The sequence below is a fragment of the Notamacropus eugenii genome, chromosome 1 (assembly GCF_028372415.1).
Source record: "Notamacropus eugenii isolate mMacEug1 chromosome 1, mMacEug1.pri_v2, whole genome shotgun sequence".
NCBI lineage: Eukaryota > Metazoa > Chordata > Mammalia > Diprotodontia > Macropodidae > Notamacropus > Notamacropus eugenii.
The window spans coordinates 340,220,349-340,292,437 of NC_092872.1; the positions used below are offsets into that span (position 1 = coordinate 340,220,349).

Consider the following 72,089-nt stretch of genomic DNA (forward strand, 5'->3'; position numbering starts at 1 on the left):
GCAAATAAGAACCATTCCCACTGTAGGGATGTTTGAGGCACAAGGAGGATTTCTCTCCCTACATGGATGTACCTCCCACCCTGGAAGCTTCTTCTTTAACTTCTCAAAGAGCTCTAAAAAAATAAAATAATGTGCAATTCTTATTTTTATAAGAATTTAGTTCTTTTGAGAAATGTCAACACATGATAAGGTGAAATGAATTTTATTACGGAGGAAAAATAAAACTATTTTGTTATAATTTGAAAACTACTACACACCAAACTAATAAACTCATAAATTACATATTGGTAACAACTTTCACAAAGCTTCCAGTACAGTGGACTTGAACACTGAGAATAGAGCCTGACATTACATAGGGAAGGCATAGGTATCCTTAGAAATAACACAAATATATTTAGTTTTTCTGATCCAACTGAAAACAGCAGCTCTATTCCCAGGTAAAACCTAGTTTTTCCTTGTACCAAGGCAACTTAGTTAAATTTAAGTACAGCTCATATTGTTAGTTCTTAACTATTACTATTCATTTGGTGATCACCCTAGGCCAACATTGTAAACACATTTATACTCCATTAATATAAAAAGCTTCTGCTAATAAAAGGAAACATCATTTACTAATGAATTGTTACTCACAAATAAAGATGAATTTGTGAAAAATCCTTGAGCCAAATTCTTTAAATTAACATTTATCATTGCATTTTAAGTATATAGATGCATGTTAACTAAATAAGTAAACAAAATACCTTGAATAGTTTTGGCTTTAACATTTCCTTTCCTGGACTGAAACCCATTATTTCTGAGCAAGTCCTGAAACCAGGACTTTTAGAAAAATTACTAAAATTTATGAAAACTTTAAAAAATATCCACTGAATCATAATTCATTCATGCTGTAATAGATTTTCATTTCCAAGAATAAAATTATTTATGCACTATTTTCATCAATCATTCTCCCAAAAAAGTTTCTGGTGCATTTGAAACAATATTAAACATTTGATTTCTTTCATTCACACACATCTCATCAAAAGATTATTTTTATCATTTATTATGGGCCAGAAAGTTGATGAAATACAAGAGAGACCAGAAACATAAAAAAATAACTCAAGAAGGATCAAGAGCGTTAAAGATTCACATCTCCCTAATATACAGGCATTGCTCTGTCCCCTTATTAGGAAAAAAAAATCACAAGAGTATTTATGCGTACTGAGCTCGGATTATTTTCAATGCAGTACAAGGCTGAATATACAGTCCAGTATCACTGCAGTCAAATCAGATAAACACTTCATTATAGTTTTTGCTGCATCAGGGCTTCATCCTTCTAATATAAAGAATACTGATGGATTTAGAAGCTTGAATGTACTACTTCATGTCTCCCTCTTGAACTAAGAAAAAGTTAACAATATTTATATTTTAACATGGTAACTTTTTTCTTTAAAAAAAGGGAACAACAAAGTTTTTCAAATATCCATTTACTTTATAAGTAGATTAAACGTTCTATTTTTTTTAAAGGTCTTATCAGTGGATATAACTTCCCTGCAACACTTAGTCATGTGAGGTTTTAATTGTAGCAGCAAAAAATTCAGCAAAAATAAAAAATGAGAATATACATTTTGAGCAACAAAGAAGTCTTTATTTTACAAAATGTACTTTGCCTCAATATTATCTTCAACTTACTTCAGTCTACAATCACTCAAACATAATTGGCAGAAAATAAAAGGTGCCTGATCATATTTAGATATATTTTGATTTGAAAAATACAGTATCTTTAGATGCATGTTTGATTTTCTTTTATGGTCCATTATTTGCTGTAGTTTGTTGAAATCACAGTGAAAATTCTTAACCATCACACTAGGCCACAAAATTAATAAAAAAAAAGTTTTTTAAAAGAGGGCATTACAAGCTCAAGTGTTCTCAACTCTAGTGATTTTCCTTGGGAAAAGATGATCCAGACGCTTCATTTGTTCACTTGCTGTTGTACATGCAGGAGGAACTCATAATATGATAAGGCAGATTCTGTTCTGTCTTCTACCATGTACTGAAGGAAAGTCGCTTTCATCGGACTCTCATCCCTAAGGAATAAATGGGAAAATGTTTGAGATTTCATTAGTTAACAGTAACAACAACAGGAATAATAATACAAACAATAACAAATAATTACAAATAAACTCTTAATCCAGCACATGCTATTTAAATTATCGTAATAAGTACCATTATTATACCTTGTGCACAATTTTTTCAAGGTGTTTTCCTGAGTAACAATTCCATAATAATGAAACCCCATGACTTGAAGAAACAAGTTATTAGAACTGTCAGGCCTAATATCGTAGCAAAAGTGTTGTATAAAGTTATTTAAACATTAAAGAGTTCTAACATTCGTATTATTACCTAACTACATCTATTCTGTATATACCATGTATCAATTGTCTCTCCTATTGAAATGGAAGGTCCATGCAAGTACAGATTGTTTCTTTCACTGCAGTCTTACCTCCAGAGCCTAGCATCTATACTACATGCTTAATAAACACTTGCTAGTGACCGACATATTAAGATAATATTTATCTTCCAAGGGATGAATAATTTCTTAATGTCTTCTTTATTATTCTCAACAGTATTTTTGCAGCCATCTATTACAGTAACATCTATGACTTAAAATATAAGCTCTTATAATACAATTTCCATGCTCAAATAATAAAAAGGAATAAAAGAAGCAAGCTTACCTTATTATATAAAGTATTGGAAAGAATGGCCTATGTTCTCTAAGCCATGACATAAAACATCCTATTCTAGCAGATTCTGCTGTATCAAGGTCTGGAAGGTGCGTCTGTAGAATAAAGATCAAGCAATCAATTGAGAGACTTGCATTTAACAAGCTCCTACTATGGCATACCAAGAAAGGCAAAACACAGTTCCTACTCTCAAGGAGCTCACAGTTAATAGAAGAGACAACATATAAATAACTATGTCGAAAAATACATATATACATAATAGGACAAACTAGAGACTTAGAGAAGTAAGGTATTAGCTTTGAGGAGGATAGGGAAAAGGGTCTTGTAAAAAGGGGAATTTTAGCTGAGACTTGAAGGAAGACAAAGAAACCAGAAGATAAAGATGAGAAAGGAAAGAACAGTAGTCATGGGGACAGCCAGTGAAAATGTATGGAGGCAGGAGATGGAGTCTTTTGTTTGAGGACAAGCAAGGAGGTCAGGGTTATTAGACTGAAAATTGTGTATGTCTACGTGTATGTGAATGTGTCTGGATGACAATGACTGGAAACATGGGGGAAGGGGAAAAATTATAAAAAGCTTTGAATATCTAACAGAATTTTATATTTCATGGTGGAGATGATAGAAAAACACTGAAATTCAGTGAATAAGAAGTCACTGGATTTGTTAAGTAAGGGGTGATATGGTTAGCCTTTCACTTTACAGAGATCAATTTGACACATCAGTGGAGGATGGACTGGAATCTGAAAGAGACTGAATGATAGAGGTGTGAAGTGATAAGTGTCTGCACCAGAGTGTTGACAGTGTCAGAGGAAAGAAGAAAGCTTATAAGAAAAACAGATGTTACTAAAGTAAAGGAGATCAGCTTTGGCAACTGACTGGATATGGAAAAGTGAAAGAGAGTGGGTTGAGGATGATACCTAGGTTGCAAGCCTGAGAGAGTATGAGTATGGTGGTATTCTTAACAGTGATAGGGATCTGGAATATACTTACTCATTTTTTATCTATTAAAGCTATTAAATCTAGAACAAATGATTCACTGAGCAAGTAATTTCTTCATAATGCTCTATTACAAATAGGACCACCATTCTCAAATGCTCAAGTGTAATTCCAGCATACACAGTACCTTCAGTTGGTCTTCCAGGGACTGGAAATGCTAGCACTTACTACCTTTCTGGATGACTTTGTTGTAGTGTGTCCTGTTTTTAAGGAGGACCAGTGACATCATGGGTGGGGTCTTGACTTGTGGATGAATTGGATTTAAGTGAGGAAGAGTTGCACAGAGTCATCAACCTCACTCTTTTAGAGTTATTCAAGTCCAGTGGCAAGACAAAAGTTACAAGGGGCAATGGTCCAGGGATGCAGCGAATAACCTTGGTATTGCTGATGTCTGACCAAGCTCTAAAAACTCTACAGTGCCTTCTTCAGCCACCTTCATGGTCACTGGAACAAATTATTCTCATCCACTCATTTTTCTAGGGAAAGCCTTTACATGCTTGGGGTAGACATCCCTCTAATCTGCCGACAGGTTTGAGGTCGTTAGTTATGCGCAGCCTGGTTTAGCCTGTCAGGTATGTTTACCAGGGTATGACTGCTGCGAGTGCTACAGCTTCCTGGAGTCACAGATTAGAGTTGGTTGAATCAGGAGGACACCAAAGATAGATGAAGAGGCCTGAAAAAGGCTTAGTAAAGCCGCACAACAGAGGTGCTAATCCTATTAACACTCCCTATGCCCATGGATGACTTAATATGTCATGTAACAACCATGTCTGAATAATAAAATAGTGGTAAAATCATCCAGGTTCTACAATGATGGAAATTATGCTTTACTGACTTGAAAATACTAGAGATTCACAGAATTTTATAGCACCTATCTGAATTAAAACAATTTGATTATACTATCTCTCCTCCAAATGTCCTCTGAAGTTTTAATTACATAACTGCTTCAAATCATTAACTCAAGTCATTAACTTTGGGGTAATATTTACTTGTGGCAATTACCTAACTTCTTTCCCTCAAACAGCAAGTAAAAGATTCACTGAATGAGGTACATGATTCCTCTTGCAATTCTTCCCCACATATAAGAAATTTTAAGATGTAATCTTATTAGGTATCATGACAGCAGGCTGTACTTAAAGAGTTACTAGAGAAATTTCTTCTTGTTCAGTTTCCCAAAATCTTATGCTATGTTCCACACGCACCTTTATTTTAAATATATGAGAAACAGTTACATGTGAGTTAAGGGAAAAGAATACATTTAAATTTTAACCAACTTGTACTGCTGAAACCATTTCTAAAAGAAACAAACATTTAATATTAGGAGAGAAGCATGATTCTTTTTTTTGATTTTAAAATAGACAAATATGACATAAATTTGAATTGTTCTTTAGGTGTTACTGCACTACACTGAGACATTCTTACCATATTCAGTGGTAGAGATGCATAGTTTGGAACTCCAAGAACTTGGCTGAGAAAATTTTGTCCACAATTTTTTCCAACCCACAGCATCATTACCTGGCAAAAGGAAGAAAATTCATTTGGCATATATTAGAATATTGAATCTTTACCATTTTAAATTTTAAGTGACTATTTTACCATTTTAAGTGACTATTTCAGAGGTATGACTAAGATATATGACTAAAACGTATGACAGTATGACTATTTTATTCAGTCAGATCATGGACAAATCAGACTACTCACAGTGCCTGCATCCATAAGGAAAGCTCCATCCCTGCTCAACTTCTCCACAGATAGCTGCAGAATAGGTGGCTGAGGTATAGTTTTATCATTGATGTTGAGGGCTCCCTAGAAGGTTTAAAAAAACACCACCACCCAACACTGTCAGTAGGAAAAGATTCCAGATCAATTAATGCCATAGCCTCTGTCATAGGTTTTCCTTAAATCATAGACTCTAATAGAACAATCTACAATGGGTGATTTTACCATGCCAATTAAATACTCGATAATTAATGCACATTACTTTCAAATCAGTTCATTTTTTGGTGAATTCTTAAATGACAACTATAATTTGATATAAATGAGTGACTAAAAAAATTTTGAGCCTTCATAATTCTTAAAGTAGAATTTTAAAGTTTAAAATAAAAAAAGGAACAAAATCTTCATTTCTTCTTTGGATTCACTATTAAGAATGCATAGACTAAAAACTAATGGGCAAACTTACCTCATCTGAGAGATTGTCAACTCTGTACAGATTGGGATGGGTCATGAGCATGAGGTAAACCAGGGGCTGATTTTTCACTTGACACATAGCAAAAATACGTTCATCTAGACGAGCAGTTGTCCCAGTTTGGAATGATTTCTGTAAGCAGAACATATCAAATACCCCCACACCAAAAAATGAAATTACTTACATTTGTTAAACACAGATGGAAGAGATATCTTTCAACACTTAACAATGATAGGAAACATCAGAAAGTATTGGGCATTTATTTTTTACTTATTTGAATAAGCTTTATCAGTAATTCAAATCTGACCATTGTTAGTAGTCACAGTCCCATAACTGCTATGAATTATATACTGATATGAGAAAAATAATTTGACTTGTCTCCATTTCCCCATCTGTCTACTATAAACTATTTTATCTGACTCACTATGAGGATCTAATAAATTTATGAGTTTCGTAGCTCTTGATAGAACTGACATAAGAAAACGTGAAGGTGAGGAAAAGAAAGCAGGCAATTTAGGTTATAGGTGATATAATGGTTGTGAATAGGGAAAAGGAGAGTTCAAGCATAGAATGCATACACAATACATATACAAATGTTTGTATTTATATGTAAATGACATATTTACACAAATATGTCAGCTGATCTCGGTATATAATTGTGGGTATCCTTTAGGGCAGTGCTTCTTAGACTGAAGAGGTCACAAGTGGAAAAAGTTTAAGAAGCCCTGCTTTAAGGGCAGGTAGGAGGAGAGATACAGAGAATTTTTAAAAATGAATCTAAAGTACTGAGGGTTAAAGAAGATGACTTACTTAACACAAGCACAAATACAGAAATAAAGAAGGATCCAGAAATGAATGCTGGGGCAAGTATACATTTAATGGTTTGATAGGTGAGGGGGTAGCAAAAAGGAGGCAGAGTGCAGACCAGTACAGTATCATGGAAGATGAAAAAGGTTTAAAGAATTAAATGGGGGAAACGGGAGTGGGTGGGGAAAGGTGTTAGCAGTGACAATTTATGAGAACAGAGGGGAGTATAGACTGGTTAGACCTGATGGTCAATGAGCTAAGCTAAATGGTTGGAATTGGCAACCAAAGAACAAAATGAAAAAATCAAGCTGCAGAAAAGCAAGGAACTTACAAGCAGCTAAATTGTGGTCTGAGAGGAGTACCACAATATTGAAGATAAGAAGATAAAATAAAAGAGCTGTCAGAATCATTCATGAATTGACCAATTCATCAGAAGTAGAAATTGTAAGGGATTCATAAGAGAAAATGAATTGTGAGTAAGGACTACCAATTTGAAGATTTATAGTCAATGCTGAGGCTCCTGATATTGAGCTTCATGGAAAAAAGTGAGAATAGGAAATATATACACACTAGCAAAGTAAGAGCATCTGCTATAATGAAAATATTAAAAATCGCTGATATGAAATATATATTAGCTATCCATCCCCTTTAATTTTTCTATTTCATTCTTACCTGTTTAAGAAGAGCTAACACAAAAAGTGGGAAGAGACGTAAAGGAAAGGGAACCAAGAGACCAGGCTGCTGACTGTTTAGGACTGAATTGCGGTAAGCAGACAGAGAATCTATTACAGCATTCACAAGGGCATCACGAGCATCGCTCAGACTGGCAGTAATGGACCTGTCAACAGCTTAAAAAAAATTATAGCAGTTACACAATCAGTGTTAGGGGATGATCATGAAAACATTAAATTTCCTAAAGAGCCTCTTTTGTGATGGGGGATAGGGAGATGGGATTTTTTTTTTTTAAAGCAAACTTCAACTAGTGTGTTGTAACACTTTATGGAGTTAGGTAGATGGATATAACTCATTTGTTGGGTTCCACAGAAGAAAGACAATTTTAAAAACAATAAAGTTAGGGAAAGTGTAACTGTCCACTACTTTATAGAGAATTGATAATCACAATTGAAGAAAGCAAATTATGTAGTTTTCCCAGAGCAGAAAAGGAGGATTAAAAAATTACACTATGAAGGAAGGGGAAAAAAGAATAGGCAGATGTCTGGACCACTGTCTTACTCTGATACTATTAATAAAACATGGGTCTTAGCGAAAAAACAAAACAAAACAGTTTCATATCAACAAACTTGTCTATACAGGAGCCGACAAAGTGTTTCACAACTTCTTTCATAAGTGATCTGTGGAAGGTATATGATCTGGCAATACAAAAGAAAGCCTTTATATTCTTCCTCAAAAATAACCATTCTGGGGTTTGTCCAATGATACCACTAGAAATTATTATACTAGATTATCAACTACTCACCCATATTTGCCAATAATCCTGAAATTGCTTGAACATCAGCTCCAAGGTAGACTTCATTCAGTGTTGAAACTACTGGTAAACACATGGTATGCACACGAATCCTCCTTTCACCTTTGGGAAAGAAATGCAAATAAAAATATGAGGTAAGTAACTTAGAAATTAAGATACTGTAAATGAAATTAATTCTAAAGATTAGATTTAGAGCCCATCCTGAAGTAGAGAAACTACTGAATCTTTGATAAGCTAATTAAGGATTTAGTTGTTTTTTTATTACAATTTCCATAGTTTATCCACTATGGATAGTTAAGCTGATTTCTATGGATGTTACAGAGTGTCCTTGGTAGTGTTCCAAGGTTCAATATAATTTCAAAAACGCAAACAATGTTATATAGAGGAACTCATCAACAGAGTTCGATTTGTATACCATTTGGGATATTTTTCATGTCCTAGTTAACTCTTTAAATAAGTATATGGCTCTCTTTCTCACTCCTTCTTTGTTTTTGATATTCAGCAGATTAAGAAGAAAATCACCTTCATAATCCCATCTGCCATATAATCTTATATAATTTCAATGTTATGTGTGGAGAAAAAAAATTGTCTGAGGCAAGCTGCATTTTGTTCTTTTGGGTCAAATGTTTTCTTGAAATTAATAAGACACAATAGGATCATCTATTCTTTGCATTTCTTAGTTATTTATGAAGTAGTCTAGTATAGCAAACTGTAAGCAAAAGCTTACTAATGCTTCTCATGTTTTCTTTAACAATACCCTCAAAACATAAGCCATTCTCACAAAAACTTTGGAGATAAAAAAGCAAGCTTATATGGCAGTACTTCTTCACTTTGTGTGTGCATAGTAAGATAATTTTATAGATTTAGTTGCAAACATGAAGACAAAGTTAATATTTAATCTGTAGAAATGTACTTTAGCTTTATAAATGGACCTATCAACAGACATCACTAGACTTGCTATTTTGCTTATACCGGCATCAGTACCAGCAAACTACTGAAGACCCTTTTTATGAGAATTCCTGGAACAAATATAAGTGATGTTGAATTATTTAAATTAAAATTTTTTTGAATTTCATCCTGGAACACAGTGCTGATATTTACACTAATAGCAGAAAAGCAATGGTGGGTACCAATGCTGGCACCTTAGCAGGAATCAAAATAGCAATATCAAACTTTACTAGTAATCACTGAATTCTTCCCCACCAAATAATCACAGTAAAACCCCCCCCACCAATTTTACTTAAGAATGTCCTTGATGAAGCAATGAGAATTATTAAATCTTGACCCTTGAATACATGCCTTTTTAACATTTTGTGTGACAAAATGGAAAGTATGTATAAAGCCTCTGCTACATACTAAAGTATGATGATTGTCTTGAGGAAAAGCACTGGTATGATTGTTTGGGCTGCAAGTTGAACAAGTCACTTTTATCATGGAGCATGATTTTTGCTTGGAAAAAAAATTTATGGTTATTCAGAGGTGAATTTGACAGATATTTTCTAGAAAATGAATGAGCTAATAAGTCTGTCACTTAAAGGAAAACATCCATCAGTTTTTTTTTTGCCAATAATAACACCTGAGCTTTCTAGTCACAATTAAAATTATGGAAAACCTATATCTACCACCATGACCTAGACAGCTTTCCAATACTTATTAGACTTTTCTGATGAGATCAGAGGTAAAATTAATAAAAATTACATACTAAAATGTGTCAACACTTGGAAGAACTATATAATTCAGTGAGCCAATATTTTCCAAATAACTAAATGCATGATATTACAAAATCATCTATTGGTAAAAGATCCATTGATCTTTGATTGGCAGAGCAAAGGCAGGGATTCATCCAACTCTCCAAAACTCTTGCTCAAACACCTCCAAATACATTAAAAAAAAATAACTCTAAACAATTTTAGAGAAGAACCCCCAAAAAAAGACAGTGAAAAAAAATCCCAGACCAAGACAACCTGGAAGGTTGGCAGGCAATGTCTGTTGCACCAGGGTGAGAGAGGAGCACAGGCCAGTGCAGGCTGCACAGGTGCAGACCAAGCCTGAACAAACTGGAGCAGGCCTTGGAGTGACTGAATTAGTGGCAGGAGTGGCCATTTCCAGACCTCTCAGCTCAAAGACAGTAAGGGGGTCAAACAACTGCTCAGGAGATTACAGATGTCTTTTTGCTAGCACTAAGGCAGGACTCTTGTTCTGCCCATATTCAAACTGAGGTCAAAGTCCTGGGTGGCAATCCCAGGGTAAAAAAGAGCACTAGTATGGCAGAGTTTGCAGCTACAGTAAAGGGGGTATTCTTCACACAATTTCAGGGTGGAAAAGAGTGCTTATGTTTACTTACAGACCAGAGCACAGGCCAGGAGAGTAATAAACACCTCTCCCTACATCATACCCCCTTGGAATAACTGAAAACTTACAAGTCCCTAGAAGCATCTCTGAAAACAGTTATACAAAACCCCTGAAGTTTAGGACAATGCATCCTTTACCCTGGAAGAAGAGCCCTACTTTAACAAAGAGATGAAATCAAGTAATAGGTTGGGAAAATGAGGAAACAATGGAAAAAAACTCTGACTATAGAAAGTTACTACGGTGACAAGGAAAACCAAAACACACCTTCAAAAGAAGACAATATAGTCAAAGCTCCTACATTTAAAGCCTCCAAGAAAAATATGAATTGGTCTCAGGCCATGGAAGAACTCACAAAAGATTTTGAAAACCAAGTAACAAAGGTAGAGGAAAAATTGGGAAGAGAAATGAGACTGATACAAGAAAATCATGAAAAACAAGTTAACAGTTTGGTAAAGGAGACACCAAAAATACTGAAGAAAATAACACCTTAATAAACACACTAGGCCAAATGATAAAAAGAAGTCCAAAAAGCCATTCAGGAGAAGAATGCCTTAAAAAGCAGAATTGGCTAAATGGAAAAGGAGGTCCAAAGGCTCAATTAAAAACAAATCCTTAAAAATTAGAATTGAGCAAATGAAAGCTAATGACTTTAAGAGAAATCAAGAAAGAATTAAACAAAACCAAAAGAATGAAAAAACAGAAGACAATGTGAAATATTTCAATTGAAAAATAATTGACCTGGAAAATAGATCCAAGAGAGATAATTTAAAAATTACTGGACTACCTGAAAGCCATGATCAAAAAGAGTCTAGACATCATCTTTCAAGAAATTATCATGGAAAACTGCTCTATTATCTTGGATTCAGAGAGTAAAAAAGAAATTGAAAGAATCCACCCATCACCTCCAGAAAGAGATCTCAAAATGAAAACTCCCAGGAATATAGTGAAATTCCAGAGCTCCCAGAACAAGGAGAAAATATTGCAAGCAGCCAGAAAGAAACAATTCAAGTATCATGAAGCCAAAGGATAACACAAGATTTAGCAACTTCTACAGTAAAGGCAGAGGATTTAGAATAGGATATTCCAGAAGGCAAAGGAGTTAGGACTACAACCAAGAATCACCTATCCAGCAAACTGTGAGTAAAATCCTTTAGGGGGAAAATGGACATTCAATGAGATACAGGACTTTCAAGCATTCTTGATGAAAAGACTAGAGATAATTAGACAATTTGACTACCAAATACAAGACTCAAGAGAATCATAAAAAAGTAAACAGGAAAAGAAAATCATAAGGGACTTAATAAAGGCAGAGGGCATGGATGTGAGTTGAATATAAAGGGATGATATCTAAAAAATAAAGGGGTTAGAGAGGAATGTACTGGGAGAAAGAAAAAGGGAGAGGTAGAATAGGGTAAATTATCTCACATAAAAGTGGCAAGAAAAAGCTTTTAAAGTGGCGGGGCAGGGGGGAAGGGGAGTTAGTGAACCTTACTCATCAGAATTGGCTCAAAAGAGGGAATAACAGACACACTCAATTGGGTATAGAAATCTATCTTACCCTACAGGAAAGTAGGAGGGGAAGGGGATAAGAAAAGTGTGTGTGTGAGAGGGTGATAGAAGGGAGGAAAGATTAGGGGAGGGGGTGGTCAGAAGCAAAACACTTTTGAGGAGGAAGAGGGTGAAAGAAGAAAGAGAATAAACAGGATGGGGGGAAGATATAATGGAGGGAAATAAAATTAACAGTAGTAACTGTGGAAAAAATTTCTAAGCAAGTTTCTCTGATGAAAGCCTCATTTCTCAAACATACAGAGAACTGAGTCAAATGTATAAAAGTAAGAGCCATTCCCCAACTAATAAATGATTAAAAGATATGATCAGTTTTCAGATGAAGTAATCAAAGCTATCTACAGTCATACGAAAAAAACACTAATTACTGATTGGAGAATTACAAATTAAAACAATTCTGTGGTACTACCTTATACCTATTAAATTGGCTAATAGTAAAGAAAAGGTAAATGACAAATGTTGGAGGAGATGTGGGAAAAATGAGACATTAATGCACTGCTGGTGTAGTTGTAAACTGATTCAACCATTCTGTAGAGCAATTTAGAACTATGGCCAAAGGGCTATAAAACTATGCATAGTCTTTGATCTAGCAATACCAGTAGTGGGTCTATAACCCACAAGAGAAAAAAACAAAAAGAAAAAGAACTTTTATTTACAAAAATATTGCAGCTCTCTTTTGGGGGCAAAGAATAAGAAACTGAGGGGATGCACATAAGTTAGGGAATGGTTGAACAAGTTGTGGTATGTGATTATGATAGAATACTATTGTGCTATAAGAAATGATGAGCAGGATGCTCTAAGAAAAACCTGGAAAGACTTTCATAGGCTGATGCAAAGTGAAATGTACTATGTACAAAGTAACAGCAATATTCTAAGATGATCAGCTGTGAATGACTTAGCTATTGTCATCCCGTAAGGACATGTGAAAAATGCTATCCATCCCCAGAGAAAGAACTGATGGTGTGTGAATACAGATTTAAGTATACTTTTTAAAACTTTCTTTATTTTTCTTGAGGTTTTTTTATCATCTGTGCTTTCTTTCACAACATGATTATATGTTTTGCATGACTACACGTATAATAACCTATATCAAACTGAAGGAGAGAATTTAGAACTCAAGGTTTTAAAAATGAATCATTAAAAATTGTTTTTACCTGTAACTAGAGAAAAATAAAATACTTAAAAAAAAAAAGAAAGTACAAGACAGATCAATGGATTGCAATGTAACAGAGTACAAAAAGGTCAATGGCAGTGTCAGATTTCACATTGCAGTTTTGGTACAGAATCAAAAAAGAATATCCACAATCATCTGAAAAGACTATTAAAACACTCCCTTTTCCAACATATCTTTGTGAGACCAGATTTTCTTCATGTATTTCAACCAAAACAACATCACAATAAATTGAATGCAGTACATATGAGACTCTAGCTGCCTTCTATTAAGCTAAACATTAAAAAGATTTGTAAAACTATGCCACTCATCTCACTATGTGTTTTTTCTTAAGAAATTAGTGATTCTTTTAAAATAAAAAACACACAATGGGCTTGTAATTTTAAAGTGAATTTATCAGTTTTAATTTCTAACATGATAAATACTGATAATCGGCATAAACAAAGGCTCTCTGGAGACCTCAAAAAATTTTAAGAGTGCAAAGGGGTCCTGAGATACACAAAAGTTTAAGAACTTCTGAAATATAGGATTTAGTGCTAAAAGGGAGATATTAACCAATCCAAACCCTTCATTTTTATAAGGAAATCAAGGTCTAGGAGGTTAAATGACTTCCCCAAGGTCATACAGGCAGAACTGGGATTTAAATTTAGGTCTTCTGACTCCAGATACAAGAATCTTTCCATTTTACAAATCTTGAAACCCAAACCCTCGGAAATTTTGGAAGCCCTCACCAAACACCATGGTGACTGATCAAGGAGAGTTCCTAAATGCTTACCTTCCCATACATTAACTACATACTGAATTAGGAACTGAACATAATTTCTACCAATTACATACCTAGCCCTGCTGATGTGGATCTTTTCTTTATGGTTGTATAGAATCAGTCATATATGGTCAAAAGACAGCTCAGAGATCTGCTACTGCAGGAAGATCTTAGTATAATCAATATATAAAGTTTTTATTATTTGATATTCATTTTTCAGTGGGAGTAAAAAGAAAAAAACAAATTTGGGGACAATTCCAAATTTCATTTTTCCATGCTGAGAAACTAGAGAAAATGATGATATCAAAAAGAAAAATAGAAAATGAAAATGGGAAACATACAAAAAGTTATGGTGAAGAAAACAGTAAATGTAAGGTAACAAATCACCAAGGATATGAAGAATAAACCAGGAAAAAATTAAAAAAAAAAAAATAACAAGGGAAGTCTTTTTCTATATTGAGGGGAATTAGATAACTCTGCCAGCTATGCTCACAAAGCAACTGACTTTTGTTTCAAGAGGACTCACTGCTGTCTCTCAATTGTTTCATTCAACTATTTCCTAACATAATCCTCAAAGATTAACTTTTTCATTAAAACTCTCCTTTTCCTTTCTCTAACATGGACAAATACTTGTAACTTTTGAGACAATTTAAGACCCCCATCTTCTTCTACCACCCTTTTAAACTCAAAAAGTTCCTGTATCTATGCATGTCTTACCTCACTCTCCTCCTTACCTCCTATAAAGGAATAATCTTCCTTTTGCCCAAGTGTGCCCTTTCACTTGTCTTTTTTAATGATCTTTACTCTTCTTTTGTACTCAAAATTTCCCTTCTACCTACTAGATTTTTAAAATAAAAAATTCTTAATTCTGCTTCTGCTAACCATGTGCCTCTTTCTCATTTTCCTTTTTGTTACTAAACTTTTGAAGAACTGTTTTATGAGCAATGCTCTCATTTTTCTTCTGCTTAATTACATAATACTTTTTCCCCCATCTAATTTGACTGCTTGCTTTGATAAACTCTTATAATTTGGTTCCTACCCAGATTACTAAAATTGTGGTTTCCAAGCTCAAATAAAGATCACCTTCCTAATCACCAAATCTGATCAACTTTTCTTAATCTTCACCATCCCTGACCTCTTTCTCAGTATGTGACATTGCTGACTGCTTCCTCTCTTGCTAAAACTCTACAACCTTGGCTTCTGTCACAGTATAAATGCTCTGGTTTTTCTATCTGTCCGATGTATCTGTCACTTTTTCCATTCATTCCTTAAAAGTGGTCATACCACAATGTCCAGTCTTTTTGTCTTTTAGTCTTTGCATACACAGTCATTATCAGAAATTTCTCATAACTTTAACTATTACTTGACAACTGGTGTCAAAAGGGTTCAAATCCTACCTAAGGCTTAATATCTGTGTGATTTGGGTCAAGCCACTAAACTTCCTTGGCCCCAAGTTTTTTCATGTTTTAATGAAGAGGGTACATGACCGTGAAAGACCCTCCCAGCTATAGATCTATTTTCCTATGATCCTTGATCTCTCTTCTAATGCTGATCCCTGCAGTTCCAACTGTCTGCTAGACAATTCCACTTAGATAATACCTCATTGTAACCCCAAACTCAATACAGTTAAAACTGAACTCATCAGCTTTTTTCCAAAATAAGCAACTTTTTCATCAAATAGTACCATTGTTCCCCAAGCCTCTTGGTGTTATTATTTCTATAGATATTGTATGGCTTTAGCTCTTCCAAACGAATTCTATAATTATCTTCATCTAGCTCTATAATGTATCCCTTTCACAGTTTATTGGTACAGCACTAGATCTGTAAATTAGTTTAGGTAGCATATTAGTATAGTTTCATCATGAGTAAGGAATATCTCTCCAGTTAAGTCATTCTTTATTTCTTTAAAGGAGGGATTCTTAACCTTTGCATCACAGACCATTTTGGCGATCTAATACATAAAATACATTAAGATTACAAAGGAAATTGAAGCTTGGAGAAAATAAAAATGTTACTTTTTCCCATCCAAGTTTACAGACTCTCCCTTGAAATCTATTCATGGACCACTGGTTAAGAATTCCTATTTCAAAGAATATTTTTTATTGGTTCATGTGTCTTGAGTATGCCTCAGTAGACCGACTCCAAGATATTTTATGTATTTCATAGTTATGGTGAATAGGACTTCCCATTACAATATTTCTTCCTGGACTCTCTTATTGCTGTAGAGATAAGTTACTGATTTCTTGGGTTTATTTTTGCATCCTGCTACTAACTATCAGGTCATGTAGTTTCAAAAACAAAAGGCTAAATAAAAGTTTTCCTGGGTTTCTCTCTTGTTCACACATTTTATCAGTTACCAAACCTCGTCAATTTTTCCATCGTAATTTATCTGGAATCTTATCTTTTCCTTTATATTCCTACTATTGTCATTTTTCTCCATGTACTTTATCATGTTATGTTTGAATTATCAAAATGGTCTCCCAATTTTCAGATTGTTCTTTACTGTAACAATTCCATATGCTGCAAATATTGCTCTATAATTTCAATCTTTAATAATTGTAAGAAACTTAAATTCCCTGGACATGGCCCTAAAGGCGATATAGAGTCTGTTCCCAGCTTATTTTCCAACTTGAGACATTCCTGTCCCGGGGGTGTGTGCGTGCATGAGCATGCGTATGAGTGTGTATGTGTGTATGTATGTGTGTAAAATCTAGTGAAAAGAGAAATCCTTTGAGAGAGGGGATATTTTTCTCAAATTTTTAAAATTTTCTTCAGGCTTTTACAATTTCTACTTAATGCCTACCTTAGGATGATTTGAAAGTTAATGTCATTTCAGAAAGGAGAAATTAAAAATTTTTAAAAGAAGTTCTCACCTATTCTACTCTTCCCACTTCAAGATATAACCTTCTAGTATCATGGAAATAAATCTAAAAATGCTAATTTTGGCAAAAGTAGAGTTAACTAGAATTCAGCTGACAAAGTTTTTGGTCCCATTTTCTGAACTATATGGCTCTTTCAGGTTGCTCACCTTTGCTAGATGTATATAAGAGTGCGGACTGAAAAGAAACCACTTGAATGTCAGTAAGATTTTCTTCTACTGACATCTGTACAGCATATCCAGCATCAGGGTTTACATTGGGCAAGGACAGCAAGTCTGTTGATCGTACAAAGAAATTTCCATGGAAGGTGTGAATGGAAAGACCTAAGGGAAAAAATTTTTTTAAATTTAGTAGAACCATCATTACAATTGTTTCTACACTATTATGTGACTATTTAACTCTTATTCCATAATAAAATTTGAACATAAACTTTTGAAAAAAGATTAGGCTATCTCTGAAAGATTTTAGGAACATATTAGCAAAAGCAAAGAATGATATAAATTAACAGCTGTAATAAGAATCTGCCATTAAAATAAACCTAGGATTAAGTATAACTAGTACATGGTTATAAGCACATCTCTTTCTCTGTCTCACACACACACACACACACACACACACACACACACACACACACACACACACTCTCTCTCTCTCTCTCTCTCTCTCTCTCTCTCTCAATGTTCTTTTCCAAATGAAATACTTTTTCCTGACCTTTGGTACACCTTATCCTCATGACAGCCTCAAAGCCAATCTTCCTGGTTAGGTATCGTTTCAACTCCTTCTGTAACTTCTCTACTTGGACTGGGTTGTGCTGATGATGGTAAGATGGATAGTAATAGACACTACCTGCAGAATATCTTGAAATACAGCCTGGAAAATACAATAAACAATCTTTATAAATTTGCAGAATGTAAGCTACTGCTATTGTGATTACTTTGGTCACAAAATTTTTAATCCAAGTTTGTTCCACTTTCTCATGTCATCATTTAATAAGAATTTTCTTCCATGATTTTAAATTATAAGTTAGAAATTCCTTTCCCTTATGTTACCACACAAGTAAAATAACAAGACAGAGGCTATTAAAATTTGATGCAGTGTAAATTCTTATGTCATATCTATGTTCCTTTTCCATTACACTTAATGGAGATTACACTTAATCTCTACTACAAAAAGCTACAATCACTTAAATAATAAAAAAAACCCTTACCTAATGAAGCCAGGTCAGAATATTGTCCACTGAGAAGAAACAAATCAACTGCTACTTGTTGACCGGAACAATCCAAGGCTAACTTCTTATAGAAGTCAGTAGATGGTGTAAGATGTATTTCCTGTTAATAGTAAGTTATTATACAATAATCACTATATCATTCTAAATAATAACAATTTTTGATCCAGATACTCTCCCCCCAAATAATTTTAGATTATTACTCTAAAACACACAAATCTACATTCATAAAATTAAACTACATTGGCAATAAAAATTATATATATGTATATATAAATACACACATACACACACACACATATATTATGTTTAAATTTCGCAAATGCCTTGCATTATTATCCCCATATTACAGAATAAGACACTAAGGCTCAATATAACTTGCTACTAAGTACATAAGAGAAATGATTTAAACCTAGGTCTGACTACCAATACAAGATTTCAAACTATATTAATTAGCGATAATTGTCAAAAGAATTTGGTAGTGGGAAGAAAAAGAGGATGAACAGTGCAACAGCTTAGGAACACAATGGAGTATACAGAAGCAAATAAACACAGTAATGTAGTATTTAATAAATTCAAAGATCCCAGCTATTGGGTAAGAATGAACTATTTGACAAAAAATGCTGGAAAGTAGCATAGCAGAAACTAGGTATAGACCAACATCTCATCACATGAAAAGCTTGTAATAAGACAAACTTAAAATGGGTACATGATTTAAATAAAAAGGATGATATCTTATGCAAATTAGTAGAGCAAAGAAGAGTTTATGTCATATCTATGAGAGGGGAAAAGTTCATGACCAAGCAAGAGACAGAAAGATTCCTAGGAGGTAAAATAGTTATTTGGTTTGGCACAAACAAAACCAATGTAGCTGAAATGAAGACAGAAGACTGGAGGGGGAGAGAATCTTTGCAGCAAGTTTCTCTGATAAAGGTCTCATTTCTAAAATATATTAGGAACTGCATTAAATTTATTGCACCTGGGTCATTCCCTAACTGACAAATGGTTAAAGGATAAGAATAGGCAGTCTTCAGAGGAAGAAATCTAAGCTGTCAATAGTCAAATGAAAAACGTGCTAAATCTCTAATAATCAGAGAAATTAAAATTAAGACAATCTGAGGCATCATCTCACACTCATATTGGCTGTGTGTGCCTCACTTTGGGGGCATGACCTCTGCTCTATAGCTTACTGGAAGTTTAATGAAGTAGGAAGGGAAGATTAGGTAAGCATAGGGTTGAATAAGATTCTAAAGTTTGTAAAGGGAATGTAGTGAGCATACCCAAATCCGAAGAAACAATGTACATTCCCTCTAACAAACGAATAGGGGAAAAAAAATAAACCCCACAAGGAAACCAAGAATTGGTAATTTTCTAACCTTAGCAGATGATCTTTGGTTAGGTTCTTCTCGGGATTTCAACGCTCCCACTCCAACTGATGGAAGCTGTGTTTGGAAAACAGATATTCGACCACCAGTAGGAGACATCAACTTAAAGGCACTCTGAAGCGCAGGTCCCAGAGCACTCTGTGTTTCCAAAGATTTGGTAAACATTTGTGGCAAAGTTTTCAGTAAGTCTTGAATAAGCTGGAGAAGTGAAGAATACACCAGAATTTTACTACATATCAAAAAATTCACCTAGTTAACAAGCAAGACAGTCAATGAAGATCACAAGAGAATGTACAAATGGAATATCAAATGATGAGTTTGTCTTAAGACAAGTGAGCCATCTCAAGTCAATGTTATACAATTGTCAAGCATACAAATGACAATTAATGTCTTAAAATTCTTGCAAATGCAAATGTTCCACTAAGGTTCGAAGACTAAGCTTTTTATCAAGAAAAAGGTAATGCAACAAATATAGAATAGATAAATCCCATGGATTTAACTGCCATTTTTGTTGTGATAATTCTCAGATCTCAAATTTCCTGCCCCAACCTCTAGGCTGACATCTAATCTCAAATCACCAATTGCCTTTCATGCATCTCAAACTATATGTCCAGTAGACATCTTAAACATATGTTCAAAATGGAACTCATTATCTTATCCCCTAAAACTCTTCTTACCTATTTTTCTTATTACTATCAAAGGTAACACCATCTTCTCAGTCTCACAGGTTCGTATGACTCTTCATTATCCCTCACCCCCCATATCTATCTGCTGTGAGTCTGTGAATTTTAGCTTTGTAAAATCCCTGAAATAGGCCCCCTTCTCTCCTGACACTGACACCATTTTGATGCATGTGGCCCTCATCATCTCACATCTGGTCTATTCCAACAGTAGGTTGGCCTTTCTCAAGTCTCATCCCATTTCAATTCATCTTTTATTCAGCCACTAAAGTGATTTTCTTAAATCTTAGGTCCAATCACTGCACTCCCCTACCCCTCAACAAACTCCAGCGGCTCCCTGCTGCTTTCAGGATCAAATATAAAATCCTGTTTGGCATTTGCAATCCTTAATAACCTAGCCCCCTCCTTCCTTTCCAGTCTTCTTATACCTTACTCCCCAGAGACAATGGCCTTATTATTCCATGAACAAGATACTCCATTTCTCAGTCCTGGGCACTTTCTCTGATTGCCTCCCATGCCTGGAATGCTTTCCCTTCACCTATCAGCTTCTCCAGCTTCCTTTAAGGTCAGCTAAAATCTGAACTTCTACAGGAAGTCCTTTCCAACCCCTCTTCATTCTAGTGCTTTCCTTCTCTTACTTACTTCTTACTTCTCCATACATAGCTTGTTTGTACTTATTTGTTTGCTGGGGGTCTCCCCCATTAGATTGGAAGGTACTTGAGGGCAGAATTGTCTTTTGCCTCTTTTTGTAATCCCAGCAGTTAGTCCACTCAGTGTCTACTACACACTAGGCACTTAATAAATGCTTACTAACAGATATGATGTTGTAAAGAATACCAGGATACAGTCATTTATCCCCCATATACATTTAAATCTCAAGTCACTCCTTTTAGAAGTTGTAGGTTCAGCTTCTAAGCAATGGGGCAAAGAATTATGATAATCATAACAGTTGATGTTTTATGGTGTTTTTAAGGTTTACAAAGAAATTTATGTTATTTCATTCAGTCTTCACAACATCACTGTGAAGTAGGTGCTATGAGTATCCTCATTTTACAGATGAGGAAACAGAGGCAAACATGCTAAGTGACTTGCCCAACATCACACATCTAGAAAGTGTTTGAGGCTGGATTTGAACTGAGGTCTTCCTGACTTCAGGTCTGGCACTCTGTCCTCACTCCTCCATCTAGCGCACTACCTCATTATTGACTTCTCGTTACAAACTCATTTTCACCAATAGCTGAGAGCACAGGCTTGCTAGATAAAATGTTACCTACAGCACACGTGTGTCACATACAGCATATACAGGCTGGACAACAAAATCCTTAGCTTTAAAGGCATTCTGTTTCCCTTTCACAGAACTATGTCAAAGCCAATCAATAATACAATTTGTACAAATCAGAAAACCAACGTACAATTAAAGCAGCATGACTAGGGTACTTCTTGAAATGACTCAATGCCTTAAACCAAGAGACCCTTTGGTCCTCAAATGGCTTGGTGAAGTAGGCTGGCAGATTCTGGTATTAGGAAATATATCTACTGCCACCCTAAATGGAACTACTTTGTTATATAACAATAGTTCTAATATAGCAACCTAAATACAAGTGTGATATATGATGAATTTTAAATATGAAACATCTTAATATAAAAAGTTCACCTGTTTCAGAAATGTTAAAGGTAATATTTTATCATCCTTCATTTTAAATTTCTTAATGCTTTAAAATGGTATCATAAAATGTATACTGACATAAAAATGATTCTTACCTCCTTATTTTCATTTAAATTTACAAGTAAGTTTTCTGGCATTGGTATGAACACATCTGAAAATACAAAAGTTTATTTATTAAAGTTAATTTCTAAGCTACATAAAAATGATGAAATGACTTGCCCCCAAAACTCCAAGGATGCAATTATTTCTGCACTTGTCAAAAATATGACAACTCTGAGTTTATATGAGGGACTAAGTTATTAGTTCCTGTGTTTCTAAGCTTTCTTTGATATTAGTAAAACCCTAAAATTGAACCACTTTTGAGATAACAAAAAGTCTGGCCTGTACTTTCTTTTGATTTGCCAAGAACTCTCTACTGATTCACATAAATAACTATGTTTCTAGGGTCTAAGGAAGTAATCTGGAATGGAATGCTGTCTCAGCTCTGCCTGCTCCTATAAGGCAGTCTTTGGCATGTTCTTGGCACATACAAAAAGTAAATGTAAAATAACCAGAAACACGTGGATGTTATATCACTATCTAAAGTGGTGCAGTTCCCCAACAGCTGTGTAATTTGAAAAGTAATCACATCTCTCAACAAAAATGCTGCCATCATAGTTTCTAAAAATTATATTGCTCAACACAGGAAGCCATAGGTCCAGGGGCGAAAAGTGTATCACATCACATGTGATACTTTAGATTAATAAAGCTTTAAAGCTTTGTAATGAAAAGGTTTTTTAAATGTAGCACTTCAGCTTTGAACATTTTAAATTTAAAAGCAATGAACAGTTGGTAAAGTGGTATCTTTAACGTGTAATAGGTATTTCACATAAGAAATATGTCTCACTACTTTACGTTGCCTTTTGTCATAAACATTATAATCTCTAGCTATACCTTTCAGGAATCAAAATATAAATTCTCTACATTTTTATTTTGTTGAGAGCTGAAATACTGTCTATATATACTTAGAGCTTGAAGGGATCTTAGAGAACTTCTAAGCAAACCCTCTCATTTTACAGATATGGAAACCGAAATTCTCAGTTTTTACTAATGAGATCATATTACTTATCTTGAAAAGATTGGCAGAATAGAAATTAAACAGTGAATATGAAAGCTCTTATACATTCTGTTAAATTCTCACCTTTGTGATAGTGTCTCACTATAGACATGTTTTAACTAACAGATTGAGATGCCACCGTTAAATTATGTTAATTCATCAGAGAGGGTTAGCATAGTATAACAGAAAAAGGAAGACTAGTGTCATGAAAACTGGGTCCTAGTCCCAGGTCTACCAAGAGCACCACTCACTGGTCAGCATCTCATCCCCTTAGTAGCACAAGTAAAATCAAATCAAAAATGAGCAAATAACAGCTATGATGAAACATGTATTTCATGCTGAGTTTAGGGTGTGCCTCTCCTAGGACAGAAGGCACAGGTAGCCCGCTGACTCCCATTCACCATTTATCAGATAGAAGAGGCTGGATTAAAGGATCACCAGGGTCCCTTCCAGCATGATAAACTATAATTTACATACAAAGTTTAGCATTTAATGCTCAACATAATAACCCGTGTAACTGATTAATATTTTTTAAAATGTCAGTTTAATATTAATTTTAACCTTTAAATTCATAAATATACCTTCAATATCTGAAACTATTAGCATCTGAGGCTGAGAGAGACCTTCTTGAAGACTGTAGAAGTGGATTGTACTGTCAAATGTTATAAAGCCAATTTTTGTTCGAGTGTTACCAGGAAGCCTAAAAAGAAGTTCATAAGGTTAATTTCTATCATAATTTTGCACCCACACAGTTCCATGACAGGAGATTAAGTACCTGCTATGAATTTCAGAAACTCTTGGCAGGAACTTAGAATACTAGAAGAACACTAGGCCTGGAATCAGAATACAAATATTTCAGTCCTGACCCGTGACACTTACTTGTCTATAATCCTTGGTAAGTCATAACCTTTAAAGCCTATTTCCTCATCTGTAAAATGGCGGTAAAAATACTTGTGCTATTTACCTCACAAAATTTTACTGGAAAGTGATTTGGAAATGATAAAGCCCTATAAAAATGTCGAGAAGCAACGTAGCGTAGTAGATAGGGTGTTGGCTTTGGATTGACAATGCCTCAGTTCAAACCTGTGCCATACACATAATAGCTTTGTGACTACAGGCAAGTCAATTAACTTCCAAATTCACTAAGGCAACTATTTAAGGTTATAGTTTTCAGATGAGCTGTTCTATACTGGTAGAAGGAGTTTCCATATTGGAAGTTACTTACACTAATGAAGTCAGATCAAGACCCAAACAATCTCCACTCACCCAACAAAACTATAAATGTGAAGTATTATTATAAATACATAACCGATAGGATTATGGAGACAAAACACAGTCAAATGGCAGTCACTAATGTAGCTAGGAACACAATTCAAGTCCTATGCTCAACTTCTTAGATAGAACTCTTAAAAATTTGAAAACATACCCTTTTCAAAATAGCAAGCATATTATATAGCTACACAACGTAATAATCCTGCACACCAAAACTTGTTTCAAACCATGTTGTTGTTCAGTCACTTCAGTCATATCTGACTCTGTGACCCCATTTGGGGTTTTCTTGGCAAAGATTCTAGAAGGGTTTGCTATTTCCTCCTCCAGCTCATTTTACAGATGAAGAAACTGAGGCAAATAGGGTTAAGTGATTTGGTCAAACAGTTAGTAAGTGTCTGAAGCTGGATTTAAACTCAGAAAGTCTTCCTGAATCCAGGCTCAGCACTCTATCCACTGTACTACCTAACTGACCCATTCCAAATAATATTGATTTGATTAATGATAGTATTTTGGAAATTTCAGATAAATATGTGCTTTCTGGGTTATATGATTTTTATGTTCAAATTCAAAGAATGTTATCTTTTAAAAATAGCAATTTTTCCGTTTTTAAAAGATTTCTTCAAAAAGTTTAACAAATGTCTACAATCCATTCATAGGAAATAAAAACTTCCATATAGATTTCCCATACTAATTACCAAAAAAAAATGCAAAATTAACAATACATTAAAGAATGTATGTTTGCATGTATGTGTATGTATATGTATATAAACAAACTTTTCCCTTTATATGCCATACATCTATATGATATAGCTGCCATACATCTTGAATAGTAATTAAACAAAAGTGCTACAAAAAAAACAACTAACTATAAATTTTTTGTTCCTTTTGTTCCTGCTTTGGAATTACCAGGCAGGCAATCCTCAAAAGACTTATACCCTACTTCCAATGTTCCTTATCCACAAATGGTGACAATGGTAGCTCCCATTCTCACTTCTCTCTCCCTCTGCATAGGATCATTATGTTCTCTTGTTCTATCATATAGTACTACTGTAGCTTAACTACATTATTGTATAAGCTTTATGGTTTGGCTTAGGAACCTAAACAATATTTGAAAAACTGTTACAACAGGGAAAAAATTTCTGAGTTTCAGACAAATTTCAGACAATTTAATTTCTTTGAGCCTCTGTTTCCTCATCTGTCAAATGAGGGAGTTAGACCAGATGGCCTCTACTGTCCCTTCCAGCTCTAAGTTCTATGATCCTGTGACATCAATGAACTTTTAGAACCTAATCAATATGGTGAGGGATTAACTTTTAACACTTAGCCTCAGGTTTGAGATAAAATTCATCTGGCAAAACTACAAACTTACGAATCTAGATTGTCCAGTAAACTCTGGCAAACTGAATTCAAATATCCAGTTTCAACTGCATTGTGAGATACATCAAACACAAAGAGGTACACAGGAGGTTGAGGTGGACGTAACTACAGAAAAGAAAAGAATGGTTTTATTAAAACATATCCTCATTTCTAAAGAAAATTAGCATATAATTTACTTCACTCATAACTTTATTTTATCCCAATAAAACATAGCGCTATACAGAAACATTTGCTAAACAATGAATGTAGGTCATTTAATACGACATGAAAAAAATGAAAATAGTGGAGTGGCTATATAATTTGGTGTTGAATCTCTAAAGTAAAACTTCATGTGTTCACACTTGGCCTTGAACAGTTAAATATCTTTCAGCTATAGGTCCATTAAGTTTACATGAAATTTCTTAGTAATCAGATCCTCCTGATTCCAGGGATGGTGCTCTATGTATTGCGCTACCAAACTGCCCCTAGAAAGGCATTCACAGAGGTCAGAAAAACTGATACAAAGACACTCTCAAGTTCTCTCTGAAGAACTGTAGAATTGATTGTGTGACATGGGAGATGATGTCAAAGGACTGCCTGACATGGTGTGCCTATAATCAAAGGTGCTGTGCTCTATAAGCAAAGCAGAATTGCAGCAGCTCAAAAGAAACATGAGATATGCAAACTTAGAGAATCCACCCCAAATGTTCACATGGATTATTTGTGCCCAAGATGTGGTAGAGCATTCTGAGCTTGTACTGGTTTGATAAGCTACAGCTGAACACACTGTAACTAGACTCTAACACAGTAGTATCATTTTGGTCCTCTTTGAGAACAAATTACAATAACCAGTCAATGGAACTTAATTGAAATTCAATTATAATGTAGCTCTATACACTTCTGCAGCTTTATCAATGGGGAAGAGGCATGAAACCTTAAAATTATTCAATACCTTTTAAAAATTAGGTGAGAAAACCCAGAGAGGCTATAACTTCCTAGTTTTTCTCTTAGACAATCACTATCTGCCTTAATTAAGCATCTCCATCGTGGGAAATAAAAAGGGATTCTAAAACTTCCACAGTTCTAATTCAATGAGATAAAAACTAAAAAATACTATCAAATGTCACTGAAGTATCATAAAACAGTAGAAGGAGAAATTGTAGGTCACTCCTGAAGAGTCTATAGTGAGATGGTCCAGATTAGACAGGGACTGGATAAAATAAGTATTAGTATAATAAATATGAATTAATACTTATTCAAAACTCAATACATTTATTAGAATACAACTCACTATAGTAATTAAATTAGAAAAAGTAAAAATTTACCATATATTCTGAAGGAGCCATAAACTCAATAGTAGCATTTTGAACTTCTGGTCTTCTAAGAGGATCTCCATATACTTTGGTCAGAGGATTGTACATAAATTCTTCAGGAACTGTATATAATAATAAAATTATAAGTCAATGCCTAACATCTCATTTGGTCTAATGTAACTTCAATTTTAAAATAAAAATTCAATAGATTTAATGATTATATGCTAATGATTCTGTCTATACATGCAGGCCTACTCTCTGTCTTGAGCTCCAGTTTCACTTCACCAACTGCCTCCTGGACAACTGAGTATCTTAAACTCAACCTGTCCAAAAGTAGAACTCACAATGTTTCTCCTAAAATTCTCCTTTCTTCCTCACTTCCTCATTTCTGCTGAGTGTACCACTATATTTCTCATCACTCATGTTCAAAACTTCAGTCGTCCTTGACTATTTATTCTCTCTTCCTCACATCCTATTATGGGATCAGCTGCCAAGATGAACAGATCCTACCTCCCAAACATCTTACATTTAACCTTTTCTCTCCACTCATGTGGCCACCATCCTTGTTCAGGTCCTCATCATCTCTTACAAAACTAATAGAATTGCCTCCATGAAATGGTTTCTTGTACTCTTTCCAATTCAACTTCTAAAAAGCTGCCAAATGGACACTGACAAAGCACAAATCTGACCATATCACTCCCATGCCAAAGAAGTTCCACTCCTTTGCTTGGCATTTAAAGCCCTATACAATTCAATAATCATTTACTTTTCTAGGCTTACTGTGCATGATTTATCTTTATGCCATCTTCATTTTAGCCACGCTATGCTACCTGCTGCTTCTCGTAAATGCCATCTCCTTTGCACAGGATATTGTCCATGGGGGATGGGGGGGAATGCATTTCCTCCTCACATCTGCTTCAAAGAATCCCTAGCTTCCTTCAAGTGCTTATAATCTCCTGAAATCTGTCTCCTCCCACCAATTACTGTGTATACATTTTGAATTTTTTTACATGTACTCATATTGCAGCTATCCCCTTCTTCTTTGAAAGGACTGCTTCATTTTTGCATTGTATCCCCCATGTGAAGCCTGGCACATCAAAGTACCAAATAAATTCTTGTGGAATGCATGAATAATTATAAAACCTCAAAGTCCAACTTCATATTTTCCAAATATTAAATGAATAGCTGACATTTATGTAGCATATTAAGATTTACAAAGAGCTTCCCATTTATATACAAAGAGTCTCACAATAACACTGTGAGGTAGATACTACAGGGCTATAAAACTGTGCATATCCATTGACCCAGCAATACCACCACTATGTTTGTACCCCAAAGAGATCAAAGAAAAAGGAAAGGACTTCTGTGTTCAAAAATATTTATAGCATCTCTTTTTGTGGTGGCCAAGAACTGGAAATTGAGGGGATCCTTATCAATAGGGGAAAGGCTAAACAAGATGGAGCATATGATTGTGATGGGAGTAGTATTGTGCTTTGAGAAGTGAGGGGGGTGGTTTCAGAAAAATTATGGAAAGACTTATGTGAAGTGATACAAAGTGAAATGAGGAGAACCAGGAGATCGTAGTGCACAGTAACAGAAATGATGTAATGATGATGATCCAAGAAAATTCCAAAGGACTCATGATTTTAAAATGCTATCCACCTCCAGAGAAAGAAATGGTGAACTGAGTGCAAAGTGAAGTACAATTGTCTCACTTTCTTTACTGTTTTTGCATTTTTTTTTGAAATACGGCTAATATGGAAATGTTTTGCATGATTTCACAGGTATAATTGATATCATTTGGCTTGTCTTTTCAGTAGGTAGGGGAAGAATGGAAGGGAGAGAATTTTAAACTCAAAATTAAAAAAGAAGGGAATGCTAAAAATAAGATGAAGTGGAATTTTAAAAAATCATCTTGCTCAACTATTGTTATAAATAGAAAAAAATTACTTCAACATATCAGTAGCAGAAGATATTTCTTCTTCAAGACATCAAGCTGCCTCAAATATCACAAAGGGAGATGAGAAGAGGGAGTGATGCAATGCTTAAATCATATATTTAGAGAAGTGATGAAAGAATCTCGTGTTAAGCCAAATATATATGTGAAAGCTATTGTGAGTTGTTAAAACTATAATTGTATCCTAATGGATGACATCAATGAACAAAAACTGTGGAATATGACTATCTACCAATAGACAGGTAGCAGGAACTCAATAATGAATTTTTAAAAATTAAATAATCTTTTTCTGTCTTTTTATTGCTATTTTAGAAGAAGTGGAGAGAATATAGAAGATGGAAGCCCTGTGCGTGAAGCCCAACTGTGACAATTAGTTTGAGTGAATTTAACTAAATCACTTATTCAATCCTTGGTTATTTTAGTAGTAAACTGATGGGGTTGTACTAGAAGATTCCTACAGTCCTTCCTGGGTCTAAATCTATGTTCCTATGAAAACTAAATCATCAGTCAAAATGCAATTCTTAAGGGAGTTGTTTGAATCTTTATAGTTTTCTTAAAATGATCTTAACCACCAAGTAATAAAACTGTTTCTTATGTCACACATTCATTATCTAACATTTAAAGAATACTACAATACATAATTTGAACACATTAACACAAAAACTTAAAACTTGACTCAACACTAGCCAAAAATTCTTCATATTATCATTAAGTAAGAGAATGTTTTTATTACACCTCCAGCATTTCCTTCTATTCAATAAAGTCATAGATAATGGACTGTCAGCTAGAACTGGAAGGTGATATATGGCAAATGTATTTATTGCCTATTTTCTTTGTTTGGGTCTACATTATTAAAATGTGGCATATTTCTGAAAGTTTTGTACATGAATTTTCTTATTTTACAAGTTTGACGGTTGTTTATACTTTTTAAACACAATTCTTGAAAGCAGTTTTATTACCCCAACTATTGATTTTATCGCTTTGTTTCTAAAAACTAAACTAATTTTCAAAGTGAATATTTACAAAAATGTTATTTTTTTTTGGTATAAGTTCAAGTGAAAATGGTTAATTTAACAATGTTTTTCAACTGGCGATCAAAACCCTGGGGAAGACTGCAGCAAAAGTGTGAGAACATTACAGAAATAGACCTCTTGTCTTCTCTGAACTACTGACCTTATACTTTGCCTCTTCCTCAGTATGTGACTTAGAGACTAAGTAAGAAGGCATGGGGGTGGTTCTGGACAAAAAAAATTTAAGAGCCACCATTTAAAAAGACATACCATCATTGACTCTATAACACAAGTTGCACTTCCATCTCCTTTGGTCAAGAAAGCTGACAAAAGGATTGATGTATGTCCTGCATGAACGGCATCTCACAATTGTACTGGAGGTAACCACAGGCAATTGCTAGAATAAAAAACAAACATCAGAGCTAGTTGTTTTTTTCTTAAAAGAATAAGAGTTCATTTTTAAAGGCCAAGGATTAATCCATCTCCTTCAGAATTAACTGTTGTATATACTGAAGAAATTTGAAGAAAAAGTACATGAAATTTAAAAGCATATTCAAAATAAACTTTCACATTCCATAAAGTAGAAAAAAAAATATAACAGTAAATTTTAAAAATCCCAAATACAAAGTCAGCTCTAAGTACAATTGTTCTAAAAATAAACACCAAGTTTCTAAATGCATTCTAAGTGAACAGGCTGATAAATTCTTATGAAAGAATTTCTATGAAATCAAAATTTTCCTCTTAGCAGGCAATTTACTTCTATCATTTTCCAATTTTATGTCTTTTCTACACATTACAGAATCAAAAGCCGCAATAACTTTAAGAAGAGTAAGACATGAGAATCCACTGAAACAGCAAAAAGGAGAAAACTGACATATCTATCAGGGTTTGTCTATCAGGTACCATGGCTTAGGTAAAACCACGTGCCACAATGCTTCTTATTCTTACGCTTTCCAGTAATATACTTAGTTTTTATTCCAAAAACATTTTAAATGGGATCAAATTTTGAAAGAATAGTAAAACATAATAAAGTTATTACCCAAGTTACTGGAACTATAACTCACAAAACTTAGCACACATTAATTCAGATATTACCAAGAAAAACACTAATATATCATTAATATAATTCTCCTCAACATATAGTTAGTCACTTTCCAAAGTTTAACATACCAATAAGTCCTTGAAAGGATGCAGCAGTAGCCCTAAAGGAAGTTTGGCTTTGTTCAATAAGGCCTGAGTCTGAGGAATATTTGTCAAAGTACACCGAAACAACCTGTGCAAAAGTATTTAACACAAAAATAGTTGCTTTAAATATTTCTATGGAATTGTATAATTAAATATTAAGAAGAATAAAACATTTCTTATGTTTTCTTTAGACGATAATTAACCCTTTTCAGTTGAATCCCATCTAAAAAGAGGGCAGATAGTTTACACTCACATGACCTTGCTTCTCCTTGACTTAAAAAAAAAAACAACACAACAACTCCATATCTTGCTCAGAATCAGCTGAGCTGATTTTATGTATTTTTTTGGTATCTCTACATACATTATTAGGGGGATGGGAAGAAAGGACACAGGAAATTCGTAGGGTGGAAATTTTCTGCTGATTAGCAATTAGTCTGGTTAATTATTGTCTTGGAGAGTTGTCAGGGGGCAATAAAGAAGTTATTTTGCCCATGGTCATAACGGATAAGAGAATATCTATATGTTAACTTGTCCATGGTTATAACAGACAATGTATGTTAGAGGCAGAAGCTGAACACAGGTCTTCCTGACTCTTAAGGTTTAACTTTTCTTATTTTAATACTATACTTTCATTCTTTACTTACATAATTACAGATTTATATTTGAACTATGAGTAGTTCAGACTCAGGTCTTCCACTTACTACGTATAGGATCTTGGGCAGGTCAGTAAGCCTCTTTAAGTTCCAGTATCCTATTTGTAGAATGGGTATAATACTACCTATACTACATACATGACAATGCTATTGTAAAGATTAGATGAGACAATAAAACACTATATAAATGTGTATTAATATTATTTAACAGATATTCCACTCTGATAATTCATCATGGCTTCTAGATGGAATAGCAAATTAGATACTGGACATGGTATCAGGAGATCTGAGCTCAAATCTTTACTGAGACACTTCTTAGTGGACTGACCATGGGCAAGTTAACTTCTCTCAGCTTCAAACTTCTTGTTTTAAAAAGGGGTTAATAAGAGCACCCACCTCCCAGAGTTCTGTGAATATCAATGATATAATACAAGTAAAGTGCTGTTTTAGCATTGTGCTGGGGGAATGACCTGTCCAGGTAAGAGTCAAGGGCTCAGCAGTGAAAGTTAGCTGTTGCAACTCATGAAACCATTTAAAGCAGGAGATAAAACATGGAGGGCGGGGGTCAATTAGCATCAATAGAAAGAGTACACATAATGATGAAAATATAAGTTTGAAATGGTTATAACCATTTGAAATTGAAGTATATTGTACTCCAATTTTGTTAGAGCTTTTTATAAGACCATTTAAAATACTTGTTTGATTTCTCCAAAATGGAATTAAACATGACATAAAATTTTCAATAATAATAACTAAAATTTATATAGCACTTACTATGTGCCAAGCATTGTGCTAAAGTCCTTTATCTGGGTCAACACAACCCCAGTTAGTATCATATATATGGTTTAACATTCTCTTAGACGAAGGAAATTTTTTTTTAAAGACAGGGTCTCTCCATTCACTCAGGCTGAAAATGTAGGGGCTCATTCATAGATCCAGTCCCAATACTGGGACTTTGATGGTCGCTGTTTCTGCCCTAGTCTGGTCTGCTCGTTTTTTTAGACAACTTGGTGGACCCCAATTCCTGGGGGCTAACAGATGAATACTGAAACTTATGTGGACACTTGACCATCATAGTTCACTGCAACTCAGAATTCTTGAGCTCAGGAGACATGCCAGTCTCAGAGCCTCCCCAGTAACTTGTGCACCACTGTATCTGGCAGATTAAAGTGGTATTAATATCAATAGTAGCTGCAACATAGGCAAGGTTTCACATGCTTTTAGATGAACTGATATTAATATGCACTAGCAACTTGTTTCCCATCTTTATTAGGTTTGTTTTATAACTGAATGGAACATATAACAAAATATCTTTCTAAATAAACAGAAACCATTTTAAGAAAGTTAGCCTTATAATGCTGCTTATAATACCTTAGGAACCAGCTTTGGGGTTTACTATAAGCTACATTTCCTAAGAAACATTGTTAAAAGTCTTACTCTGGGTTACAGTTAAGTTTCTGTATGTCTTCATGCAAGTTTGGGACAGGAGCCTTCAAAGGGGTTGTTGGAAGCATATTTCTTTCTTGAAGAAGATTGATAACTCGTAGTCCTTCTGAATGTAGACTTAACCCACCCATGCTTGTGGTTAAATGATTAGCACCTAAGGGAGACTAAAAATAAAAATTCAGAGTAAGTACTTTTTCATTAAAATATGGAAAATTATCCTGAAATTTGCCCAACTACAAAATTCTTTAAGCTAAGAAGACAGAAATGGGGAAAGATGAAAAAAGCATTTACCTGAGAAAATGGCTGCAGCCCACTGGTGTATTGCAAGGCTGTGGATGGCCTTCCTGACATAGTAGGGGGAGATGTATTTTGATAACCAGGTGGTAAGGAAGGATATGAATAGCCAACATTTCGACTCACTTTGGGATTCTGGTTGGTAAGCTGTGGTGCAGCTAAAAGAAAAAAATTAATTTTGAGTTGAAAAATATGGTTCAGAAATACTTTCACCAAATAAGTCAAAGAATCCTTACTTCAATCAAAACCAAAACAGGGAATCAAAGTTCCAAATAAGTGGTTGGTCTAATCAGTTTAAGAATCTGATTTTGTGAAATAAGTCAAATGACAAGCCTCTCTACCAGATTAAAATAAATGCAGTAACTTCAGCATAATGGATACTTTATCTATCACACAGCAACATACAGTATATAACAGTCAATTTCCAACAGACATACACACAAATAAAGTAAATGGAGTTCTCTCCCATTCTCTAGCCTATTTGTCATTACTACTCCTCTCAGTTTAATTTTTCACCTCAATATGTGCAAGCAAACAGGACAAGATTTTTAGTGGCAGTGAAGAATAGTGGAGGATAAACTCAATAATAATAAACTCAATACTGCTACTTTCCCATCCCTAACCTCACATTCCTGAGATCCTATCCCTGTGATGAAATGCATAGGACAAATTGAGTTTACTTCTCCCCTGAAAAACAGATATATCCAAGGATTCCATTTAAATTCTAAATTCAATTTTCTTTATAGGGTCTAAAGGAAAGGAAAAGAAGAGAGGAAGAGGGGAGAAAAGGGAAACGATAGGAAGAAAGTCCCCAACCCCATATTTTCTACAGTTGCTAAAATAAAAATACTTGGAAAACTTCAAAAGGTGGTATGCTCATTTTATTATTTTTTTTAAATTGCATTTTAAGTTCTGAACTGTCTCCCTCCCCACCCTGTACTAGGAAAGGCCCTTAAGACAGACAGATAGACAGACAGACACACGTACACTTGTAAAAAACATACTATGCATACTTATATTTTTCAGCTCTTTCTCTGGGGGTTGATAGCATCTTTCTTCATAGGTCCTCTGTAGTTGAGTATTTATAACACTCAGAATAACCTAGTCAACCACAGTTATTCTTTGAATAGTACTGCGGTTACTGCATACAATGTACTCTTGGTTTTGCTCATTTCACTCATTATTTCATGTAAGTTCTTTCCATGTTTTTCTAAAATCAACCTGCTCATAATTTCTTATAATGCAGTAACATTCTATCACAATCATATACCACAACTTGTTTAGCCATTCCCCAATTGGTAGATATCCCCTCAATTTCTAGTTCTTTGCCACCACAGAGAGCTATTATAAATACTGTAGAACATATATGTTCTTTTCCTTTTTACCCAGTCACCTTAGAAAACAGACCTAATAGTATTTTCACTGGGTCAGAGGGCATACAGAGTTTCATAACTCTTTGGGCATAATTCCACATTGCTCTCCAAAATGGTTAGAGTTCACCGTTCCAGCAATAGTGTTATGAGTGTCCCAGTGTGCTCACTTTAAGAAGAGAAACATAAAGGGATCTATTCTGCAGATGGCAAGGGAGAAAAAAAGCCAAGGCAGCAATGTAAAGAAAAACAGGAAGGTTAATTTCCATGTTTCATGGTCAAAAAGAAAGAATCCAAACTATGAACTATCCCTAGATGGTTTACCTCTCCCCTACTCCCATTACTCCATCTCTGTTCACTTTCTACTCCACACCCAGAGTCTCAGTCCCCTAACCAATTGGAGTTCAAGCCACAGGCTACAGAATCACCAGCTCTACGTTAGGAACAAGAGAAGAGTCCCTGTTCTTGTTTCCATGAAGGTAATGAAAAAAATGAGTTCCCTCTGACCTTGCAGGACACTATCCCCCTACCCCCATACTCCTTTCTCTACCCCCTTAGGAATTTCTTTTTTTCAGAGCATTTTTAAAAATGTGTTTTGAATTTAAATTTTGAATAAATTCCTCCCATAGGAATTTAATTTTTTATAATATTTTTGTATAAAGTACTATACTCCAAGTATAATATGGATTAAATAGGCTTTTCTTAGGTTAATCTAACATTACCAACCACCATTTATAACACTATTTCTATGGGAAAAATGAATGAGTTAAAAAAAAAACAAAACATTAAGCATTTACCATGTGTTGCCCTCATGGAGTTTAAATCTAAGAGGACAGACAATATACATTAGGGGACTGCTGATCAGGAAGGGCACATGCTTTTTTCAGTTCTAGATACTCATCTTACAAATGACCATTAGCAAGTTGGAGACAACTTGTACATTCAATTGATTTTCAAACAATCTACTAAGTTTCCATTCAAGAGAAATTTTTACAGTAGGCAACTTAAGTAGTACCTTACCCATGAAGCCACCTCCTTCAATTGTATCATAACTGTTCTCAACCATAGAGCCATTACTGGCAGTTGATGTATCACCTAGAAAAAGAGTTCAATGAAATCATTTAATAGGCTCAATATTAAAAAAATGATTATTCACAATTTTTCCAAGATTTGAACTATTAACTAAAATGTAAAAACTAAACAGTTTTGTAAGAGAATTTTATCATAGACTATACTTTCATCACGTACTGAAATAACAAATTTTAACATCGTTACAGATAAAATAGTTGTGCTGACCACATACCAAATATTTTAAATAAGAAACTGATATAATTATACTAAATTCTTTCAAATATTCAAATGTCTGAAATCATATGAACTAAATGCCTAAATAACTAAGCAGTTTGCCTTTTAGCCTAGATATTTTTTTCAGCTACATGTTTCGATATCATTTTAGACAATACCTCAGTGGAAGGAAATATAAGTTCTCTGAAGGCAAGAATCTTGTACATGTTAGTAATGCAATTCTAAAACAACTAGGCACTTAAAGAAAACTACATCAACAGCTTCCAAGGAGTTTCAAGGAGAAACATCATCAAAATTAATAAACACAATTTGATGAAAAAAACAAAATGGCAATAAGATGAATCTAAACAAAGTACTGAAATTCAAGGTGCAACCATCTGAGAGATTATCCTTTCAGAGTTAGATGGAACAACAGAAGCCACTGAGTACAATTACCTCGTTTTATAGATAAGGAAACAGGCACAGAGAAGTTAAATGACTGTAAGTTTTATAGAGCTCTTCTGAAGAATCATACAGTATACAATTATGACCATAAAGCTTGTTAGTTAGCCTGAGCTAAAACTGTTAGGTTCAGTCTTTCTATTTTTTTTTAAAGGGCAGTACAAAACCCACATAAAATATCACAACTGTTTAAGAAGCATTATATTAGTCATAAACAAGAATATCTGGTTTTGAAAAGCAAAGCTTCTTCAAAAACTTCTGTGCTACTACTTCATAGAACTCAAGTTCCTAAGGTTTTAAATCAGCAGAGCATTAATACCTATAACTCCCTCTATAACTGGAAATATGATTATACTGGTTCAAGTACGATCTTTCCAATTAGTAAAATCCTCCTTGAATTTAGTCATGGAAGATATAATAATGAATTCTCAGAATGGTAAGCGGGTAAACTGTAAATTTTTTTCAATTTGAATGAAATTTTTAATTTAACAGCATGCTTGGATTACTAAATTTTTTTCTACTAGACAGAACCTGCTTCTAAAAGAGGGGTTCTTAATCTGGGGTCCAATGATGCCAAAGGGACATGTGCATAGATTTTATGGAGTCTGTGAACTTGGGCAGGAAAAAAACTGAATTTTTATTTTCCTTAACCTCAAAATAAAATGAGAATTTCCTTCAATTATAGATTTAGACAACAAACCATTATTCTGAAAATGGGTCCATAGGTTTAATTTAATTGCTAATGGAGTCTGGGGGACAAAAAAGGCTAAGAATCCTGGTTTTATAGCAATTGCAACAATTATTACTTCCTCTGCTGGTTTTAAATTACAACATATGCTCACAAAATAGTATGGATTCATTTTGCTTAAATATGCTTATTTGTTAAAATGGTTTATTTTTTTCTCTTTTTAATAGGGAGAGGGGAGGTTGGAATAATAAGAGGATAGCAATAACGATGTCAAAAAAAAAAAAAGAGTCAATAAACATTTTAAAAAACACACAGAGAACAAAAGGAAATTCAGAAAGAAAAACAGCCAAGCAGGGTAGTTTTGAAAGTAATGTGCTCAATTTACTATATATGTTTAAAAAAAGACACCAAGCAGAACTGTAGAAATATTAATGGTTTCATATAAAATTATTTTTTCACATTTTCCACTTTATACATGCAAATGCTCACAGTTTTGGTGTCCAAATAAAGAGATCTATGAAAGCATAAGTTTCTATTATTATTCCATTAAGAGTCAAATTGTCAGTTTCATAAACTTGTTAAGTATAAGACTAAAATACCAGAAAGCTAGTTCAGGATTTGATTTTTTTTTTTTAAAGAAAAAGTTACTTCTGTTATGACTTGCTTACCTTTTTGGTTCACAGTTGAGTTAAGCTGTGGTTGGGGTGGAACACTGTTTGGTGTTTTCCTTTGGGGATCTAATGATCTTACTGGAGGTGGGCCTCCAGATGGAGGTGGTCCAAGTGGAGCTCGAGTTGGTTGATAAATTGTAGGTAAAGGCTGATTTGTTGGTGGAGGTATAGAGCCTATAGAAATATTGGTTTTTCACATAACTTGCAAAAGAAACACAAATCAACAGAAATATCTTTTCTTTATGAAATCTGAAATTATTCTCTCTCTAAATTTCAAGTAGTAACTCATTACAGGAATATAAACTTATACATTTCAAAACCAACTTGATCATTTAGTCTTGAAAATTCTATTTTATTATAATCTTAAGCATTTGAAGTATATCCCACCTTACAATTCAGAATGAAATCTAGGTAGTCAGTACAGTCTTTGTGCCTATGTACTTTAACCTTTTTTCAGTTATAATTCATTAACACCCCTCTGAATTTATCAAGACTGCTAAATATTCTCGGTAGAAGTCAACATTGAACGTATTTTGTTAATGGAAAAAAGCTTACCAAACTATTTCAATTCAGTTTAGAGTCAACAAGGCTCTATGTAAAACTTCTAAGAAGTAATACTATTAAAAAAAGCTTCCAATGTTTTCCCTATAAACCTCATGTTTGTATTGTTTAGTATGTTTATATTGATCCCTGAATGACTACGCTTTGGTTGGTGTATTCAGGCAGCTTTAAATCCACCTAAATTAGATCTCTTCATCTTCTCCTCAGCAGGATGGTTTGGTAACTACAATGTCAAATTTATAAAATGCTTTTAAAAAAATGAAGTTGTATGTAGGAGAGTCATGATTTTATATGAAATTTTTTTTATAAAACTCATAAAAAATAAAATTTTAATAAATAGGAAAAGAAAAAAGACCTAGAACTTTTAGTAGACTATTTCCTGAATAATCGACACAACATGAGAACCCAAAGAGTCACATTGTATTTTGCCATCAAGAGTTGTCTGATCAATTTTGAACACTACATTTTGGGAAGAACTGATAAGCTAGAGTACATCTAAAGAAGAGCTGCCAAAGCAGTAAAATAACTTGAAACTATACCAGGGAGGAACAGTCAAAGAAGCTAAGGGTGTTTAGCCTGGAAAAGAATTGCAGAATTGGAGAACATAACTATCAAACATCTGAATGGTTGTCATATGGAAGAGGGATTTGATTTGTTTTCTTTGGTCTCAGAACATATAAGTAAAACCTGCACACAATTAGAGCTATTCAAAAGTTAAAAGGGCTGTTTCAGAAGGTAGTGGAGGTCTTCCCAAGTGGACACTGAAGGTTAAACGTGCTGAAAAGGGTTCCAGTTTAGGTATAAATTATTTCTGCAGTTTCTTTCAACTTTGAGATTTTATAATTTTATGGAATTGGTACCAATAATCTCACCAACAGGATCTGTGTCCTAGCTGCACTCTTCTTTTGCAATAAGAGTAAGCAGCAACTGGTACAGTGAAAAAAACACTTAAATGGGACTTAAGGTTTTAGTCCCAGGTCAGATACTCTATTGGCAGCTTTATGAATGTAGGAAAATCACTTTCCTTCTCTGAGCTTCATTTTTCTCCTTTGTAAAATGAGGACAAAAAAATGAAATAATGTATGATTTTAAAATGCTCTTGAAGTTACTTTGACACGAAGAATTTTCTTAAAAACAAAACCAAGAAAAACATCATATCCCTTCTCCCTCACTTGTAAGTTAATCATATCCCTCTTTCACAACTAGGAGATATGTAGAGGGAGGGCAATGAGAGGGCAATTATAAAGCACATTATTCAGCAAACTTTGTGGCTCAAGTAGATTTGATTTTTTCCCTCTATCACTGATGATCAGCAGTTTACCCAGTATATGTTCTATGTGGATCACACATCTTTTCTAATTCACCACTAGTTCATAAAATTCAAAAATTCTATGTAAAAATAGTAAAAAACTAATATATTACAATAAGGTGACCAAAGTATTTGTATTTGAAATCTTTCAGTATGCCTGTTTAACTCTGAAAAATACTCAGAAACTACAAAGAAATGACTATAAAACATTTCATTATTGGACTTGTAGTTACTTACAAGGTTAATCAGTCTTATTGACAAAAGTTAAGACAAAGTTTACTTCCATTTAGTTCTCTTATCTGTGACAGCACTCACAGGTTATCTTTGGCAATACAAATAAAAAGAACACAAGAGCAAGGTCCATGACCTGGTCAGCAAAGACTGCTTGAACAAGACCTTCAGATGTATCTGGTCACAAAAATGTAACAAACTGACATTTAATATAGCGTATATATACTAATTAATATCTGGCATAGTGGAAAGTGCACTCATTTTTATTCAGAAGACCTAAGTTCAGACCTTGGTCCTGCCATTCTCCACATCTGTGACTTTGGGCAAATCATTTAACCTTTCTGGTCCTCAGTTTCTCAATCTGTAAAATATGAAGGCTAAATTTCTAACTTTCCAACTCTAAATTCCTATGATCTATTTATTCATAGCAATGGCAGAGTCCTATTACATTCTCAATGTAATGTGACAATTTTTTAAAAACTCCACATTGAAAAACCAAGATACAGAACATTCATAACCTAAATTTTGTCCACTACAGTAAGATAATTCATTACGATATGTGACTTTGGATACACAACAGCACTAGCAGGTAGTACCGATTAGGAAAGGCTTCAAGTATGAGTATGATGATAGAATTTACATCTGTTTCAAGAGGCTTATCAACCAGTAGAATAGTGGGTTATTAATTTTATTAAACAAAGAAATTCTCAAAGACTAGCTAGAAGTAGCAAAAGGATTCAGATACGTACTGCTGAGAACACTTATTTTGACTAAAGCAAAGATTCAGCAGCCAAAGTTTGGAAAAAGAATATTCTGTGTCTTCTGGTCTTTAAAACTTTCATAGAGTAACAGAGCATATAGAGGCCAGTGGAAAAAGTGGGGTTCAAAGAAGAGTGTGATTGCAATGAATATATAAACATGGTTTTCCAATGGAAACAAGAGGAATCTAGGAGAATTAGCAGCATGGAGGAAAAAAATGAAATTTTAAAAATGATACTTTAAAAAAAGTTTATGAAATTTATATTCTAAAAAGGGGCTCATAGACTTAAAAATGGAATAATTTTGAGCAGTGTTGATCCATCTATCCCTGCTAGCCATAGTCCTATACCCCTCCCTTCCTTTATTGCTAAACTCTTTGCTTAACTCTACAGAATGATTTTCGACCTCATCATTCAACTCAAACCTGTTATCTACAAAGTTACCAGTGACCTCTTAATTGCCAAATCTGATAGCTTTTTCTCAATCTTCATTTCTTGACCTCTCTGCAGCTTTTGATACCACTAATCACCCTTTTCTCCTAGATACTCTCTCCAGGTTTTTGTAGCACTGCTGTCTCTTGGTTTTCTTCTTACCTGTGTGATTATTCCTTCTCAGTCTCATTTGCTGGATCTATATCCAGATCATGCTTGCTAACCACAGATTTTTCCCATGAGCTCTAACCTGGGCCTTCTCTTTTTCTATACTACTACTTCATCAAACAATTTCATCAGCTCCAATGAATTCATCAATCTCATTGATGCAGATGATTCCAGATCTGTATGACAAGCCTTACCCTCTTTCTTGATCTCCAATTGCCTACTTGTCACAACTAGATGTCTCATGGACATCTTAAACTCAAAATGTCCAAAACTCATTATCTTTCCCTTAAATCTTCCTTCCCCTCTTCCTAATTTCCCTATCTTTGTCATTAACATTACACACTATCTTCTCTGTCATCCAGTTTTCACAATTCCGGTGTCATTCTCAACTCCTCATTTTCTCTCATCCATATATCCAATCATTTTCCAAAACCTGTTGTTTTTATCTTTATTACAACTCTAATGTATGTCTCTCCTCTAACACTGCTCACCACCTGATACAGGATCCACCACCTCATGACTATACTATTACAATAGTCTTTTCATTAGTCTCCCTACCACAAATCTCTTCTCATTCCAATCAATTCTGTAGACTCAGCTGCCATGTTACATTAATGTTCCTCATCATATGCCTGAACATGAAAATTCTCTCCCTCCAATTCAATAAATTCCAATAACTCCTTATTTCCAGGATCAAATATAAAATCCTGTTTGGCTTTTTAAATCTTTCATAACCTAACCCCTTCCAACCTTTCCGGTCTTCTTACCTTATACTTCCCCACACACTCTGATATCCAATGACACTAGCTTCCTGTTGTTCCTCACATAAGACACTCCATCTCTCAAATTCATGTATTGATTATGAGTCTCTCCAAACTTACTAAAGTCGATCCTCAGACAACAGATGTACAAATCTGTCACTATGACCATATTAAAAATATTTCCAGCTCCATCAGACCTCTTCTGCCTGGCTAAGCCTTCAAGAACCTACCACAGCAAGGTATGAGAGGAGGAACTACTAAAGATAACACAATTAATTCAGTAAATTAAGACTAAAAATGAAAACCAGGTGTCCTATAGGAAAAATTCTGGTCTTACCAATAATTAAACTTACCATTATTTTTCCTTCCAATGTATTATGTTGAACAAGACACTTGGTTGACCTATACTTTAGTGTTTTCATCACTCTTCAGAGGTTGAGGATAAAACAATGGCTAATCTAATATAGCACAGAAGGAAAAACGCTATTATTCTTTTGTGCAGAAAATAATGATGGTGTTCCACCAGGACTCTGCTCTAACACAAGAGGAACTAAGCACATTTTGTAGTACATATTAAAATGGTGATATAGAAAGACAGGAATCTCTATCTGTATAAGAGACAGAACTGGAGGGCAAAATAATCATTAATCCTTTCAATTTAACTACCCCAAACTTGTTAGAACATACTAACCATAATTACTGTCCCTCATGGAACAGAAAGAATATATAGTACAAGGAAATTTAATATCTCCACATGACAAAGAGTTGGGAAGCATCTGAAATGTACAGACTGATGATATAGTTTTGATTATTGGTATCTTTGGATATAATGTTCTAAGACCAAAATGAGGGTGGGGAACAGTGCTAAATAGACAACCACATTGTTTTCCCATTTCAGGGGAAATCAAATCTTACTGATGATGTGCACCACAGGTGGGCTGCAAGCATCCTTCAACTTCATTATCCAGGCAGGACTGCACTGCTCTCTTCTAGCTCTGCTTGCCTGTCTCTTATAATTAGATGAGAAAAGTGGAAGCATAGTTAACTAAGTGTCTTTTCCCATATTCAAGGTGAGTACTGACTTAGGAAGACACAGGGTAAGAATCTGGGTGTCTAAATACTTAACATTTTGTGGAAATTAAATATCATGGGGGAAAAACACTTTTAAAAAAGATTGTATTTTAAATTCCAATGAAAATTTAAAGAACTATTTTATTTACTTCATCTTTCCCCAGATCTCACATATTTTATGTGTATATTTTACCTACTATTCATTTATAACTGCTGATGATCATTTGCTGACCATCTACAAAATGCCAACACGTAACATTTTTCCCATTATTATTTCAGGTCTGTCCCCATCCAACCTGTCCATTACAATCTATTATATTAACATCACTCCACTGCTCAGAACGGTTTAACAGTTTACCTGTTTTCCATTTAAATTGTTCACTGCAGCATTCAACATCTTTCAGAGTCTTGCCCCAATTTACCTTTTCAGCTGTTATCTCCAACTATTTTTCTTCACATATTGTAAACTGAAGAGAAACTGAACTACTTGTTGTCCTTTTTAGATGCACTCAATGCTTCTCACTTTCACATATTCTACTTGTGTTGTTTCCCCTGTCTGGAATGTCTGGCCAAAGTGCCAAGTCCTGTATGAAGGCTTTCATGATATGCCTAAACAGAAATAATGTCTGCTTCCACTGAACTCCCATAGTACTTAGTTTATAACTCTTTTAATGCAAAAAACACAAATAGCCACACTTAAGGGTGTAATGTGAATGGCTTTTCTCTCCTATTAGACCAGGGTTGGGGAACCTTCAGCCTTGAAGCCACATGTGGCCCTCTAGGTACTCAACGTGAAACCCTTTGACTGAATCAAAACTTCACAGAACAAATCCCCTTAGTAAAAGTTTTTGTTCTGTAAAATTTGGCCTCAGTCAAAAGGCCACACTCAAGGACCTAGCAGACCTCAAGGCCACAGGTTCCCAACCCCTGTAGTAGACCAGAAGTTCCAGGAGGCAAGAATTCTATGTCTTATCCATCCTTTTATTTCTTACATGATGTCACACAATGAATGGCACACAGTAAGTGCTGAATAAATGTTCCTTCATGAACTCCATCTTTCCTATTCCCAAAATGCAACACAGCAGAAAACTACTGAAACATAAGGATGGCAATGTGTTATTGTAGATAAGACTGCAGGATATGGAAGTCAGAAGAAGAGGGTTCAGATTCTACTTCTGATAATCAGCTGTTAAACCCTGGACAAGTCATTCTCCGAGTCTCAATTTCCCTGTCTGTAAAATATAAATAATGTAGGCACATGCAGAACCCATCTTGGAGGACCATCACTGTGATGTTCAAATGAAATAATATATGCAGGGTAGTTAGGAAAAAGTGCTCTTTAAGTGGTAGTTATAATTTTTCTGAAACATATGAAGGAAGCTTTAAGTGGGAACAAAATATAAAAGAATTATGAAAGAATCTACTCCAATACATTCAACCCCCAAATAAAAGGGAAAGCAAGGTGATTGTAGATGATATTCAGGGAATAAATGTTAGTAACTGAAGCCCCTTGTCCAACTCATTGCTCTAAGAAAACAAAAACAAAACAAACAATAAACTAGGAATAGTTTTCAACATCCCTGAAATGATAAAAATGTGGGCAAGAAAGAAAGGAAATTTTCGGTTCCACTCCTCCAAATTCAAAATTAGGTCTATTCTAGTAGCTCATTTTAGGGACATGTTAATCTCAGAAAAGAAGCAACATGAATTAAAAATAATGCCCTAGAGAGAAAAAAAAAGGTATTGTGTAGTTATCTGTTAAGTAGAGTTTTCTCAATGACTTGATATAAATTGGGCTCTTTGGTAGTTTTTTTAACTGACTAATTACTATAAAAAACAATTATCCACAATTTTTTCAGATTTCTTTTAAAGAACAGAGTTTTGAACTTAATCCTAAGAACAATAATTTCACTTTTAAAAAGTCCAAATGCTTCTATAAGAACTACCTGTTTTCATGTAGTTGTTTTGAAATGAAGGAGCTCCAAAAGAAACATTCTGATTATTTCTTGACAGATTTGTATTCCCTGATAAGGATGGCTGAGTCGATATGGGAACAAAATTATTTGTTTTCGATCCCATTGGTGGATGACCATATTGCCAGTTTGAAGATGGTGAGGGTTCAGGTCCATGGAGAAAGCTATTAGAAGATGCTGGTACAGTAGCTGGGGTTTGAGATGAAGGTGGTGGTGGCATTCGGGGAGCAGGGATGGTAGACTGCAAAGGGGTCACTGGATTAGGTTCCAAAGGAAGTCTATTGAGAGTCTGCCCAGGTCCCTGATAACTATTTAATGAAGAAACAGTCTGAGAACCACCATAATTATACGGTCCAGAGGTTGGATTCAAAGGAGTCTTTGCTGGTATCTGATGAGGGTAAGATCCTGGAAACGGAGAACTGTATTCTTGGCTCACTGAAACTTGTGAATGCATCAATGGATTTTGCACAGGACCTTCAGAGAAAAGAAAAAAAATCAAACAATACATTTTTGCAAAAAGACAGTTTTCATGTTTTAATAAAGCTCTTTCATACAAATAACACAAACTTCAACACCCCTGAAATCCAAACATTTATAGATTGAATATTATAAAGATTTTTAAATTTTTTTAAACTTAGAATAAAAATGTTTATCTCAGTTTGGATGTAGTCATTAGTCTTACTGAAACTGCATCTCCTAAAGTATCTTCTCTATAATGAAGGTATTCCTTTTATCCATCGATGACTCTGATTTACAGTTCAAGAAATGACGAAAAGATAATCTCAAGAGTTTTTTAGCCTATAATTGGAAGGAAGTTACAAAAGGAAAAAAATGTACTACCTCTTAGATTACATAGTTACAGAACTCTGATGTTCAAATGCAATGAGGTATTTTGATTTGAAATGTTATCTGGGCTGCTGAAAGATCTTTTTTTGCTTACTTCTTGGTTTGGGCCCACTATCCAAATAGAAGTGATTACAGGATTGCCCAGAAGATGAGTAACCATAAGAAAAACTCATACACTAGTGCATATCTTTCTCACAAAAAAATAAACAAAAACCACAAATCATCAACACCCCAAAGTAAGAATAATTTGTTTTACACACAAGTCTAAAAAGCTTGGAAATTTGGTTCCTAAAGGCATAGTAGATTAGAAGTAAATTAGTAAGGGAAGAGGAAAGGACATTTATGTAGAACTGAAGGTTGAAACTATGAATTATAAAATGACTTCATCATGATCGATTAGAACTACAAAAATTATAACCATTTTTAAGTTTTCGCAAATCCGGAGTCCTAGACTAAATCGTGTGTGTGTGTGTGTGTGTGTACATATAATATGTAACAACTGAATTATATTCCATTTAAAGTATGGGGTTTTCTTAATGTTTTTCTGTAATTCTTGATCAGTAAATGCTTAGGACTTGGAAATAAATATAATTGACATCAGAGTCAAATCTGAAATAACCCAATCCACTTTTTCTTATCTAAAGAAACACCTTTTCTGTAATGTGGTTAGAAACCTCTTCACTCTCAAAAGAAATTATTCACTTCATGGTCAATGAGAGAGTTAGATGCTAAAGTGATCATACACATTTTGATTAGAATCTCATGGAAATTCATACTTTCTTATCTATTTAAATATTCAATATATTTGTGTATAGTCCATACAAACATCTCCAATTCTCCAATCTATTGGTGCATTACAAACGTGCTATCAGATTTTTGCTTCTTGTACCATTGTAACTGCAATTATAGATTAGAAGGAAAAGCAACAAGTTTTTCTATGTGTGGTTTATCATTCTTGAGACCTGAGACAATTAAAGTGAGTGACTTTAAATTATTCCAATTTCACTTCTGCAACTTGTCAAACAGACTAGAGATAAACTTGATTTACGTAACCTTTGTTTTCCTTAGTTTAATGAAATGAATATATTGTTCAGTTTAGCCCAAGATGCTGCTGCCTTTTCTTTCACTTATTCTTGCTTCTACCTACACACAAAAGGATAAATTGTTTCTGTGGTAAATGTCATTGTATCACTTACAACATATAACAAATTGCACATTATTACAAGATAAATTACAATTAAACATTATCACAAATTATGAGTCATAATTTAAAATGATCAATATTTTAAATATAGTAAATGAATTGCTCTTCAAATACCACTTTACATTATAATATAAACTCCCTTTTAATCAAAGAGATGATGCAAAGCCTGGAAAAGAGCACATTAAATCTATTGTTTTTTTTCAAACAAGTTAAACAGTCCAAATACCAATCAATGGTCAACTGATAAGTTAGAAAGGAGCTACCAATTATCTTCCTATCAAGTACATTCAATTTAGTAAGTCACATTTGAAGTCAATTTTGGGAATCCAAGGCAAGCTATAAAATGACAAGACAGTCCCACTCCAAATGACAAACCTATCAAACTTATGGTACACCACATAGATACTTCAGGTAGAAGGGTCAGGGAGTTGATTGTAATTATTCTCCAACCGGCTAATATGAACTCCTTTAAAATGTCTCTCAATCTCTCTACCTTGTTCAAACTTAAGCAGTATGTTTGGAAAGGATTCTCTACCTCTCAGAATTCTGTCTTCCTTTGATGATGATTTCCCTAGCTAATAGTGCTCTCTCCTACCTCAAAACACCTTGCACTTACTAATTTATTTACATACTGTATTTTTCTCAGTAAAATTAATCCATCAGCAAATACTAAGTAGCCACTGTGTTCAAGGTACTATGCTCTGGGGATACAAGTACAAAGAATAAAACAACCACTTACTTACAGGGATCGAGCTTACTTCTCATTGGGGTAGGCAATAAGTATATAAAAACATAGGATAAATATAAAGCAAAGAAATACAAATATAAATAAAGTTGTTAAATACAAAGTAGTTTGGAAGGGAGGGCACTAGCTGTTGGGAGGTCAGGATAAGGAAAAGACTTCAAGCACTTAAGCAAGTTTAGGATCTGCAAAAGATGGTGGTGCCTAAGCACATTTCAGGCACAGACTATAGCAACTCCAATCTCCAAAGGCCCTGGAGATAGAGTTTCCCCCTTGAAGAAGAGACAGAAGCCCAATTGGGACTGGCTCTACAAGAGTTAGAGGGAGAATAATGTCCATTGAGGCTGGAAAAATAGATTGAAGCCACCTTATGTAAGGTTTGAAAGCTAAGCAGAGGGATTATTTATATTTGGTCCAAGAGGCAATAGGAAGCCAATGGAATTCACTGATTATGAGAGTCACATGGTCAGATCTGCACTTAAGAAAAAGTTACTTTGGCATCAATGTGTAGGAGGATTGATGTGAGGAGAGATTTATGGCACGTTGACCAATTAGCATCTGTTGCAATAATCTAGGCAAGAGGTGATACAAAGAAAAGCCTAACTATGTGAGTGAGAAAAGTAGTCAGATATAAAAGATGCTATGAAGACAAAAATGGCAAGATTTGACATTATCAGTGCTAAACTACCATCCTTCCAATTACCCAGGTTCATAGACCCCCCTATTATTCTAGACTCCTCTCTCCAGCTCCATATCAGGAGGAGAGTGTGGTTAAGTGTCAAATAAATTGGTTCAGACAGTTTAGAGCAGAGAAGAGACCTTCAGATCTGGTAATTAAGAAAATACTGGTAACTTTAGGGAGAGCAGTTTCAGAATATAAACTCCTGGAACACCAAGAACTTTCACTTTTTTGTCTCAGTATCCCCAGTTCCCTGAGGCATACTGACTAGAGAGCTAGTCACAAAATCATTAAGATCTGGGTTCAGCGTGTGAAACCTCCCTTCCCCCAAGGCCTCTCAGTGCCTCAGCTGTGACCAAGAAGTCGCACATCTTCATGGATAAAGTTTCCATAACTGTAGTTCAACATACAGATGAAACGCCTGGTATTACAGACATCTCTTCCTTCAGCTCTGAAACAAAACAACCCCAAAGCCTAGCACAATGCCTTAGAAATTAGCAGGCACTTAAATACCTGTTTAACAACCGAAAAAACCCACAACTGAAATACACTCAATCGACAACTTGAAATCTTTCTTGTGCTGTTTCTTCTTCCAAAACGATCTCAAAAGTTTCCTCCAACAGTAAATCCAATAATGCTATTTATTCTAGACAGGTCCTTAAAAGTAGTACAAACAGGGTGTGCCCTTGGTATCTGCTCGACTATTGATTATCCAATGCGTTTCCTAAAGAAAAACTACAGTGGTCAGAGGAGCGGCACAGCAGGGGTTCAATTTTTCACTCCGCAACCCCTGGGGCTGGGGGTAAGAATCAGGGGCGGCTCCCCGGAGTTGGTGTCCCTGGACCTTAAGTCTTGAAGATGAGAGATTCGCCCAAGACCGCGCGCATTCCAGGCCTAGGTCGGGGATGGGGGTGGGGATGGGGGGGCGCTTCGGGGAATGGAAGGGGGCGGGAGATGGAACGTCTGCCCCCGGACTGTACTGGGAGCCCGGGGGGGTAGTACAGCTCCGAGACGCGGTTCGAACCCCAGGCTCTCTTACTTAAGAGCGCTGTGGCCCCAGGTAAAGTTCTCAGAACCTAAGTTCACCCATTTTAGAATTACGGCTCTGAAATCCCTGAAGGTCCAAGTCTCCTATCGGTCCGGGACTTTTCGGTGTCAGTGGCCGGGCGGGGAGGGGCTCTTTCCCCGGGCCTGCTCGCGACACTCAGGGGCACAGCCCGGTGCCTGGGCCGGGGGCACAGGCAGAAGGAGGCGGCCCCCTCCCGGGCCGCCCGTGCTCCGCCTTCCCCAGGCCCGGGCAGAGGCACTCACCGTTGCTGTAGGGCGGCCCTGCGGCGGAGACGGCCCCATTCTGCGCCGGAGAACTGGCGCCGAGCCTCCCCGGCTGGGCCATGGCGGCTGCGAGAGCTGCTCCAGCCGGGCCGGGCCGAGCAGTCTCGGAGGGCCCGGAGGCCAAGGTCCGCGAACTAGCTGGCGGGCGGTGGCGGCGCCTTCAGGCTCTCGTCATGCGGCCCGCAGCCTCCTGGCCCCGCAGCCAGCGGTGTAGAAGAGGGGAGCAGGGTGGGGGAACTGGGGGAGGACTAGGGGGAGGGAGGGGACGGAAAAGTAGAGGAAGAGGAGGACCGGGGAGAAGGGAGGCCCTCGCCGGAAGTGCCTGTCAACGGCGTGGCTGCGCAGGCGCACGACGTACACGTGGCACTTCCTCCTAGTGGGCTGGGACTCGAAAGGGGGAGGTGCCCGGGGCTCCTTCACCTGCCTCGGCTGCCTAGCCCTATGCGTCACGCGTGGATGGGAAGGCGGAGTGAGAGAGGACTCTGCCCGCCACGTCACGAAGCCGAGCCCTTTGCCAACTCATCCTGTCGTGCTGGGGTGGGAATGTATCTGGCACTCGCTCTCTGTGTGGGTCACTTCTCCTCCCAGTTCGGAGCCTAGATCTGGAGTTGGAAAGGGCATCCGAGGACATCCGAAACCATCCAGTCCAGCCCCACTTTACGGTGAGGGAATCTGAGACCCATGCCAGCTCCCTTGCATTTCTGGCACTTTGGAGAGTGCCCAGCCACTGTAATATGCCTAACAGCTCTGGACGTTCAGTAGGACGGACAAGGAGATTGTAGGACCCCTTCCCCCACTTCAGAATTCTATTCGCTTTGAAGGATCTTAGATAAATCATTGTTTTTGTGCCTTGTGTCTTCCTATGTGTAAGACTGAAATGTGCGTAAAGTGCTTTCAAGCCTTTTTGTGAATAACGTTTCAGAAATAGATTTTATACTTTGTTTCTAAGCCTAGTGTAACAATATGCAAGCCTCAAGGACCGGCTGCTAGATCACCACGGGAATACGGATCTTGAGACCACTCTCTGACACCCCAATACAGACCCACCCCTAATACCCTGGGCCAGGTTCAGAGCTGAGGGAGCCTGCTTTTCATCAAAGGGGATAGACCTCTCTGTCCTTATACTCATTTTTTCGTTAACTCCACCACATCTCTTCTGGACAATTTTTGTTATTGACTCACATCTAGAAGCTCCATCAAAGGAGACTTTTTTTTTTTAAGTACCCTATATATTATTAATCTGGGATAGGACAGTTAATTTATTCCTGCACATAAAAGCTATGCTAAACAGCAGGATACTCACAAGGGCACACTTGACGAAAATAAACTTAAGTCAGGATGTAATTACATAAGTAGTATAAAAATTCTCTGTGAAGCTAATACTTAAACTTCTCTATAAGAACATAAAGCAGTTTGTAGGATGACTAATTGGGCATTTTCCATTTCCCCTTGGCATTGCACTGTATAATCTGGTACATACATATCTATTCTAGACTTGAACCAATCTTGTTAGTGGTTGTTTTCACTAATGAAGATTTCCCTACTGCCTGCTTACTGTTAAAACCCCAAGTTCTCATTCGAGCTGATGATGTTTGGGGTTGCTGGAAATCTCAAAATGTCAGGGTATGGGCTGCATCCACCTAGATTGAATTCACTCAAACCTTCCAGTCAAGTGACAAGATTTATCTTAATGTCAATAGATCCGCTGCAAGATTCTTAGGGAACTTGCAACTTAATGGGGGTGAGACTGATTCCTATATACAAAAAGGAGAGTAAAAGAATCTAGATGGGATTAAGGAGTGGTAAGTAGTCTGGTATGTGCTAAGGAAGACAGTGAAAAGAATGTCAAGTAAACTAATTAGGTGATCTAGGTGGCCTGGGGTCTGTTGCCAAAGGCCCCAGTGATCTGGGCTGCTGAAATATATGGGAAAAAATAGGGATTGGGTTGCTTTCAAAGACATGGTCTTTTTCTTTTAGGGGTCCAGGTCCCATCACCCCTAGAACATTGAACTGAACTAGAACATTGGAACCTTTAGAACTCACAAGGTTGCTTCTAAGCCTGAACACATGGAACTGGAGAATCATATTTGGTCACCCACTTAGGAAAGGAAATGGTGGGTAAGACCAACAGAAACCCAGGTGCAAATTCATGTAGTTAAGTCTATACTCCTCATAGAGGGTTGCAGAAAGATGTGGGGAAACCCCTACAATGTAGCCAAAGGAAATAGCACACTACTTGCTGAAAGGAAGAGATACAGCCAAGACCCCAAGCAGGAAGCTTTTTGTTTTTTTGAACTCTGGCAATCCCTACCCCACACTAAACTGAATAATCCTTTTAGGGCTGAGCCACCACAGGGCCAGATGTTGTTGTTCAGTATCGTTCAACTCTTTGTGACCCCATGGACCATAGCACACCAGGCCCTTTTTCACTATCTTGTGAATCTGTTCAAGTTCATGTTCCTTGACACTGTCTATCCATCTCATCCTCTGCCATCCTCTTTTCCTTTTGCCTTCAATCTTTCCTGACATCAGAGTCTTTTCCAGTGTGTACTGCCTTCTCATTATAAAGCCAAAGTATTTAAGCTTCAGCTTCAGTATTTGACCTTCCAGTGAACAGTCTAAATTAACTTCTTTAATTTGATCTCCTTGTTCTCCAAAGAAAAGACTCAACAGTCTTCTCTAACACCACAATTCTAAAGCATGATTCTATGGCACTCAGCTTTACTTATAGTCCAACTCTCAAAGCCATACCTTGCAACTGGAATAATCATAGCTTTGGCTATAAGGACCTCAGTCAGCAAGGTGATGTCTCTGTGTTTCATTATGCTGTCCTGATTTGCCATACCTTTCCTTCCAAGAAGCAAACATCTTTTAATTTCATGACTGCAGTTGCTTCTTCAGTGATCTTTGACCTCAAGAATATAAACTCTGTTGCTGCTTCCATTTCTTCTCCCTTTATTTTCCAGGAAGTGATGGGACTAGCTTTTACTCTCCCCTCTTTCGCCCTCATCAAGAGGCTTCTTAATTCTTCTTCACTTTCTGCCATCAGAGTGGTAAGGTCTGCATATCTGAGATTGTCGATATTCCTTCCAACAACCTCAATTCCAACTTTTGATTTGTCCAGCCTGACATTTTACATGATGTACTCTAAGTAGAAGTTAAATAAATAAGGTGAACGTATACAGCTTTGTCTTACTCCTTTTCCAATCTTAAACCAATCAATTGTTCCATGTTTGGTTCTAACTCTTGCTTTTTGATCCACATACAGGTTCCTCAGGAGACAAGATAATTTGGTACTTCCGTCTTTTTGAGGACTTGCTATATTATGTGTGATCCACAGAGTCAAAGGTTTTAGTGTAGTCAATGAAGTGAAGTAGATCTTTTTCTGGAACTCCCTTGCTTTCTCTATAATCCAGCAAATATTGACAATTAGGTATCTAGTTCCTCTGCCTCTGAAAACCAGCCCACACCTCTGGTAATTCTTAGTTCATATATTGCTGAAGCCTAGCTTGTAGAATCCTAAAACGTAATCTCTCTGACATGTGAAATGAGTGTAATTGTTCAGTAATTTGAGCATTCTTTGGCATTTCCCTTCCTTTGGAGTGGGACATAAACTGAACTTTTACAATCCAGTGGCCACTGTTGAGTTTTTCTAATTTGATGGCACACTGAGTGCAGCACTTTAACAACATCATCTTTTAGGATTTTAAATAGCTCAGATAGAATTCCATCACCTCCACAGGGCCAGAAGCAGGCCTCAAAGCACACAATGCTGATTACAAGAAACACACTTGAAGCAAAGAGAGACGCACAGAGTAAAGGTAAAGGGGCTGGAGGAGAATCTATTATGCTTCAGTGAAGTAAAAAAAGCAGGGATAGTATGATCTCAGACAAAGCAAAAGCAGAAATAAACCAAATTAAAAGTGATAAGCAGGTAAGTTATATTTTGCTAAAAGGTACCAAAGACAATGCTAAACAAATGTGTACCAAATGGCAGAGCATCCAAATTCTTAAGGAAAAAGTTAAGTGAGTTACAAGAGGAAGTAGTAAAACTATACTAGTGGGGCATCTCAACTTGCCCCTTTTAGTACTAGATAAATCTAACCAAAAAAATGAACAAGAAAGGAGTTGAAGAATGAGCAGAAATTTAAAAAATGTGATAGACTTCTGGAGAAAACTGAGTGGAAAGACAAAGGAATATACCTTTTTCTCAGTAGTACATAACTCCAACACAAAAATTGATCACATATTAAGGAATAAAACCTCACAGCCAGTGCAGAGAAGCAGAAATATTAAATGCACATTTTGTAGATCATAATGCAATCAAAATTACATTTAATAGAGGTCTGTGGAAGTATAGATTAAAAATTAATTGCAAACTAAGTAATCTAATCCTAAAGAATGAGTGAATCAAAAAACAAATCACAGAAACAATAAATAATTTCATTAAAGAGAATGATAACAATGAGACAATATGCCAAAATTTATGAGATGCAGCCAAAGTAGTATGTGGGGTAAAACTTACATTTCTAAACTCTTATATCAGTAAACTAGAGAAAGAGTAGATTAATAAATTGGCTATGCAACTAAAAAAAAGAAAATGAACAAATTAAATATCTCCAGTTAAACACCAAATTGCAAATCCTGAAAATCAAAGGAGAGATTAATAAAATTGAAAGTAAGAAAACCATTGAACTAGTAAGTAAAACTAGGAGCTTGTCATATTTAAAAAAAAAAAACCAGTAAAATAAGCTATTGTTTAATTTGGTTAAAAAAAAAGAAACCCAAATGACCAATATCAAAAATGAAAAGGGTGAATTCACCACCAATGAAGATGAAATTAAAGCAACTATTAGAAGCTGTTCTGTCCAAGTATATGCCAATAAATCTTAACAATCTAAGTAAAATGGATGAATCCTTACAAAAATATAAATTGCCAGATTAACAAAAGAGGAAATGGAATACTTCAATAATAATATCTTAGAAAAAGAAATTGAATCTACCATCAATGAGCTCCCTAAAAAAAATCACCAAGACCAGAGGGATTCACAAGTAAATTCTAGAAAATTTTAAAGAACAATTAATTCCAATACTATATAAGTTATTTGGAAAGATAGGCAAAAAATGAGTCTTACCAAATTTCTTTTATGACACAAATATGGTACCAGGAAGAGCAAAAACAAACAAAAATGAGGAAACAAAACTATCACTCTTTGCAGATGATATGATCATAAATCTAGAGAATCCTAGATAATCAATTAAAAAACTAATTGAAGTAATTAATAACTTTGGCCAAGTTGCAAGATATAAAAAAAACCCTCCACATAAACCATCAGCATTTCTATATATTACCAACAAAACCCAGAAGGAAGAGATAGAAAGAAAAATTCCGCTTAAAAGAATTCTAGACAATATAAAATCCTTAGAAGTCTACCTGTCAAAACAAATCCAGAACTATATCAACAATAAAGCATTTTTCATGCAAATAAAATCAGATCTGAACAACGGGAAAAATATAAAGTGCTCATGGGTAGGCTGAGCCAATATAATAAAAAAAAAGACAACTCTGCCTAAATTGATTTACTTATTCTGTACTATACCAATCAAACTACCAAAAAATTATTTTATAAAGCTAAAAAAAATAACAAAATTCATCTGGAAAAACAAAAGGGCAAGAATATCAAAGGAATTAATGAAAAAAATGTGAAGGAAGTAGCCTTATGGTATCACTCAAACTATATTATGAAGTGATAATCATCAAAGCAATGTGGTATTGGTTTAAGAAACAGAACAGTAGACCAGTGGAGCATATTAGGTACACAATACAAAGTAGTAAATGGCTATAGTAATCCGGTGTTTGGTAAACCCCCAAATCCAAGCTTTTGGGACAAGAATTAACCATTTGACACAAACTTCTGGGAAAACTAGAATAGTTCAGCAGAAACTAGGTATAAACTAACATCTCAAACTGTATACCAAGATAAGGTCAAAATTGGTACATGACTTAGACATAAAGGATGATACCTAAGCAAATTAGGGGAGCATGAAATAGTTCATCTGTTAGATCTATGGATAAGGGAAAAGTTTATGACCAAACAAGAGATAGAGAGCATTATGAGATATAAAATGGATAATTTTGATTATATTAAAAAGGTTTTGCACAAACAAAGCCAGTAAAGCAAAAATCAGAAGGAAAGCTGGGGAAATTTTTTTTTACAGAAATTATCTCTGAAAAAGATCTCATTTCTCAAATATATAGAGAACTGAATCAAATTTTAAAAATATAGGTCATTCCCTAATTGACAAATAGTCAAAGAATATGAACAGGAAGTTTTTAGATGAAGATATCAAAGCTATCTATAGTTATATGGAAAAGTATTCTAAATCACCATTGATTAGACAAATGCAAATTAAAACAACTCTGAGGTATCACCTCACATCTATCAGATTGGCTGGTGTGGCAAAAAAGGGAAATGACAAATCTTGGAGGGGAAGTGGAAAAATTGGGACACTAATTCAATTAGTGGAGTTGTGAACTGATCTGAGTATTCTGGAGAACAATTTGGAACTATGCCAACAGGGCTATAAATCTGTGCTTTGACTTTGACTCAGCAATACTGCTATTGTGTCTTATCTCAAAGAGATAACAACAACAAAAAAGGCCTATTTGCACAAAAATGTTTATAGCAGCTCTTTTTTATGGTAACAAAGAATTGGAAATTGAGGGGATGCCCACCAACTGGGGAGTGACTAAACAAGTCATGTGATTGTAATGGAATGTTATAAGAAATAATGAGCAGGATGCTTTCAGAAAAACCTGGAAAGACTTATATAAACTGATAGAGAGTGAAGTGAGCAGAACTAGGAGAATATTCTACACAGTAACAGCAATATTGTACAATGACCAGCTGGTATAAAATAAGATAAAGAAGACATTAATATTCAAAATAAGTATCAGATGAAATTTTGGTAAGCATTAATGATCTGAATTATAGCTGACATTTATATAGCAACAAACTGTTTTACATGCATTTTTTTCATTCCTAATAATCCTGTGAGAGATTGGACCACAATAAGTCCCTGCCCAAGCTCCACTTAATGATTGTTTTTTGGACCCTCTGGCTTAAAGTGAGTGTCAATGATAACTTTTTCTCTTTGGAACAGCAACCCTTAGGGTCTTGCCCTCTCATTTTCATTTGATTATTTTTTCTTTTTCTAATTAAAGGGGCCATCCGTTGACTACCTCTTAAAGAGGCCTATTCACTGAATGGGCATTATCTTACTCTACATGAGTACCTGAAAAGGCCTTAGCCTAAAAGGGCCACAGTCTCCCATTGCATCCTGGGCCATCTCCAGTCATCTTGGGTCACTGGATCCAGATGGCTCTGGAGGAGAAAGTGAGGCTGGTGACCTTGCACAGACCTCTCTCACTCAAATCAAAGTCAACTGCAAGTCATGTCATCATTTCCTTGACGTCATGGTCCTTTTCAAAAATGAAGGACAAACACAATGAATGATTCTCTGAGATAATGCAAATAATATTTCCATCTTACTGGGTTAAGAAACTAAAACTCAGTAAAGAGAAGTGACTTGTGAAGTTACTAAATAGGAGAAGCTTAACTAGAACTCAGGTCTTCTGATCCCAGTTCCTAAACACTTTGTATATATGACAGCTGAAATTCTTCTCCTAATTCCTAATGTCCTTCATCCTTAACTCCTTGTATAGTATTTTGCATTTTTCTTTATAGGATTAATCTGCATGTACACACATATATATGTACATGATGTTAAATCTCATAAGATGCAATTTGAGAGCAGGGAATTTTTTCCTTTGTATTTTGAGTGCTTAGTATATAACAAGAACTTAATAAATGCTTGTTGATTAATTTTTAAATTAAATTTTATTGTTTTCAAGTAGCAAATATCTGTCTTTTCTCTCCCCCTTTCCCCTCCCCTCAATGAGAATGAAAGAAAAATAAAACACTTATTACAAACATATGTAGTCAAGCATAACACATTTTCTCAATAGTCATGCCATTTTTACATACACACACACACATATATATTTATAATCATACACACATAACCCATTCTGTACTCTGCTACTCATGTTGAGTAGCATGTTTTTATCATTAGTCTTTTGGAATCATGATAAGTGATTAGGCTGATCAGAATTTCTAAGTCTTTCAAAATTATATGTCTTTGGGTAGGCTGAGTCAATATAATAAAAATGACAATTCTACCTAAATTAATTTACTTATTTAGAGCCATACCAATCAAACTATCTGATAATTATTTTCTAGAGCTGGAAAAAATAATATCAAAATTCATCTGGAAGAACAAAAGGTCCAGAATAGCAAGGGAAGTAATGAAAAGAAATGCTAGGGAAGGTGGCCTAGCTCTACCAGATCTCAAATTGTAGTATAAAGCAGCAATTATCAAAACCACTTGGTACTGACTAAGAAACAGAAGGGTAAACAAGTGGAATATGCTAGGTATTCAAGACACAGCAGTCAATGAACATAGCGATCTATTGTTTGATAAACCCAAGGATCCCAGCTTCGGGGATAAGAACTCACTGTTTGACAAAAATTGCTGGGAAAACTGGATAAAAGTGTGGCAGAAACTAGGCATAGACCAATACCTAACACCATACACAAGAATAAAGTCCAAATGGGTACATGATCTAGGTATAAAGATTGATATTATAAACAAGTTAGTGGAGTAAGGATTAGTGTATTTATCAGATTTATGGAGAAAGGAAGAATTTTTTAAAAAAATTTATTTGTTTTGAGTTTTCAACATTCATTTTGACAAAATTTTGAGTTCCAAATTTTCTCCCCATCTCCCCCCTCCTCCCACCCCAAAACACCGAGCATTCTAATTACCCTTACAACCAATCTACCCTCCCTTCAAACATCCCTCCCTTGCCTTATCCCCATCTTCTTTTTTGTCCTGTAGGGCAAGATAAATTTCTATACCCCATTATCTGTATTCTTTCCCAGTTGTATGCAAGAACAATACTCAACAGTTGTTGCTGAAACTTTGAGTTCCAACTTCTCCTCCTTCCTCCCTCCCCACCTATCCCCATTGGGAAGGCAAGCAATTCAGTGTAGGCTATACATGTGTAGTTTTGCAAATGACTTCCATAATTGTCATGTTATGTAAGGCTAACTATATTTCCCTCCATCCTATCCTGCCCCCCATTTCTTCTATTCTCTCTTTTGACCCTATCCCTCCCCAAGAGTGTTGACTTCTAATTGCTCCCTCCTCCCATTGCCCTCCCTTCCATAATCACCCTCATTCTGTTTATCCCCTTCTCCCCCACTTTCCTGTATTGTAAGATAGATTTTCATACCAAAATGAGTGTGCATTTTATTCCTTCCTTGAGTCAAATGTGATAAGAGTAAGCTTCATGATTTCTTTCTCACCTCTCTCCTTTTCCCTTCCATTGCAAAGGCTATTTCTTGCCTCTTTTATGAGAGATAATTTGCCACATTCCATTTCTCCCTTTCTCCTCCCTATATATTCCTGTCTCATCCCTTAATTTCATTTCTTTAGATATGATCCCTTTCTATTCAACTCACCCTGTGCTGTGTGTGTGTGTGTATAATCCCATCAACTACTCAGATACTGAAAAATGTTTCAAGAATTACAAATATTATCTTTCCATGTAGGAATGTAAACAGTTTAACTTTAGTAAGTCCCTTATGATTTCTCTTTCCTGTTTACCTTTTCTTGCTTCTCTTGATTTTTGTGTTTGAAAGTCAGATTTTCTTTTCAGCTCTGGTCTTTTCATCAAGAATGCTTGAAAGTCTTCTATTTCATTGAAAGACCATTTTTTCCTCTGAAGTATTATACTCAGTTTTGCTGGGTAGATGATTCTTGGTTTTAGTCCTAGTTCCTTTGACTTCTGGAATATCCTATTCCACGCCTTTTGATCCCTTAATGTGGAAGCTGCTAGATCTTGTCTTATCCTGATTGTATTTCCACAGTACTTGAATTGTTTCTTTCTAGCTGCTTGCAATATTTTCTCCTTCACCTGGTAACTCTGGAATTTGGCCATAATGTTCCTAGGAGTTTCTCTTTTTAGATCTCTTTCAGGAGGTGATCTGTGAATTCTTTCAATATTTATTCTGCCCTCTGGTTCTAGAATCAGGGCAACTTTCCTTGATAATTTCAGGAAAGATTATGTCTAGGCTCTTTTTTTGATCATGGCTTTCAAGTAGTCCCATAATTTTTAAATTGTCTCTCTTGGATCTATTTTCCAGGTCAGTTCTTTTTCCAATGAGATATTTGACATTATCTTCCATTTTTTCATTCTTTTGGTTTGTTTTGTGATTTCTTGGTTTCTCATAAAGTAAATAGCCTCCATCTGTTCCATTCTAGTTTTTATAGAACTATTTTCTTCAGTGAGCTTTTGAACCTCCTTTTCCATTTAGCTAATTCTGCTTTTTAAAGCATTCTTCTCCTCATTGGCTTTTTGAACCTCTTTTGCCAATTGAATCAGCCTATTTTTAAAAGTGTTATTTTCTTCAGCATTTTATTGGGTCTCCTTTAGCAAGCTGTTGACTCACTTTTCATGATTTTCTTGCATCACTCTCATTTCTCTTCCCAATTTTTCCTCCACCTCTCTTACTTGATTTTCAAAATCCTTTTTGAGCTCTTCCATGGCCTGAGACCATTGAATATTTATTTTGGAGGTTTGGGATACAGAAGCCTTGACTTTTATGTCTCTCCCTGATGGTAAGCATTGTTCTTCCTCATCAGAAAGGATGGGAGAACATATCTGTTCACCAAGAAAGTAACCTTCTATAGTCTTATTTTTTCCCCTTTTTTTGGCATCTTCCCAACCAGTTACTTGACTTTTGGGTCCTTTGTCAAGAGTAGGGTATACTCTGGGGATTTGTAAGATCTCAGTTCCTCCAAGGTGGCACAATCAAGTGTGTACCCTGGTCTGGAAGCAACCATATATTTTTGTGCCCAGAATCTGTGAGTAGTAGTTTCTTCTCCACAACCACCTGGCCTCCAGTTCCACCAAGCCAGCACTGGGGGCTGAGATTCAAATAAGCTGCTCAGTTTCCCCAAGGGCTTTTGGCAGGGGCAGGGTCACCATTGTGTCTGAGATAAAGATCAGCTGCTCAGTTCCTCCAGGAGCATTAGGTGGGGGGAGGGCCTCCACACAGGCACACAGGGCTGAGGTAAGAATCAGCTACTCAGTGCCCCCAGGGGTTTTACCTTCCAACAATGGATGTAGGCTGCTGTGGGAGCTGCTGCCACCCTATTCAGCCTCTGCCACTGTCTCCAGAGGCTGGAGCTATAGGAAGACCCTGCTCCCTTCTTGGTCAGCTGAAAAAACCCTCTTACTGACCTTTGGTGCCTGTGGGTTGAGGGATCTGCAAACCACTGTTACTGCCACTGGGGATACCACCCCCAAGGCTCCCATTGCTGTGCACCTTGGCCAAGGCTGCGCTGAGCTCTGCTCTGTGTCCAGTGTGACAGACCTTTCCCATTGGCCTTTCAGGTCACCCTGGGCTGGAAATCTCCTCTGCTCCATTGTTCTGTGACCTCTGCTGCTCTAGAATTTGTTGAGAGTCTTTCTTTACAGGTATTTTATGGTCTGTGGGGGGAAGAGCTAGTGTATGTGTGTCTTTCTACTCTGCCATCTTGGCACTGCCCCCCTGTAGGGAGATCTTTACTTTCGGTTCGGATTCGCTCCCACAAATGAAACGTTCAGTCACAATGATAGGGAAAATAGATTTTAATATTCAAAAGCAGCAGTATAAAGGCTTCTTACAGTAACATATCCAGCAACATGCAATAAACACTATACACACTACTATAATCAGAATAATAATCAAATACGTATTAAAAGAAAGAAAGAGAAAACATCACCAATTCAGGGAAGCACCAACACCTGAATTTCATCAGCTGGGGAATCCTGGGATACAGCTTTCAGGGTCTGAATTGGGAGCAAGTAGTCCCAGGCAGAGCGTCCTCTCCATGGGTGAGATTCCGAGGACTTACACTAAACAAGGGGATTTTATAGGGATCTAGACAAAGAAGGCTTTTTGCCAATGGCTCTGTATACTGTTCCAAGCTAGTCAGGTACATGGCCATGGGAATACAGGTGTTTATCCATCAAGGAGATACCATACGGGGCCCACAAGATATAAGTTAATTAATCATGTACTGGGAGGATTAGCCAAATCTTCCAAGTATTATCTATGTGTTCCGGGAGTGGCTAGTTCCCGGAACATTAATACATGGCCAACTCACATATGTTATATTCCTTGAGAGGTCACCAAAAGGACAGAGTAAACTTACTTTATTCAAGGGATATGAAATATTCCTTCACCCCCAAAGGGAAGAATTTTTGACAAAAGAAGGGATAGAAAGCATTATGAAGTACAAAATGGATAATTTTGATTACATTAAACTGAAAAGGTTTTGCATAACCAAGCCCAATGCAATCAAGATTAGGAGGGAAGCAGACAACTGGGAAAGAATTTTTGCAACTAGTGTCTGTGTTAAAGGTCTCATGTCTAAAATACGTAGAGAACTCAGTCAAATGTACAAGAATAGAAGTCATTCCCCAATTGATAAATGGTCAAAGGATATGAACAGGCAGTTTTCAGAGGAAGAAATTAAAGATATCTTTAATCATATGAAAAAATGCTCTAAATCACTTTTGATTAGAGAGATGCAAATCAAAACAACTCTGAGATACCACATTACACCTATCAGATTGACAGAATAGTTAGATGATAAATGTTGGAGAAGATGTGGGAGAGTTGGAACACTAATTTATTGTTGGTGGAGCTGTGAGCTGATCCAACAATTATGGAGAGCAATTTGGAACTATGTCCAAAGGGCTACAAAAATATGCATACCCTTTGACCCAGCAATACCGCTTCTAGGACTGTATCCCTAAGAGATCATAAAAGTGGGAAAGGGTCCCACAGGTACAAAAATATTTATAGCAGCCCTCTTTGTGGTGACCAAAAACTGGAAATCAAGATGATGCCATCAGTTGGGGAAAGGTTGAATAAATTATGGTATATGAATGTAATGGAATACTATTGTGCTATAAGAAATGATGAACAGAATGACTTCAGAGAGGCTTGGAAAGACATAAGATCTGATGCTGAGTGAAAGGAGCACAACCAGGAGAACTTTGTGCACAGCAACGACCACAGTGTGTAAGAGTTTTTTCTGGTAGGCTTGGAACTTCATTGCAATGCAAGGACTTAAAAAAATTCCCAATGATCTTTTAAGGCAAAATGACTTCCATACCTAGAGAAAGAACTTTGGAATTCAACTGCAGAGTGTAGCAGATCATTTTCTTTTGTATTGTGTTTTGGTTTGTTATATGATTTCTCCCTCTTCAAGATGACAAGTAATCTGATATAGACTCTACATATACATTACTATTAAACATAGTTTCACATTAGTCATGTTGTACAGAAGAATTAGAAAGAATGGGAGGAAACATGAGAAAGCAAAAAAAACCAAAACAAAACAAAAAAAGAAAATAGTCTGCTTCGTTCTGCATTCAGATTCCATAGCTCTTTCTCTGGATGTGGATAGCATTTTTCCATCATGAGTCCTTTGGAACTGTTTTAGGACCTTGCATTGCTGAGAAGGGCTACAAAATGACTTCTTTTTTTATATATATTATATTATTATAATAGCACCTTTTGTGGAAACAAAAACTGGAAATAAAGTATATGCATATCAGTTGAAAAGTAAATTGTAGGATATAAATGTTATGCTATATTATTGTGGTGTAAGGGAAAATAAATCATGTGAAAGGCAAGTTGAGCAGTTGAAAGGCAATGCAGCACAAGGGAAAGAGCACTAGGCCTGGACTCAAAGGACCTGGATTTAAATTCCACTTCTGACACTTACTGCCTATATGATTTTGAGCAAATCACAAACTCTCTGAGCCTTGGTTTCCTAATATATAAAATAAGGAGACTGGACTAGATGATCCCTGGGTATTTTCCAGTTCTTGATCTATAATCCTATGAGAAATTCAGAAAATTATAGAAAGACCTATATGAACTGAGGCAGAATGAAGTAAACAGAACCAGGAAGCATATGTGTGTGTATGTATGTGTGTATGTATACATATACATAGTTACGTATATATGTATGTATATGTATATAGTGACTATACTTAGGTTAATATAGAATTACTATATATATGTGTATGTGCATATATGTATATTACAAAATGACTTCTTATGGCAGTTTTGGGGGGGCTGTTTACTTATTTTTTTAGCCTTTTCTGATTTCAAATTTTATGTTAGAGCTGGGTCTGCAACACTTCTGGAGGGAAGGTCTGGGCTGATCCTGCTGCAGCTTTCTTGGGGGTACTGAGTGTGGGGACCTGCAAGCTTTTAGTGTTCTCAGAGTGGTCTGATCCAGGGCAAAGTTGATCTCTACCCCCTGGTCTGGGCTTTGCAAATTCCTAAGTTGAGTTTGGGTCTGCTGGATTCAGCTGCCTTTAGTCGGCTGGAAAGCTCTGCTGGTTCTGAGTGACAGAACCATAGCTTTTCTTTGCTGCACATTCTTGCAGTTCTACTGCAGGCTGCAGAATGGGTTAGAAGCTAGAACTGAGAATGCCCTCAGCTCCTGAGGTTTGAGTTAAACTGCTACTGCTTCTAAACTTGCTCCTCTCAGTACTAGCCCAGGGCCCATAACCACTCCTTTCTTTGGCACACCATTCCTGGGTACAGGACCCCTTCTCAGTGAGCCCTAGATTTGTCACTTGGGACTCGGTAGTGGGAGCAGATCTGCTGATTGACATCTGTTTCTGAAGCCTTCATAGGTTTAGGCCCTTCTGTGCTGTTTCTAAGATCTCTTCTCACCCCAGTGTGCAGCCTCTTCCTGCACTGGAGTGCTTCGGGTGACATGCTCCTGGTTAGATCCTGTCCTCTAGTGCCAGGCCTAGAGGCCTGAGGGCTACCCGAGTCTTACCTTACCTGTCCCAGGTCTTCGGTTGGCCAAACTGGATAAACGTATGAGAGAAGAGACATTCTGGAGTCGAACAAGGGTTAGGCTTTATTCAGGGTCTCGGTTACATGTGCAGGGGAAGCTCTTCCTTAGGAGGGAGAGAGAAAATCTCCCAAGGAGGCAAAGATCTTACGATAAGAGATTGGAAGTAGAAGTGTAAGTGGGGAGAGAGGGGGAGGGGAGAGCGAAGAGAGGGAAAACGGAGCCTTCTGTCCTGTCAGGGCCCCTCCACGCTAAGAGAGCCTTCAGGCTTTCCTGACTGTAATTAAGCTCTCCGGCCGCGTAGTTTGCACCTGAATACCGTGCCTGTTAGATAACAATAGGTGTGCCCAGACCCGGGCCAATCTCGAGGGCGGGGAGAGCTCTCTCCCATCACGTTTCTCACGGGAAGAGGCGGAAATACACGAGATAGCTCGGTCTCACTCCTCGATTCCCTGCTGTTTTCTGGGGGGCCTCATGAGAACTCTAAGATTTAGAAGTTCCCACCTTTACCCGCCTGAGACTGTCCACATGGAATTGAGCTTCCATCCCCAACACTCTAGGTCCATAGACCTCTCTGTCTGATTCTCAATTCTCAATTCCAGAAAAATGACTCATGACTTTTTCTTGGATTTCCCAATCCAGGTTCAATCTGATATGTTCCCTGGATCTGTTTGGAGAAGGGTTGAGTTTTTTGCGGGGGGAGGGGAATCTGTTCTCCTGATTGATTAGTTAATGCCTAGTATCTTTTCGCTTTGCTATAATTACTCTAATCTTGCTCATTTCTGATACTACTAGTGTAATAACACAACTTAATTGTAAGTACTCTATGTAGTTACGTAGAGGGTGAAAAGTCTTTTTGGGTAATAGTTAAGGTCAAAGGTGAAAAATCTCTTAGATGAAACTACAAAGGAATCACAGGCAAGAGAATAACTAAATTTTTATTTAGACTATAGAACTTGTACTTTAAGACCAGTTTGTTTGCTTCACTTTGACCTCTTACTTACCAAAGACCTACTATCTTAGAAAGGAAGTTCAAGACTTCTGAAAACTCTATACAAGGAACTGAAACTGATACTTAATAAGAACAACTAATCTGTAACTGAACTGCTGCTTAAGACAAATAACTCATGGAATTGTGTCAAAAGATAGAAAATATTGCTAATAATTTCTTAATTCTATATTTCTTTTCAAATGAGAGCATGGTTTTTGACCTATGTGAGTGAATTTCCTCTAAATTTTAATTTTTATTTGTTGTGAGAAGTTAATAAAAACGTCAAGCAAAAAAAATGTGAAAATAAGACATTTTTGTGATATGTATGTAGTGGATGCCCAAAAGACTATAAAACAGTGCATGCTCTTGGACTCAGCATTATCACTTCTAGGTCTGTATCCCAAAGAGATCATAAAAATGGGGAAAGGACCCACATGTACAAAAATATTTATAGTAGCTCTTTTTATGGTGGCAAAGAATTGGAAATTGAGGGGATGTCTATCAATTGAGGAATGGCTGAACAAGTTGTGATGTATGAAGGTAATGGAATACTATTGGGCTATAAGAAATGATGAGGAAGCAGACTTCAGAAAAACCACTAAAGACTTCTATGAACTGATGCTCAGTGAAATGAGCAGAAACAGGACACCATTGTACACAGTAACAGCTACATTGTACAATGATTGACTTAAAGAAGAGTTATTAGTTAGAGTAGACCAAACTGAAGGTCTACAGAGCTGTTGTGCTGACCTCCTTGTTGTATACCTGTGAAACCTGGACAGTCTACCAGTGCCATGCCAGGAAACTGAATCACTTCTATTTGAAGTGTTTTAGGAAGAGTCTGATGATCACCTGGCAGGATAAGGTACCAGACACTGAAGTCCTTGCTTGAACTAAACTGTCAAGCATTCAAACTATGCTTCAGAGAGTGCAGCTCTGATGGGCTGACTACATTGTTCAAATGCAAAAGGTACACTTGTCAAAAAGACTATTTTCTGGAGAACTCACACAGGGCAAGTGATCACATGGTGGTCAGAAGAATTGATACAAGGACACTCTCAAGGTCTCTCTCAAGAACTTTGGAATTGATTGTGTGACATGAGAGACACTGGTACAGGACTACTCAGCATGGCATGCCCACATTAGAGAAGATGCTGTGCTCTATGAGCAAAGCAGAATTGAAACAGTTCGAAGGAAATGCAGGATGCACAAATTTAGAGTAGCCACCTCAAATGTTCACATGGACTATTAGTGTCTGCTGTGGTAGAGCATTTGGAGCTCATATTGGTCTGATCAACCACAACTGGACACATTGAAACTTGACTTTATCATAGTGATGTCATTTTCATCCTCTTCGAGAATGAATGACAACAACCAACCAACTAAAATAACTCTAAAAGACTCATGATGGAACATGCTATCCACATCTAGAGAAAGAACTTTGGAGTCTGAATGCAGATGGAAACATGCTATTTGCTCTCTTTTTCTTTTGTTATTTTGTTTTGTTTCTTCTTTCTCATGGTTCTTCCAATTAGTTCAAATTTTTCTTTACATCATGACTAATGTGAAAATATTTTTAATATGAATGTATAAGTAGTTCCTATATCAGACTGCATGCTATCTTGGGGAGGGAGGAGGAGACGAAGGGAGAGAAAATTTAAAACTCAAAATCTTACGGAAGTGAATACATAAATTAATTATTTTTTAAAAAAGTAACGTAGTGCATGTACAGTGTAAAGATACACTTTGTATGTGGCAAAATAGATGTATCATCTGAGATCTCCAACGTGAAATTTTCACCTTTGAAGAGAATGGGCTGAGAGCTACTAATCAAAGAAATGCCTGGCAAGATCCAGTGTTATTGTGACTGGCTAATCTTTCCTTTATTTGCCTATCCCTGGTTTCCAGCTAGAATTATTTCTGTCTGTCACACGTCAAATATTTTTAGTCTAAGAATTACCAGGTGTTAAGAATAAAAGGTACTTTCTTCATCACTCTAAGGGGAGGGTAACACTTAGCTTGCAATTTCCATTAAAAGGCTAGTTACACAAAAGACGCATCATAGCTAGTAAACCTCTTTATCAAAGTAAGCAGTAAACAAAATTGGGAAAGTTATACAGATTAGAATGGATCAAAGAATAAACAAAAGCAAATGAGCTCTTCAACTTGGGAGAAAGATAAAACCCCAGTTCAAATAAACAATCTGAAAGGGTTGAAGGACTGCTTTCTAAGCAATCTCTAGGGTTTCAAGCTATGGGAATTAAGGGGACATGACTCATTTTTATGGCCCCTGGGATATCTCCAGTTTGCCATAAAAAAGCTCTTTTTTGCCTCTGTGCAATACCTTCCCTAAATTTCTGCTCCTTGCACAGGTATATAGGCAATGTCAGTTTAGCAGTCTCTCAGTTAAGACGGAGTCAGATCTCCTTCTGAATATGCAGCATCACAGAACAATTCCTTGGAAAACCTACTCCAGGCTTGAGTAGAAGTGGGGGTTACTTTCTAAAGGTCTCCACTGCTAATGTCCTCCAAGCACCTACCATTACATACTTAGCAAACACTTCATGAGATGCTAAGTTTGTATGATTGAATTAAAAATTCTCCACATGTAGTTGGTACTTCAGAATCTTAGCCAGTGCATTAATGTGGAGACCAGAGAGCCCCAGAAAAAACAAGAGTCAGTAAGGCACTTTGAAATTAGACTCTTCCATCTTCTCTAGGACACAGAGAGACGATAGGGAAATAGTGCTGCTCCTGCTGTATATAGGATGGTATATAGGGTTGGTCCAGGTGAGTTTCCATGAATCAGATAGAGACTGATAGTACTGTTACTATGGTGGCCACTAGTATTATTGTAGCTACAAACTGACACTGAAGGGGATAGAGGCTGAGACTGCTGCAGACCAGCAGTGTTCTAGGTTTGTTTTTTTTCAGTTGAGAAATTTATTTAAACAGATCAAATAAAACAGATGCTTCCTTGTCTTTGCACTTAGAAGAAGGTGTTGGGCCTCTTGGTGGGAAAACATAGTTTATGCTGGAGATGCAGAACTCTCTGGGGCATAGGGAACTTGATTTTGAAGTCATGAAACTGCTTGATTGTGGACTGGCAGCACTTGCTGGCAGGAATTTCTTCCACTTTCATGATCTGGATGGAGTGGGCCTGGGCATGGTGATGGGCTCCCATATCCTGGTAGCACTGAGTGACAGCACCAGCAGCGGTCAGGTTCCTGTGCTCCCTGTACATGTTGTGGATCCCATCCTGGAATCATAGTGCAAACCAGATTCTGAAGACTTTCACCCTAAGAAGGGACTTTTCAAAGACCTGTCCATAGTATACAATTTCTCCAGAAGACTTCTTCATCTTTTTCTGCCGAGAAACGAAATACCAGAATTAGAACTTTGCTACAATGATTAGGAGCAAAGATCTGCATCCAATAAAAAGGTGGCACTGGACTCTTGGGAGTAGGCAGGCAGTGTCCAACCACCTGTATGCTTTCAGAATGCTTGAGGCCTTCATGGTGCTGCCGTCTCATTTCCCACCAACTCACAAAAGCAATGTTCTAGGTTTTGGAAAAAATGGAGACTGGCGCCATAGAGGAAGAATCCCTAATTCTGCCACTGTTAGCTCTAGTGACTCCCCTTGGCTTTATGAACTGGAGAGAGAGTCCAGTTTCTATCACTGCTCTTTCTCATACTTTTTTCCTTATAAACTGTTCATGATTCAGATATGAGGTCCTTTCTAGAACCACAAGTTTGAATGATAATAATCCCTGCCACCTGTCAAAGAACAGGAAGGGAATAAACATTTATATAGTGCCTACTATGTACCAGGCATTGTGCTAAGCACTTTACAAATATGATCTCATTTGATCCTCACAACAACCCAGCCTGGTAGGTGATATTATTATGCCCATTTTACAGATGAGGCAAACAGAGGTTAAGTGACTTGCCCAGGATCACATAGATCATAAATATCTGAAGCTATATCTGAATTTAGATCTTGACTCCAAGCCCAACATGATATCCTCTGTGCCCCCTAGCAGCCTAGGGGAAATTTACAAGATGGCTTTGTTGAGGTTTAGGGATGTTGGGGAACCCCAAAATACCAATGCACTGGGTCCTACTTGAATGAATTCTAATCAAGCCTTCTTAAAGCCAAAGAAAAACAAAATTTATTAAAGATTTGCCATATTGGGTTGATTCTTAAGGAGCCTAAGCATTTGTAACACTTGTATTCACAAGCCGGCCAGATAGAATCTCAGCTAGACAGAGTCTGAGCTGGATTGAATCTGAGCGCCTTCATGGAGGCAAGATGGAACTTAAATACAGAAAAGACTATAGGAGGGATCTGGGGGTGGCCTGGTAGTCTAGGGTGATGGGAGGAGGGGTTTAGGGAGGGTCTTGAGGAGAAATCCAAGGAAGACCTCAATGGGATTGGGGTGACTGGTCAAAGGTTGGAAACAGCTGGAGTCAATCAGGATATATCAGACAAAGGAGAGCTTGGGTGGGAAGCAGGTGGGGCAATCTAGAGGTCTTGATGGGAATGTCCAGTACTCTGGGGTGAATACAGATGGAATCTAAGGAAGATCTTGATGGAAGTGGCTGGTAATAGGATCAAAGGGTGAGGAGTGCAACTGAGACATGGGCACAGTGACAATGAAAAGCCTATGGGCTTCTGGAGACTGCTGGATCAAATGGGAAGATTAGATTTGAGTAAGAAAGTTTGGATCAAATGGGAAGACCCAAGGGGAGTTCAAGGAGGTCCCCAGAGCCCAAACCCCATCAGCTTGAGGCAAATAGTTCCATATGTGGGTATGACCTATTTCCTCTTATTTTTGGCTAATATTTAGTAAAATATATAGTTAGAGTACAAGTCCTATGGATGTGGATGTTGAGAAAGTCATGACCAGAGGACAGCCCAAATAGACAGAAATGGGGGCGCATGACCTGAGTATAAAGTGAAGACTTCACATTTTAATATTTTGAGTAAAATTACATGCCATTCCATAGATTAATTCTAGGCCTATCCAACACTGGCACTTGAAGCCTTGAGATTTGTAGATGGAGCAGACTAAGAATTTTCAAGCTAAAAGTCCCTGGTGGTGAATGGGAATACAGCAGCCTTTTAGAAAGGCTAGCCCATGTGTGTGCCAAAGAGACTAATATGACTACGAGGCTGGTGGCTCAAGTGGATTATCATTTTTGGGACACTCACATCTTGTACTCTCTGACTGGAGAACTAATGAAATGTTATGTAGTCTTTCTTCAGGAGTAAGGAATTCAACACTAGATCATGTGACCCAAACCAGTGTAGGGACCACAAAGGTTACAAGTGTCCTTTTACATACAGCTATTTAAAAATAGGTTGTGTTTGGGATTCAAAACATATTTTTCTATTGCCCAAAGGACAGGTTTCATTCCCTGCCCGCCCCCCCCCCCCCCCCCCCGTAGTTCTCTGGTACCCTTGATGGGGGTGGGAGGTGTTTAAACTCTGCAAATGGCTCTAACTCTCATTAATGCTGTACCCTTAATTGTAGAGGTAGGTCTCCACTAAATTTTAAGTTGAGTAATTTAATCATTAAAATTTGTATTAACTTTTACAAAGAAATATTTACTTCAAAAGTGTAAACACAAATATACGAAGTTACTCCCTCCAACAAGGGAGAGGGATAATCTACCCCTCCCACCTTTTACCACTTCAGTGTTTGGGGAGGGCATTAGGTTCATAGCTTAGGTCAGTTCCTATAAAGCACAGTGCTAAGTTCCAAGTCCAAACCCAGGCTTGAGTCCAAGGTACCTTGGCTTCGCCAGGCTCTCCTGCCAGGCTGGATGGCTGCAACAACTTACTTACACAGCTGATTCCAAAGTCTCCATGGCTCTAACTCCCATATCTAGTGAGGATCACTACTGTTCCTGAAACTCTGAAGGATAAACAAAACAGAATGGAAACAAACACCTCCAGGCCTATTTCTTTGGGGGGGGGGGGGGGGGGGGGAACAGGGACAGTCTTTCCCTCTCACCTGTTGTAATGTTAATATGATGTTAATGATGAGTGGTGGGGAAGAGTTAAAGATCTTCCCCACCCAT

The 72,089-nt window shown here is 36.4% G+C and overlaps 1 protein-coding gene and 1 pseudogene across 1 annotated transcript; both read right to left on the reverse strand.

Annotated features, from left to right (window-relative positions):
• Positions 1–1,602: 1,602 nt before the first annotated feature.
• SEC24A (SEC24 homolog A, COPII coat complex component) lies at positions 1,603–50,357 on the reverse strand. The gene is made up of 23 exons (XM_072629915.1): positions 49,988–50,357; positions 45,179–45,679; positions 37,939–38,115; positions 35,857–35,931; positions 33,464–33,624; positions 33,164–33,336; positions 31,059–31,161; positions 30,159–30,285; positions 26,934–27,043; positions 25,622–25,734; positions 23,562–23,680; positions 21,980–22,035; positions 19,530–19,736; positions 18,136–18,256; positions 17,640–17,798; positions 17,078–17,251; positions 8,189–8,299; positions 7,384–7,559; positions 5,899–6,036; positions 5,418–5,522; positions 5,139–5,231; positions 2,712–2,815; positions 1,603–2,063 (listed from the first exon to the last, which is right to left on the reverse strand). The coding sequence occupies exons 1-23, from the start codon at positions 50,067–50,069 to the stop codon at positions 1,949–1,951; spliced, it is 3,300 nt and encodes a 1,099-aa protein (XP_072486016.1). The 5' UTR covers positions 50,070–50,357; the 3' UTR covers positions 1,603–1,948.
• Positions 50,358–67,762: 17,405 nt separating this feature from the next.
• LOC140525731 (large ribosomal subunit protein eL20 pseudogene) lies at positions 67,763–69,653 on the reverse strand (annotated as a pseudogene).
• Between the last annotated feature and the right edge of the window lie 2,436 nt (positions 69,654–72,089).

Bases quoted from the DNA above. Each gene is read 5' to 3' on its own strand.
- SEC24A (XM_072629915.1), bottom strand. From the start codon at position 50,069: ATGGCCCAGCCGGGGAGGCTCGGCGCCAGTTCTCCGGCGCAGAATGGG. The intron at 33,337-33,463 runs GTAAATGCTTTT...TTTTATTTTTAG, and splicing joins GGCTGCAGCCATTTTCTCAG to TCTCCCTTAGGTGCTAATCA. The intron at 22,036-23,561 runs GTATATTTATGA...TTGTATTTTCAG, and splicing joins AATAGTTTCAGATATTGAAG to ATGTGTTCATACCAATGCCA.